Source organism: Microtus pennsylvanicus, chromosome 3, assembly GCF_037038515.1.
Source record: "Microtus pennsylvanicus isolate mMicPen1 chromosome 3, mMicPen1.hap1, whole genome shotgun sequence".
In the NCBI taxonomy this organism is placed as follows: domain Eukaryota; kingdom Metazoa; phylum Chordata; class Mammalia; order Rodentia; family Cricetidae; genus Microtus; species Microtus pennsylvanicus.
The window spans coordinates 93355997-93410677 of NC_134581.1; the positions used below are offsets into that span (position 1 = coordinate 93355997).

At 42.7% G+C, this 54681-nt stretch overlaps 1 protein-coding gene across 1 annotated transcript; it reads right to left on the bottom strand.

The window, feature by feature from the left end:
• Window positions 1-1269: 1269 nt before the first annotated feature.
• On the bottom strand, window positions 1270-33818 carry LOC142846814 (beta-galactosidase-1-like protein 2). The gene is made up of 19 exons (XM_075967609.1): window positions 33727-33818; window positions 32987-33184; window positions 28569-28637; window positions 27457-27552; window positions 26529-26637; window positions 22893-22985; window positions 16090-16171; window positions 14981-15045; window positions 14203-14287; window positions 13269-13406; window positions 12593-12673; window positions 11912-12018; window positions 8721-8867; window positions 4207-4275; window positions 3670-3757; window positions 2830-2917; window positions 2269-2389; window positions 1484-1600; window positions 1270-1374 (listed from the first exon to the last, which is right to left on the bottom strand). The coding sequence occupies exons 1-19, from the start codon at window positions 33816-33818 to the stop codon at window positions 1270-1272; spliced, it is 1950 nt and encodes a 649-aa protein (XP_075823724.1).
• Window positions 33819-54681: the final 20863 nt, after the last annotated feature.

The window sequence follows — 54681 nt, forward strand, 5'->3', positions numbered from 1 at the left end:
ACTCTCTGTGCCCTTTGATTCAGTTCAGTGGAGTTGAAAATATCTTAGGAGGACCAAGTATAGATCAGGTAATCAACAGGGACTTTAAATCAGATGCTAAAGGTGGAATGGAAAGGCTAAAAGACTGACACAGCCTCCAAGAAGCAAAAGTTTTATGTGGATACAAAAAATCAATAGTGTGACATGACCACTAGAAAAATAGAAGAAAATATCATTGCTGGATTTATACTCTCAAAGCAGAAACCATATATAATATCTTCTGTCATTGCCTGCAGTTTCTATTTTATTTGATTTCTTGAAAATATTCTCAGAGTTATACTAGCAATATCAAGTAGTCTGAACATCTTCTTGCTTTGTTTTTTCCAAAATTTTATTTGCCGGTCGAAGAAAATTTATAAAGAAACATGACAAAGGAAGTGGACACGGAAAGCCCATTTTGTGTAAACACCAGCACAAATGGATTAACAAGTCAAAAGTTAGGTTTGCTGTCAAAGGAGGAGATGGATGGTAGAACTGAGCCTGGCATGGGGTAGAAAGAGAAGCCAGGGTGGATGCAGAGACCCACCTATGTGTCAGGACTCATGGGATACGCCCACCACCACGGTGGATGGGATTCAGCTGTCTGTCTTCTACTTTATTTCACAATAGTTGACACTCAATGTCCTGAAAAAGAAAATCTCATTAGCCTACTGTGTGCCACACTCCCATCACAAGAGGGTAGAACATTGACCTGTGGGGACAAGAAAGCTTGCTCAGAAGGTTTAAAGAATCCGCTAAAGTAAGACAAGTGATTCTACATAAGACTGTCTCGGGCTGGACCTTGAGTCCTTAGAAAAACATTCACATGGCATACACAAAGTCTCAAGCTTGATGCTAGGTGGGTGTCAGAGGATATCTGTCTCTTGCTATAAAAAAAAAAAGGTTCAAGGGAGACTGGGTACCCAAAATGCAACTGCCTTATAGGGACACTGCTTGTGTCCAATGTAATTGCTCCATGCGTTCCTTCCCATGAAAACAGGCTAAAGGGCATAAGAAAGGGTGTCTGGGAAGTATCTAACATGGCAGCTTAAGAAAGAGCCATAGGGACAGAAGTGAAAGGTGCTAAGATTGTATGAACCTGGAGTCCTGACAAGGAGGGACTGTCAGAAAGAGAGACCGAGAGAGTCAGGATGAGGCTGATGGAGGAACAGGCAGGTTAAGTCATCTTAAAATGGGAGGGGTGAGTGGGACTGTGACAGCATAATAGAAAATCCATCTATGGCACAAGGGCTAAAGAGGGGCAGGTGCTGAAATGACATAGAGTGTCATACCGAGTTTAGCATCTCTTGAGAAGTAGATCCTTATGCCTCCTTTCAACTCCTCGAATATTATGATCTGTACAAAGAAGTTAGCAAATCAGCCAGAAGATTCCAGCTCTTCTTCTGAAGCAGAACAGAGTTCAAAGAAAGGGGACTAGGAAGCTGGGAACACTGAGAAAAATCACCTCATTAATTCCAGGATGGAGCCAGGCAGCAGGGACATAGAGGGTTTCCTGGGGACCAATATTCCAGTATCGTCCTAGGGTTTGTCCATTGATGAATATGACACCCTTTATCCAGCCCTGAACAAGATAGGAAGGTTTCAGATTCTAACCTCAAGATGCAAAGAGAAAACAAATAAATCTCTATCCCAATGGCACACTAAACCTTAGCATAGGCCAAGATAGACAAGTGGAGTCATAAGTGGGAGGGTGTGCAACATACGAGCTTTTGCCACTGCCCTGCCTTGGAGGTGGCTCAGCATCAGCCTCATGGAAGATTCTAACTTCCAGGGCTGGTCCAAGCCATCAGAAGGGATGTCTTATAATTTAATTATCACCAAAATACATCAGGCTTTAAAAATATAGATCAAACTGTATAATAGCAGGAATGGTTGCCAACATGCCCTGGATGGCATGCTTTAGATGGTGAGCTCATGTCAGTGGTAGGGGTATCTACATCTGGGGTTATATGTGAGCGCTACTGGGTCACACTCACTCAATCCCTACTACAGAGCTTGCACCAGCCAGTCTCACTAGCACTCTCTAGTCAGGCCTCTGCTGTATCTCTTCACTGTCCTTGTTCTAGCCTAAGGGTCCTCAAAAACTTCACCTTTTGAATGTCTATGACTTGCTGTGACTAGTGCGACCTGGTTCCCTGTCACACAATGAGGTTCATGTACTGGGGAGCTTTTCTGAGGTTCTTTAGTGCCGGGGCTGGGGCACAATAGCAGGAGAAAAGTGGCACCAACCTTTATTTTTATGAAGGTGTCCTGGGGAGGATCTCCAGCTCTCAAGTGACTGAGGAAAAACGCAGGTCCCCGAACATGGCTTGTAACTACTTTCCAGGAGTCAGGAAACCTCGGAAGTTTTCTATGGGGGATCAAGAACCAGTGAGATGTCATACGTTTGCTCTGATGTGCCACCTGTGCCCTCTTCTATGAAGCCTGGCATCCCACGCCCACTGTGGGAACTGCTATGTCCTTGGCATTCATGATACAGTAGGAATTAACTAGCAGAAAAAGGGACAATCACTCCTCTTCTCCCAGGCATCTATGAAGCTTGGCATCATTTCATTAGTACTCTACATCAGGTTTGATTTTTCTCTCTCAAAATCAAAGGCTTCATCTGCAGACCTCTGAGCATCCCTCTAGCTCTCCACATTCACCAATTTGAGGTATGTTTTATTTTATTTTCTTCATCTACAGTTCAGTGACTGGACTCAGGACCACACATTGCTGGGTTAAATGCTCTATCCCTGACCTATAACTCCACCCTGGCCACGTTCCATCAGCTGAAGTTAAGGCACCTACGTTTGTATGACAGCGTTTTTCATTTCCAGGCTGTATATTCTAAATTGTCTCAGAGGAGTCTTGTCCAGATAGATGTCTCCAGTTAGACCTGTGGAACAGGAATGGAGGTGGGTGTGAAGGAGTTGAGCAGGGCAAAGATATGCACAGGCTGAAGTCAGGGTTCTCCCTGAAGGAAGTTGCTCTCTTGGCCTCATCTGGCTGGAAGGTTTCTATAAACCCCATAGATTTCCCCCTTTCTCTTGTCAGTGCTGAGGATTAAACCACCTGGATTCAAAGGGTTCAGGCATGCTAGGCAAATATTCTACCATTATGTTACCTAAGCCCAAGCCCTACGCAGATATTATCCTCTTAAGTGTACACGCCTAGAAAGGGCCTCACAGTCCATTTTAACAGCACAAAATCAGGACAATCACTTCAGATCTGATCAGCACAGGACTCTGGGCTAGCTTGATACACAGTGTTGTCAAAGCACTTATGGGGAAAATCGTGTGTGGTGTGACTCTGCTCAGGACTGGACCCAAGCAGAAGGATAAACACAAGCCTTGGATTCCTGACAGTGAAGACTTGGTATCCCTAGAGAGGAGCCCTAACCTGGCACATCACCATAGCTTTTTCTACTGGCACCACTTTCAAAACTCTCACTAAGTTTTGTCTAGTGTTTTGTCTCTAGCTTGGCAACCAAAGAACACAAAAATATCCCAGTTTCTGTACAGAGGTGCCTCACAACCAAAATATATATGCTCTTTTGCGAACACAAACCTGTTCCCAACTTCCATTGTCTGCAGAGGAGCAATAGCTTCTGATGCTCCACTACCTTAGCCGTCTTCTTCTAGGACCCACCTTTTCTCTCTTTGTTGATATCCAACCCAGAAGAGAGTCGGCCTAGGTTCTCCACCAGGATCCTCAGGATCTGGGTTTTCTTGGAGGGCTATTCAAGAGAGACCAGAGTAAACCTCACTTGGCCCCTCCCTTAGACTTCCTAGGCCTCCCTGGAGCTGGGACAGGTCATGAGCAGGTGACTGACAGATCACAGGCCACGGAACCTTGTAGGTCTCCAAGATATGGGAGAGGCAAACCCCTGTACCATTGCTTTTCCTCTTCCTTCCCTGAAAAAGTCACCTGAACATTTAAACAAGGACTCTCTTGGATGGTGACCAAGCCATCCTGCTCTAGACAATGAATATTCAAGGGGGAGGGATGTGGTGATCACTCAAAGAACATTCACCAAGACCTCTAAGATGTAAACAACCCTTCCTGGGATTGCTGGAATGGACCACAGGCAGAGGAGTGAGAATGATCTATAATAAGCCCTCACTAACTCTTGGGCCCAGGCCTAGCTGGAACTGGAATGGCTCATTCATGAACTGTGTTAAATACATTTTTCACAAGAAGCAGCTCGCTCTTGAAACGATCCAGGACTCCTATGAATTTGTTATCCAAAAACACCTGGAAAAGAAAGAAGAGACGACTGTTAGTGCCTCATAAAGAAAGGAAGGAACTCAGTCGTGAAAATGCAATAAACTAAGCAAGCGGCAGAATGAATTCTACGTATCTCAGAGCTGCATAGACTCACAGGGTCACTAAGAACAGGTGATAGTTTAAGTAGTGGAATGAGAAGATGCAGAAAGTACAGCCTGGGCCAGAGCTCTCAATGAAAACTGGAACCTGGATCAAGTGTAGGCAAGGAGGGGGAGATTTTTAAAAGAGCTGTAGGAAACTAGAGGAGAAGGGAGATCGGAATCGATAAACATTTTCAAGGAAATGTTAGCAAGGGAGTAAATGGAACTGAGAGACTGAGACTGTTCTGTGTTTGTCTTCCTTACCCACATGGGTTCAACCCTTCCAGGGTCTCAATTCTGCTTGACACTCCCAATTTGTGTCTGGAGCACCAGCTGTCACATCCTAACTGATTTTAGGGGTGCCCTGCATGGATCCATTTTCCCTATTACCCACTCTGCTGGGAGATTTTTGTCTACTTGACCAACTACTATCACCTGAGAAGCAGGAACATCAATTAAGAAAAGTCTCAGATAGACTGACCTGTCAGCAAGCCTGTGGACAATCTTATTAATGAATGATTTGTGTGGGAGAGCTCAGCCAGTGTGGGTGGTGCCACCTAGAGCCAGTGGTTCTGGGTTGTGTAAGAAAGCAGGTTGGGTGAGGTACAGGCAGCAAGCCAGCTCTAGTCTCCTGGGTCTTGCCTTGAGGTCCTGGAAAGGCTTCTCATGATAATACACTGTAACCTCCAAGACAAATAAGCCTTTCCTTCCCATTGCCGTTCTGGGTCATGGTGTTTATGACAATAGTAGAAAAACAAACTAATATAACTACTATAGTGATTAAACACCAGATAAACCACCAGAGAACCTTAGTCAGGCAAGACAACATAAGAATAATTTACTTCCTAGATTAATTAATCTAAATCAGTTTTTTCAAATGCAATTTGGCTAGTAAACTGTAACAATAAAAATCCTTAAGTCAGAAAACACAAGTTTTCCGAATTTAAGATTAACCGAGTCTAATCACAGAAGTTACTTATTTGATAATCATTTATCAAAAGGCTGCTGTTGAAAAGTCTTCCTTGAATACAGTGTGCCTAGTTTGAAGAGCACAAAGAAATGATCACAACATCCTCCAAGAACAGTCACGGTGCTATGAGCAGACTTGTGTGGAGGTCATGAGAGAGAAGAACAGGCCATAGCTGGGCTGCTTTGCAGACATGGAGAAGGCTGGCTCATGGAGTCAGCTTGAGGTGGGCAGCAAGCAGAGATGTGTAAGACAGAATGTTTGTCCTATGCAGAAGAGTCGTGGCACTCTGCGGGATACAAGTAGGAGAGGATTTTTAAAGTGATGGAAGGGTCTGTACAGGAATATTAGCTTTGTATTTTCAGAGAAGATACCAACTAAAGCAGCAGAGGCCTACGTGAGAAAGCAATGGCCAAGAACTGCTGCACCTCCCAGGGGCCAGGAGAAAATATGGAACAAAGACACGGTGACAAAGGAACTTCTGGACAGAGATTATGTGTGGGAAGCTGTGAGTCAACAAACGAGCACAGGGCTGACTTAGGAGAACAGTGCAGGCACCCTGGGAAAAGCCAATGATGTATGTATTGAGTACAGATAAACGTCTACCCACGTGTAAGAAAGATGTCTCTGCAGCAAAAAGAAAGGGAGGAAGAAAAAGAATAAATGGAAGGGAGGAAGGAAAGAAGGAAGAGAGTGAGAAATAGAGAAAAAGTAAAGAAAAAGAAACAAAGGAATTAAAAAAGGAATTAAAGGAATGAAGGTAGAGAGAATGAAAGAGAGAAAAGGAAAATAAAGAAAAGAAAGAAATGTAAAGAAGGAATTAAAGGAAAGAAGGGAGATTGAAAGAAAAAGAGAAAACAAAAGAAAGGAAGAAAGGAAGAAAAAGAAAGAAAGGAAAGAAAGATCGTGAATGGGAGAGGGAGAAGATTGGAATCATAAAGATATATGGATAAGTTTTGTTCTTATACATCTATCTGTATATCTTTATGATTCCAAAACTGAGGGCATATAGAAGTATAGAATCTGATAGCAGTATATGGTCAAATCTAATCTCGAATCTCGGGAGTCAGGGGCACATAGATCTCTGTCCACTTGAGGCCAGCCTGGGCTACATAGTTTAGGCTCAATGCGAAATACAAACAAACGAAAACCAGAAGTATAGGGTGAGTACTATTTATCCAAAATGCTTAAGGCATAAGCATTTCAGATTTGGGAGGTTTTCAGGGTTTGGATTTTCACAGACGTTAGAAGTTATTTAATCCTTACACCGGGCGGATAGGCAGTTGGACCTCTGTGAGTTCAATCCAATCTGGTCTACAGAGATAATTCCAGGACTGCCAGCACCATTACACAGAGCAATCAGGTCTTGAAAAACCATATTTATATATGCATATATCTTAGGATAGATAGATGATAGAAAATAGAACATTAGAAAGAGAGAGACCTTCCTTGTACCAGAAATTGTTATGTAGGCTCCTGGGGAAAAGAGTTATCAACAGACTGACCCATCTTCGATTGCTATGAGCTACCATAATGATCATGTGTCAACATACGCACAAGGTACAATAATGGCGTGAACGTTATGGGGATAAACAATGGCCTTCTGATGGGATTTCAGTCCCGCTCTAGGAGAAAACATATACGTGGTCTCATACATCCGAATAAGCTACGGTCGAGGAGCTCCCAGGTCCCAGAGGAGAACTATTATTCTCCTAAATGGACACAAATTCTAAACCATCACACTACTCATAGACTACAGTAGCTTCCGGTCCTCACCAGAGAAGTTTCTTTCTGCAGTTTCCTCATGGGCAGTGGTTAAGCAGAAACTTCCTGACCAAAGAGCAGAGAACAAGTACTTGAGGACTGCACAGCCACAAGTGGGATCTCTATCACTCCCCACCCAAATCTCAGGGATCTCCTTGAGAAAGTGGAGGATAAGATTGTAAGGGCCAGATGTCGGGGGGCCAGACCAAGACATTGTCTTCTGCACATGCCAGGACTGCTGCCGTGAACTCACAGTAGTTGTGGTTGCCTACGAAAGACCTAAAGAAGACCCAGCCTGTCTATATTCTAACATGGGGATGGGAGGAGCTCAGTAATCCCCAATGGTAAGTGAGGGGCCATTGACAGTTGACAGCTTCTGGGAAAGGGAGAGTCTCTTTCCTTTAAGGATGTGATCCCAGTAGATTGACCACATTCCCATACTCACAGGCACCCAATTAGACTCTGTGAGTTATTAAAAAAGAAAAAGAAGAAAGAAGAGGAGGAGGGCACGGACAAGGAGAAGGGGGAGAAGAGGAAAAAGAGGGGGAAGCGGAAGAAGACACAGAGCTGGAAGGAGTAAGGTGTGGGCCTGGAGTAGTTAGTGGGAGGAATGGGAGTAAAACTATCAAATACATTGTATGAAAATTTCAAAGAATTGATAAAATGTTGTATGTTTTAAAAAGTATCTCTCTGAAATGCATGTGTGTGCATGTGTGTGTGTTTATGTGTGTGTGCATGTGTGTGTATTCATGTATGGTGGGTCCACATGCCCATGCATGTGCCTGTGGAGGAAAGTGGTTATCACTGGGTATCACCAATCACTCCTACCTTATTTTAAGACCAGGAGGGTCTCTTCATTGAACTTGGAGCTCGTGTTTCAGCTAGACTGACTGACTGACCATTGAACTCCTAGGATCTTCCTGTCTCCACTCCCCTGAGCTGGTCGCACAGACATATGGAACCATGCCTGACTTTCTAAATAGGTGCTGGGAGTCTGAGTCCAGGTCTTCATATTTTGCAGTGAACACTGTTCCCTCTGAATCATCCCCCCCAGTCCCATCTGGAATTGTTTGCACATTACACTTTCACTGAGCATTTCTAACTGTGGACTAGGAATACCCAACCCGAAGCTTCGGGAAAAGGTGATGTGGAAAAGACGAAGAGCAGGGAACTGTTAGAATACAAAGACCAGCTCTTAGCTTGGAGTGGGATGGAACCTTCAGCAGCTGCACTGTTCCTTCCCAGCTGCACCTGCTTTGAAAGGCTTTCGTGATTCCTGAGGATTTTCTACTTGGAATACATCACAGCTTGGTGCTTTAAGACTTAAATGACAAGAGCAAGGTCTCATAAATATTAGGGGTTAATGCATGGTAAGAATAGGGACTACATAAGTACCTCCTGGACTTAAGAACATTATCATCTCCTATAAAAGTATATACCTAAGCATGTCTATGTCTAGAAGACTTTACTGAAGGACAGATGACATGTAACAGAGATAATTTTCTGAAGGACAAATGAGTTGACCACCAATTAGACATTCACCTCAGTACCACAAGGTGATATTAACAGGAGAGTGCCATTAGGAACCACAGATTCCCTACCTGCCCTCGGTCTTGAATATGACCCCTTGTGGTGAGGAGGCCTCCATTGAAGATGGTGGTCTCATAAAGCGTGTACCCAAAGGACTGGCCATACCCTTGGTTCACAGGCAGCTGCTCCATGGAGAGTGGCTTGACAGACTTGGTTGGCTAAGGCAAAGATAGAAGTGGCAAACAAAGGTTCGGGCTAGAGACAAGAATCTCAGAAGTTGTCACCCATAACCCACTTCTCTAGAGGGATGACCCCAATTGCCTTGCCAATGGGAGTACCGAGAAGGAATACACAATGATAATCAGTCTTATGCATAGCATAGATATTATCTTTTTTGGTTTCTCAACCAATCTCAAGTTCCACTGTACATGCCAGCCAATGAACTAATCTCATAATTTAGATGAAAAGCTGAAATCAAGAAAAGCACAGGCATTGTGGCATATGCCTGTAATCCCAGTAGATGGTGAAGAGAAACAGGGGATTTCCGTGGCAAGTCACCAGAAGGACTAGTCAGAATTGAAGAGTTGCAAGTTTGGTGAAGACATTCTGCCTCAAAATAAATAAAGACATACATGTATACATACATATATACATAAACAAATAAATAAATTGAAGCCAGCCTGGTCTACAGAGCTAGTTCCAGGAGAGTCAGAGCTACACAAAAAACTCTGTCTTGAAAAAGCAAACAAAATATGAATAATAAAAATGAAAAAGTGCAGAATGATCAGGAAAAGCACATGACATCAATTTTGGACCTCCACATGCATTTTCACATATGTGAAACACACACGCAGGCACACATGCACACACTTATCTGTACTACACACAAGAACAACAAAAGCCATAAGAACCCCTTGGAGAAACAGATGAGTCCCAGTCTGAGGAGGCTCATAGCCTAGATCCCCCAGGGGAACAAACAACAAAGATGCTAACAGCACTGGGTGTCCTGTCAAGAAGACACAGAAGCCAAGAAGGGTCCTGATCGACTACAATGGGCCACTGTGAGCATCAAAGAGACTATGGTGGCATACAGACATGCCAAACTGTGCACATATATAACCATACAAAGAACCCCAGCAGCAAAACATCCCACTGCACCTTTGGAAGTCACATGGATTTATTTTTCTGATTAAAGAAAATACTTGAGCTCACCCATTTTCTATACAATCCATACTTATAGGTAAAAAGCTGATGAAAGAAGTTGCCTATAACTGAAGTTAATAAATACAAAGGAAATATAAAATTAAAGTGTTTTAAAGGCATTTAATGAAATGTTGGCTTTCTTTATCAACATGGCTGATCTCATTTCACCTGCACCTCTGTCTTTCTGCCCCACTTTTTATAGAATAATTTTATGTTAGTATTTACATGTATGGGGGTTTGCCTGCCTGTGTGTCTGTGCACTATGTGCATGCAGTACCTATGGAGCCCTGAAGAGGAACTGGAGTAGCAGATAGTGGAGTCCCTTGGGTACTGTGGAAGGGTAATGAGGGCTCTTAACCATGGAGCCATTCTGCTAGCTTGCTGTGGGACAATGGTCTTTTATCCTGTCTCTTCTATTATTTTTAATAAAATGCTGATTGGCCAGTAGCCAGGCAGGAAGTATAGGCAGGAAGTGGAGTGACAAGGACAGGAGAATTCCGGGAATAGAAAATAGAAAGAGTAAGTCTGCAGTCATCACCCAGACATAGAAGCCAGACACAGGGCAAGCAACATGTGAAGGCCTCGCGGAAAAAGGTACCAAGCCATGTGGCTAACAGAGACAAGTATTATGGGTTAATATATGTTATAAGAGTTAATAAGAAGCCTGAGCTAATAGGCCAGTCAGTTTATTAATTAATGTAGATCTTTGTGATTTTCGTTGAGACTTACCGACTGTGGGCAACAAGGCAGGACGGAAACCTCAGTCAACAATAGCTCTAGAGGATTATTTTAAGCTTATCTCAGATCCCACCAAAATACAACATTCATCTTAGTAAAAGGGTAGGTGGAGGTTAAAAGAAGTCATCACTATGGTAACATAATCACAATAAAACAGCGATTATTATAATTTCCTAAAACAAGAGTCGCTTCAGGAAACTTTTGACAACTGACTTTCTATTGATGTACTATAAATATCCCCAAAACATAAATAAGTAAAAACAAAAATAGAAAATATGGGGCTTAGTTGATAGAGTACAGAGCCTGGTTTCCACTACCACGTAAACCCAACATGCTGTCAGAAGTCTGTACTCAGCTCCTTCTGTGACACCTGGCTTCTGTTGTGACACTGTCCACACGAAACGTTCTTGTGCAGTCCTAACCACAGTTCTCCAAACATGCAGTCCTCCCTGTCTTTGCAAGTGGATCCCAGAGTGCCTCAGTTTCTCTGCCTCCCACATCACCCTGCTGCCATGTCATTTACTCCTGTTCAGTCTTTCAGCCATAATGCCGCACTGACTGGATGTCCATGGAATCCTGGGACTGCCCAGCACAAGGCCTGGGAGATCCATAGCCCTGATGATGAAGCTCAGTTCCTCCACCTATGACCAATATCCCTCCTGTCGGTTCTTCATTCATTCTTCTTACTCATTAGACTGGAAGCTGTCTAGACTAACATCCTGATAATACCGTTCCAAGATATTGACATTTGGTCAGTTTTATAGGGATGAGCATGCAGTGTTTCCTTACACCAGTTTTCAATCTGTGCTTCCAGGAACCCTAGTTAGAAGTGACAGCGTCATAGAGAAGGGATGGCTGCTGCTTTCAGGGGAGGAAAGTTCAGCGCCCAGAACTAACACCCTGACTAACCTAGTTTATGTTTTATATGTTAAACTTAATGATAAGTTTAGAGAAAACCTCCCTCTATGAAAACAAAAGATTAAAAGTCATTGCCCTAGGTTGAGTTCATTCTAACACCTTAATCAAGCAGGGGATAGGGCTGGAGAGAGGGCTGAGTGGTGAGAGCAGGGCACTGCTCTTGCAAACGACGTGGATTCAGTTCCCAGCACCCATGCAGTCACTCACAATAGTCTCTAACTAGAGGTCCAGGGGATCCGAGACCTCTACAGACACATGTGTGGACCACTTACAAACATGCAGGCAAAACACTCACACATCAAATGAATCTTTAAAAAAAGAGAGATGAAGGAAGAAAATACCACGAAGGAAGAAAATATCACAGAAATGATACCATGTGTCGATATCCAAAAAAAAAAGTCACCTGGTCCAGATGGGGCAGTACATCCCACAGGGTGAGGAAATGTAAGAGTATCAATTGCTTATAGGCAACCGTGTTTGTAGCTTTTGGTCGAGTGACTGTGGAAACATCTGCAATGAAAAGCACATGGCTGGCCATCGTAGGACCTACTCCAACACCATTCAGAGACATCAGGCACCCCGCTGTCCCACAGCCTCCACAGATGAAGGACAGTCACATGCTCTTATATCTTAACTCCAGGAGAAGGTAAGGCACGTGCTAATGAGTAAGGGTCCTTAAACATCCAAAAAAGGACTTTTATTGTCCTAGAAAAGAGGAGCATGTTGATTAAGCTGCTAGCTCATTAAATCCTCCTAAAATCCAGCTACAAATGTGTTTGCTCTCGGGTTCTACCCTTTCTTCCCCACCTCAACTCAGACATGCTTGCTGAATAGCTCAGAAGAAGGGGACCTGGAACTTCTAGCTTTTAGAAGTTTTAGAGGATTGTGGGCACAGCTAAGATCAAGCAAAGTGGTCTCATGCAAAGCCCATGAGAGCAGACCCTGTCTCTTGTAGATTTCCAGTGCTGATGATATACTGGATTTCTCCCCAAAAGGTCTTCACACATCCCCTACCCCTCCTCCCAGAGCAGATCCCACTGGAGAAATCGAAATCACCATTCACACAGAAGTCGCTGCCAGGTACCTGTAACATAGTGAAAAAACATTTGAAACACCCGATACTCGGGTGTGTATTCGCCAGATTCTGTCAGCACCGCACAGTAATCTAAAGAACAAAGAAAAATGTGTCATTTTCCCCAAGAATCCCTTAGTTCTAAGCAAAAAGATCCATGATTCATCAACACCCAGAGGAGAGCTCTGGGTATATGGTAAAAGAATTCTGTATATGTTAGTCCAAACTAAAAGGCATCTGCTAAGCTATGATGGGTATGCAGGTGTTACCCCAGAGGCAAACTGCACCAATCTGTGGGCCTGTGAGCCGCCACCCCATTAAATGTTTATCTTTATAAGAGTTACTGGTCATGGTGTCTCTTCACAACAACAGAAACCCTAATTAGATAGAGGCTAAGAAAGATACATTTGTGGATATTCTGGTACTCTTAGGGGATCCAAAACAACAGGTGAAGCAAGATTCTACACAACAGATAGGCTGGACTAAGCTACTCTTCTGACTGCTCACAAAGTTACAAAAAGCCAAGACCCCAAGATCTAGTGTGGTCACAAATACTAAATATCAGTCTCCAGCACACAGAAACTCAAGACAGAGGAAGAGATTTCCCTTAGGGGCCTAACCTGGCATGTTTCAGATTCATCAAGGAAGCAGCCCAGATTAGAGATAATTCTGGGAACCAAGTACTTGCCATAGCTGGTTACTACAGGTAGATAACCATCGGAAGAGCTAGCTCCACCTATTAAACCGAAGTTGGTGCCGCCATGGAACATGTAGAAGTTGAAGGAGAACCCAAGGATGAACATCTCCCGTACATCCTTCAACAGCACTGCAGAAAGGTGGGAAGAAATGGGGAAACAGGGGTGGGATTAGGATGGAAGAATTCAGTTTGTAGTGGATGTTCAAGCTACCTAGACCTGAAATCCTCAAGATCTGCTAGAGCCTGTGAGCAGAAAATCATATCTGATGAGAGATAGAGTAGATGACAGTGTTTGTTTTCATGATCCAAAATCACTTATTACTTTTTTATCTAGGTTTCAATTTTGAGGGAATCTTTCTTTCTAGCATACGAACTGCATATGAAGTATTGCTCATGACTTTTTTAGGGCCATACCTATGTCTAGTCTATTTCTAAAGCACTTGTCAACTTCTTAATGACAAGTCTGAAATGATGGCACCAGTCACATTTACCTTCAACTCCACTTAAATGGCCATTGTCTGTTCTCCAGGGAGAGTAAGAGAGTGATGAGTCAAAATCAGCCCAGTAGGGATTATACCACTTCCTGCATCTATTCCCAGCACACCTTCATCGTATTTCCCCCTCCCAGAAGATCTCATTCTCATTACTTTTATAGCATAGTGAAATGTATATAAAACGAAAACTTCAGAATCTTAACTTCCTCTTCCAATGACCCCATAGGTGCTCAGCCTATGTCCACTCCATGTGAGCAGATGTCTAGATGGTTATCTACTTAGCTAAGTTGATGTAAACAACATCTGAGAATCTTGACCCTAAACCTCAAGTACACTAACGAACAACAAACAAACAAACAACCAATCAAAAACAAGCAACCAAAAACAAAGAACCAGACCAGTGCTCCTGTAAAGTCATAAGGAGGGCTCACTCTGTGGATCTCCAAACTGGCGGGGATTTCCCCATGTGTCAGAAGAGTCTGTCGTATACACCATCATCAGTATGGGGCTTCTGCCCTGAAGGAAAAGAAACACATCAGTTTAGGAAGCTCTTCCCCAATTCTGCAGCCCTGAACAACCTGCAAAGGAGCTGTGATGCCCAGGGCTTCAGCACTTTAACTGAAGGCAGCCTGCCGCCCCCAGGAGCGCAGAATCCTACTCTCCCATCCCCACGTGATCTTCCCAGCCACATCGTCTCCTCGTGTGACTTCACTGACTTCATTTTTGCCAAGCTTCGGGGGTGAGAAGGGTATCAACTGCTATTTTAATATTATGCTTTCAAGACATCCTAAAAGTAGAATTTGGAAATTTCTAAAAATAGAATCTTTTTATTCTCCTGGGTGACCCTAGTAGAGGTGTGGTAAGAAACAGCAGACACGGAGGAAGGATCTCAATGTTCAATTACAGGGGGCTGCATAGGTGAAGGGATCATGACAAGTGCTGGGCTTTCAACTATGGCAGAAGGCAATGTCCTCAAAACCAGAGTGAACAAGAGTTAGGACTACAGCACTCAAACACTATGGCCTGTGGACCAAGTGTTCTGGATTTATACAGCTTGAACCTAAAACCACCTGAAATAGATAGTTAAGGACACCGCAGACTCAGATTTTAACTAAACTAATTATTACTAAGGTTTCTCCCAATAAGTGAGCCAAGAAGTCCTGAGTAGGGCCAAAAGCAAAGTGGCTGTCATGTCTGAAAGGCCTTTACTTGAATGGATTGGAGTTCTTCATATGTTTCTTTCTTTATATTCTTCATGTGGACAGTGGCCAGCACTGGGGGTGGAAAGAACACACATGAGATCCTGCCGCGACCACACAGTGGAGATTCTCCCAGAACCATGCTACAGAATCCGGACCACATCTCTTGGACATCTGCATCCCAAATTCTCACTTCAATACTGCAGTATCCAGAGCTAGCGATAATGATAAGATGTCACACTGATAGCCACAGAAGCACATACGAATGGATTTACACATTGCCCTTCGCTTAGAACTTATGGTGATGGTCTTGAATGTTAAAAAGTGGTTAAAATACACCTCATGACACAAATTAATACATGAAAAGCAAATCAAGCAATTGAGATTCTAAAATTTGATGTTTTTGGTTGTGTCGGTCAAATCCAAGATCTCTTTTATGCTTGTGTTCTAGATCAGATCACTATTGTAACCTTTAAATTCCAACAGAGAAGGACACACATGCACACACGCGCACACACACACACACACACACACACACACACACACACACACACACACCCCAAAAAAAAAAAACTAGGGACAAGAGCATTGGAAGAGAATGGAGTTGACAAAATCACTTAGAGGGAAGAATTCAAGAATTGCTTTATTCCTTTTCATAGTCTTGGTCCCTATGCATCCATTCTTTCCTCTTAGCATGTTGATCCCATGTACACATGCTAAGCAAGTGCTCTACCCCTGACTATTACTCCCTCCCACTCGACTCCCAACCTTGCTTTTATTCTCTGGACTCGTTTGTTCCGAGAATGGCCAGGGCTGGGTTCCTGGCAGTACCACTGCTCTGAAACCCCTTTATTCTGTGTGGTTCAATCAGGGACACTTGTCAAAGCTGGAGACAACTTACTTGTGTCTCAGCAGTTCTCTGTGCTAGGCCACTCAACATTTGAAAGGGAGGAGTAACGCTCTGGTCATAACAGGTGCTGTGCACCAAGGTTGGGCCCTACGTCCTAACTCAGTTTTGACCACACGTTCTTACCACCAGGAAATGGAAGGATGAGCCATAGAAAGACCTGTGCTTTTTCAACTTGGCCAGTGTAGAAACAAATGCAGACAATACCATACCGTTTTTCAAGTGGCCTTTTCTCAGATTCAGGCCATCGTCTGCAGTCATGAGCAGCTCACTGATCCCTCTTGACACCAAAGCCTGGGGAGAAAGTCAGTAAGAGAAATAAATGGGTTGCCCTAGGCCCACGAGTTTGCTTCTTTCTAGGGATGGAAAAAAAAACAAACAAAAGAACAATAGCCATGGAAATACCACCGTTCAGTTGAGACATGAAGAGGAAGGCTTCATTCCCCATGCAACCACTTTATGTTAAAAAGTTAAAACAAAAATATGAGTCCTGCCTCTGTCACACTCCTCAACAGCAGTCAAATTCCAAACCTCAGAGAAGAGGCAGAGGGGCAATTGTATCACCCAATGCAGTGCTTTCCCAAAGGACCTCCAGGGGTTGCTCTAAGCCACAGAGCAGAAAAATGAATGCTTCTGTCCATTCTGTCACCAAATCACCATACCTCATGAGCCAAATCCACAGGATCCCCTTCTGTCCATAGTTTCTTCAGTCAGTGGTAAGAGCATGCAAATTGTGATTACTCCACCCATTTTGGCACTTTTACCTGTGTGACCCTTAAATGTTCCTATATTTAAAATTCTTTATATTTAAAGGGGGATATGCTATAGAGATTTGCATTGGTATACATCTTAGTTCATGGATACAAATTTAAGGTCAATTTTTGTTATACTGTGTATATATTTCTGCTCTTGATTCAGGTATTTTGATTGTGCAGCTCATTTAAAAGTGTAATGTATAATTGCTGCACCTTTGCAGCCTGGATGCAAACACGTAGGCTTCTTTTTAGGTGGAAGAACAGCAACCTTTATTTTGCCCAGCAACCTTTTATATCTCTACTCCTTCTGTGGTGACCCACCGGCCAGAAAGAACACAAACATCCTTGTCAGTTACAGACCACAAGGAAGTTCCCCTGTGGGTCAGCGGGAGTGAGGGCAGCTGGATCACAACATATAATTAAGAATTATAGGTAAATAGTCATCTGTAATAGTCAAGCTTGTAGTCATGGTAGTTAGATATTCTAGATGTACAGAGAAATATTTCATATGGATAGGGATTCTTCAAATCTTTCAAAGACTACAGAATATGACATTTAAAGTGTTTTAAGAATTTAGGACTTTTCATGACAGTGAGACACATGTGCTCTATGATGTCCTCAGAATCTGAGATTCTTTCTTCTATCTCTTGTATTCTATTGATTTTGCTTGTTTCTGTATACTCTGCTCGTTGACCTAGATTTTCCATATCCAGCTGGTCCTCAGTTTGTATTTTCTTCCTTGCCTTCATTTCAGTTTTCAATTCTTGAACTGTTTCAATTACCTGTTTGATCGTTTTTTTCTTGGTTTCCCAGGGTATCATGTACGTATTTACTCATTTCTTCAAACTTTTTGTTATACTTCTCGTCCATTTCTATAAGGGCGTTTTTTTACATGTTGTTTAAGGGACTCTATTGCTTTCATAAAGTCAATTTTTTCCACTTCTTCTGTGTTTGGTTGTTCAAATACTTCTGTTGTAAGATCATTGGGTTCTGGTGTTTTCATGTTGTTTTTCAGATTATTGGGTGAATTCTTGCCTTGGCGCCTGCCCATCTCCTCCTATTGATCCTATCTAATGGATCTTTTAAAAACCAGATCAGGTTTCCCTGCTGGCCAAGGGCTCCACTTACAAAATGCCCTTGCTCTGTTGCCTGGTTCCTGCTGCAGGCCAAGAACCCTCTCACCCCTCCGAAGGGTCTTCAGGACAACCAGGATCCCCGTTTGCCAGTGACCTCGCCAACAAAAGGCCTACCTCTTTGATTTAATTGCAGTAGGGCGATCTGCTCTAGTTATTGCATGCCCGTCCCCGCTGCTTGCATCTGCCTCCGTGCTGGTCCCCACTGCTTGAGTCTGCCTCCATGCCGGTCCCCACCGCATGCGTCTGCCGCCGCGCTGGTCCCCCAAAGCCTCTTTTTGATTGCGGTGCCTCTCCGCTGGGTCTGGACGCCGCGCCTCTCCGCCTCTGCCTTTTTTAGTTAATCTTGTATCCTGATGCATTACTAAAGGTATTTATGAATTGTAGAAGTTCCTCGGTAGACTTTTGGGTTTGCTTATGTAAACTATCATATCATCAGCAAATAGTGAGAGTTTGACTTCTTCTTTTCTGATTTGTATCCCCTTGATCTCCTATTGCTCTAGCTAGGACCTCAAGAACTATATTGAATAGATATGGAGAGAGTGGACAACATTGTCTTGTTCCTGATTTCAGAAAGATCGCTGTGAGTTTCTCTCCATGTAGTTTGATGCTGGCTGTTAGCTTGCAGTATATTGGCTTTTTTATGTTTAGGTATGTTACTTGTATCTCTGCTGTCTCCTAGACCTTTATCATGAAGGTATGTTGTATTTTGTCAAAGGTTGTTCCAGCATCTAATGAGATGATCATGTATTTTTTTCAGTTTGTTTATATGGTGGTTTACATTGACAGATTTTGGTATGTTGAGCCAGCCCTACATCTCTGGGGTGAAGCCAACTTGATCATAGTGAATGATTTTTCTGATGTGTACTTGGATTCGATTTGCCAGTATTTTATTGAGTATTTTTTGCATCAATGATTATGAGTGAGACTGGTCTGTAATTCTCTTTCTTAGTTAATGTTTTTGTGTGGGTTGTGTATCAGGGTAATTGTATTCTCATAAAAAGAGTTTGGCAATGTTCCTTCTGTTTCTCTTGTGTGGGACAATTTGAAGAGTATTGGTATTAGTTCTTTGAAATCTTGTAGCATTCTGAGCTGAAACCATCTGGACCTGGATATTTTTTTTTTTTTTGGTTGGGAGACTTGATGACTATTTCTATTTCTTAATTTGCTTATCTGGTCTTGATTTAATTTTTGTAAGTGTTATTTATCCAGAAAATTGTCAATTTCCTTTAAGTTTTCCATTTTGGTGGAGCACAGGGTTTTGAAATATGACCTGATGATTCTCTGGATTTCCTCCATGTCTTTTATTATGTCCCCCTTTTCATTTTTGATTTTGTTAATTTGGATATTCTCTCTGTGCCTTTGGTTAGTTTGGATAAAGGTTTGTCTATTTTGCTGATTTTCTTGAAGAACCAACTCTGTCTCATTGATTCTTTGTATTGTTTTCTTTGTTTCTATTTTCTTGATTTCAGCTCTCAATTTGATTAATTCTTATTGTCTAGTCCCCCTCAGTGAGTTTGCTTCTTTTTGTTCTAGAGTTTTCAAATGATCTGTTTACTACTCCTGTGGGATTTTTTTCCCCCAGCTTCTTTATGTAGACATTTGTGCTATGGACTTTCTTCTTAACACTGCTTTCATTGTGTCCCATAAATTTGGGTATGTATAGGTCATTTTCATTGAATTTTAGTAAATCTTTAATTTCTCACTTGACCCATTGATGATTCAGGTGAGCATTGTTTAATTTCCATGTGTTTGTGGGCTTTCTTGAATTAGTGTTGCCATTAAATTCTAATTTTAAACCATGGTGACATGATAAGAAATATGAGGTTATTCCAATTTTTTGGTATCTGTTGAGGTTTGCTATGTTACCTAGTATGTTGGTCAATATTTAGAAGGTTCCATGAGCTACTGAGCAGAAGGTATATTCTTTTATGTTTGGATTAAATGTTTTATAGATGTCTGTTAAGTCCATTTGAATCATAACATCTGTTAGTTCCCTTATTTCTCTGTTAATTTTCTGTCTGACAATCCTGTCCAGTGGTGAGAGTGGGGTGTTGAAGTCTCCCACTATTAGTATTAGTGGGGTTTTATGTGTGGTTTAAGCTTTAGAAGTTTGGGTTTGTTTTTTTTTAACATATGAAGGTGCCTTTTATTTGGAGCATACATGTTCAGTATTGAGATTTCCTCTTGATAGATTTTTCCTGTGACTAATATGAAATGTCCTTCATTGTCTCTTTTGATTGATTTTAATTTAAAGTCTATGTTGTTAGATAATAGAATAGCTACATTAGCTTGTTTCTTAGGTTCATTTGGTTGGAATTTTTTCCCCCAACTCTTTACTCTATGGTGATGTCTGTCTTTGAAGTTGAGGTGTGTTTCTTGTATGCAGCAGAAGGTTGAATTCTGTTTCAGTATCCAATCTGTTAGCCTGTGTCTTTTTATAGGCGAGTTGAGTTCATTCATATTAAGGGATATTAATAACCAGTTACTGTTAGTTCCTGTTATTTTAGTTTTTGTTGTTGGTGATGTTATTGTGTGTGTGTGTTTCCTCTTTTTTGGAATTTGCTGCTGTGAAATCATCTATTGTCTGTGTTTTTGTGGATGTAGCCAACTTCCTTGGGCTGGAGTTTTCCTTTAGTACTTTGTGTAGGGCTGGGTTTGTGGATAGGTATTGGTTAAATATGATTCTGTCATGGAATATCTTGTTTTGTTCTTCTATGGTGATTGAAGCTTTCCTGGTTAGTAGTCTGGGCTGGCATTTGTGGTCTCTTAATGACTGCATAATGCTTGACCAGGACCTTCTGGCTTTTATTGTTTTCATTGAGAGGTCAAGTGTGTTCTTACCTTGTCTACCCATGTTTTCTTCTGATTGGTGTACTTGGGGCTGTGTTTCTAGTCATCAATCTTTCAGGTGCCAGTAGATCCAAGTCTCAGATGGTTGCTCCCTGTGGTGCATTCGGGGCCATGCTTCCAACCACCCCAGAGTTCACTAGGTGTTCCTGGAGGTTGCTCAGTGTTCCTGGGTGTCGCTCTGCAATACCGGGGGTCATTCAGGCCTGCTCCCAGGGAGGTTGCATGCTTGGGGCAGCTTCTGCTGAGGTCGCTGTCTTGGGCCTGCTCTGGCAGTGGTCACTGGCTCAGGCATGTTTCTGTAGATATCCCTGTCTTGGGCCTGTTCCCGCTGAAGTCTCTTGCTTGGCCCTGGTCCAAGGTCTCTGGTTTGGACATGCTCCCTCAGAGGTTCTTACTCGTGTGGGACCTGAGGGACCTGCAGAGATCTCTGGCTCAGGCCTGCTCCCTCAGCAGTGGCTCCCTTGTGCCTTCTCCTGTGGATATCATTGCCTCAGGTCTGCTCCTGAGGAGGTCACTGTCTCAAGCCTGCTTCTGTGGAGGTCTCTGCCCCAAGTCTGCTCCAGCTGAGGTACCTGACTCAGGCTTGCTTCGGAGGAGGTTGCTGGCTCAGGCTTGTTCCCACAGATATTCCCGACTCTGGTCTGCTCCCTCAGAGGTCCCTGACTCATGCCCTGTCCCATTGAGGTCTCTGCCTCTGGCCTGCTCCTTTGGCGGTTGCTCCCTTGTACCTACTCCTGTGGAGGTTGCTGCCTCAGCTCCCACTGACCTTTCTTTCACAACTGCACAGCTGAGCAAAGTATTTCCTAAAGATTTAGTTGGAGAACCTAGACAGAGACAGAATGTAAGGGCCTGAGATCCCAGTAAGGAAAGGAGGCAGTAGCTGATTCTAGAAAATGGGATGGTGAAAATATTCAGTGTCTGGAGAAGACTGGGTGCGTAACAGCACCAGCTGACAAGCCTGATACTCGAATTCAGTTCCTGCGACCTACAAGGTGGAAGAAGAGCCTACTTGGCTCCCTCAAGATGTCTTCTGCCCGCCACATGTACATGGTGGGACATATATCCCGACACATATAAAGGAACATTAACTTTTACAATTTAAAACCTTTTGTAATTTATTTTTTAAAAACTGGGTGAATGACCTTGTTGGTGGAGTGTTTGTGTATCATGCAAAAAGCCTTGGACTGCAGCCTCAGCCACACATAGACTAGATGTGATGATAACCATTTCCTATCCGAGCACTTGGGAGGTGGAGGCAGGGGGATCAAAAATTCAAAGTCATCCTGACAGCAGGAGGGCATGGGACCACAAAGCCAGAAGTGGAACAAATGCAAGGCAACACTGCTCCAGAGCTAGGCCAGATGTATTAGCAATGAGTGTAAACAGGCTAATTCCCAATCACAAAAGGCCTGCCTGCTGGTGGTTGGAATGGTGATTGTTCACGCTCAACCTGACAGGATATGGAATCACTGGAGCGATGGGCTTTTAAGCCTATGCAGGATTGTCTCAATTACATTAACTGAATTAGGAAGATCCATCTGAATTGTGAGCAGGATCATTATTGCTCTGGGAATCCTGGGCTCCGTAAAACGCAGAAAGCAGGCTAAGCACTAGCAAACAACCATGTCTCTCTCTCTCTCTCTCTCTCTCTCTCTCTCTCTCTCTCTCTCTCTCTCTCTCTCTCTCTCTCTCTCCTTCCTGGCAATAGATGTAATGGGAGCCACTGTTTCAAGCTCAGCTGATTTCACTTTTCCCCAGCTGGCTGGACTGCCCATTGAAGCCTGAGTTCAAATTCGTCAGAATATTTTACCACAGCCACAGAAAAGGAAAGTCAGACAGTGGTGTTTTGAGACAGGGTCTCATGTCACACAGGCTGACCTCCAACTCACTATGTAGCTGAGGGTGATCTTGAACTGCCGACCCTCTGACCTTTACCACTCCCAGCGCAACAGCAAATCTGGCTGTGTATATTATGTGCTGTTTATTAGTATCCTAAGAAATAGTTACATCTGAAAGTAAAGAATGGAAAAGCACATGTTAAATGTCACTCAGAAGGAAGTGAGAGTCATACAGAGTGAAGCTGTCCTAGTGTGGGTCTCTGCCTTCTGTCAGAGACATCTGTGTTATTGCCAGGCCATTGACTAGAATATAACCAAAGATCAAACATAAAACTGGACCCTATCCATCCGCACAGTTCACAGTTCCAGGAAAGCTACAGGCACCCGGGATGTGTTTGTGCCACAATATAACAAACCACAGACGCAGAGCACTTACCGTTTTGACATGTGCCATATACTTCTTATCCATATTGTAGGAGCCATATTCATTCTCGATTTGCACAGCAATGATAGGGCCTCCTTTTGTATACTGAGGGTCAAGGAGGGAAGAATAGAAGAGTGAAATATTGATGGGAAAAGACTGGATTTTCTGAATCCTAGGCACACACCTAAAAACAGCACACCCAACTCCAGACTGAACCTCAGTGCTGGTCATTTCTTTCATTCACCTCAGTGCCTCTATGTGAGAAGTCAAATGCTTCCAAAAAGGTTCCTTTAAAAGTATCTCCTGAATAACCACCATTTCTGCATACTTTAATGTGTTCATTGTGAGGGCTCAAACTTCCAGAGTCACCCTCCCCGTCGCCCAAGAGCTTCGCATTTAGGGGGCACTGCCTTTGGCACCATCATCTTCATTTAAGATGCTTTAAGTCCTACATGAAGATTAACTTGCATGGACAACCAGCCCCTCTATTGACTCCATCTTGTCCTTTTCACTTTCGTAGCCAAACTTAAACTATTTCCTCAAACTTCCTTCAGGAACATGTAGGCTAACCAGAAGGTATCTCACATGTGGGGAGAAAGACACTCTAAGGAATTCAACTCCATGCCAATGTTAGTGACATGGGAGCGTCCAGGATACTGTACTCCTTTGACTGAAGTGTTTGCACACCCAAATCTGACCATAATGACTGAGGAGATACTCAAGACAGCCAGAGTTGAAATGGGAAGATAGTGAGCAAGCATCTATCCTAAGCAAGCAAGCATCATCCCTAAGTTATTTAGCAGGGAAGTAAAACAAACACGAAGACTAAAGGTGTGCTTTAATTTTCTAAAGCACATTCTCTTAGCTGACAAACATGGAAAGACTTCCAAAAGCAGCTTCTTCTCTTTTGTCTTAGGCTCTTTATCTCTCTCATGAAGAATAGAGTAAAAAGAAGAATGATCCAGAAGCTGTCAGGACCCAGAATGACCTGAGGCAGAAGAGCTGGAATGTGATAAATTTGATTGAAACATTCTAGAGAGGATTGCTCAGTAGTATGGGAGTACTGACCCATGAGGCTGCAGGGGGCGTTTCCAAGACCTCGCAACATCACCTGGACAAAACTCATCCCTGGAAGAGGTAGAACTCACTTAGGGATTCCAGGTTGAAGTTTCAAGGCTGCAATATCCTAAATTAGGAAGGGTGAGCACAAACGGCTGCAGGGATGTCCTGTGTTCAGTTCTGTTCTGGAAACAGGTTCTCACGATGGACCCCTGACTGGCCTGGAATTCCCTATGTAGATGGTTTGTCCTTGAGCTCACAGAGATCTGCCTGACTCTGTCCCCTAAGTGTTGAGATTAAACATGTACACCACCATACACAGCTTGTTTTTTAATTTTTGAGGCAGGGTCTCTTGTATAAAAAACTGGTCTCAAACTCTTTAGGACTAGGAAGACAATCTTGACTTCTGGCCCCATTGCCTCTTCCCCCTAACTTCTGGGACTGCAAACTTGGAAAACCACACTGGTTTATGAGATGTTGAGGATTGAACTCAGGATGTTTGTGGAAGGCAGGCACTCTACCAATTGAGTTACTACCGTATCCTGAGGATCTGTTTGTATATACTGTCCATATAATAGCAACCAGCTGCTTGTAGTTATTGGTACAGTGAAGGAGAAGTGTGTGCCCTGGAAACTTAAGTCTAATTGTACTTTGTTTACATTGATTTAAGCAGCTACATGTGCCTATGGACACCATGTCTCTGAAAAAGGCCATCTTGCTTATCTCTCAAATGTGTACTGGCTTGTGTAGTTGGTCACTCATAAGTTTTAATATCTTTCTGGAGCAGTGATAGTCTATTCCCCCAAAAAGTTCAACCATGTGAAGCATTCATCTAAACAAATGCATGTTTTGGCATTGCCTCCATTTAATATATACTAATCTAAAATATTTACTGTGAGGATAAAATAAGTTTGGTAAGTACTGATTTCCTAGTGAAAAGTTGATATCTAATAGATGTTGTGATGGCTTGAATGAAAATGGCCCCCATAGGTCCATAGGGAGTGGCACTATTAGGAGGTATGGCCTTGACGGAGTAGGTGTGGCTTTTTTACAAGAGGTGTGTCACTAGGAGAGTGGGCATTGAGGTCTCAGAAGCTCAAGCCTGGCCAGTGTGTCACTGTCACTTCCTGATGCCTGCAGATCAAGATGCAGAACTCTCAGCTACCTCTCCAGTACCATATCTGCCTTCATGCTGCCAGGCTTCCTGCCATGATGATAATGAACTAAACCTCTCATCTGTAAGCCAGTCCTGATTAAACTTTTCCATTCTAAGAGTTGCTGTGCTCATGTTATCTCTTCACAGCCACAGAAATCCTAACTGAGACCAAAGTAATTAAAATTTATCACTCTCTACTCATTTTCTACATGGAATAGACATACTTCAGCCTAATGTGCAGTTCTGTCTCAACTGAAACCAACCTAAATTGAAAATATTGTTTTGGGGCTGGAGAGAGGGACCAGAGGCTAAGAGTACTGGCTACTGTTCATGGGGACCTGGGTTCAACTCCCAACACCTACACTGTGGCTCACAACTCTCTGCAACTCAGTCCCAAGGGCCTCCTTGGGCAATGCACACATGTGGTGCACAGACATTCATCCAGGCTCAGACATGTGAAAATAAACAAAACCTTTTTATAAAAAAAGATAAGAAAATATTGTTTGGTAAAAAGGCACTAAACACTGAGGACCACAGCTGAGAACCCCAAATCACTGGAGAATATGTTATTTTCCTTCGGAGAGCATGGCTGACCAGGATCTGTGAACCCATTACCACTGCCTAATAATGCAAGAAAACCTTACAACGCTAATTGTTAGATCGGGAAAAGATCTAAGAGTCAAATTCAAAGTCAAACTCAGGGTGGCAAAGAGAGGCAGGAGAGATGGCTCAATAACTAAGAACACTTGATGCTCTTCTGGAGGACTGGGGTTCATTTCCCAGAAACCCATGGTAGCTCACGACTCTTTATAATTCCAGTTCTAGGGGATCCAACACTCTTTTCAGGTTCCTTATGCACCAAGCATGACAAAGTATATACATACATACACACACATATAATTATAGGTAAGATAAAAATAAATATTGAAAAAGTCAAACTGGGAAGGCAAGATGGCTCTTAAAGCAAAAAAAAAAAAAAAAAATTACCACAAAACCTGATGACCTGAGTTCCATCTCACACAGTTGATCAGTAGATAGGTGATAGATAGATAGATAGATAGATAGATAGATAGATAGATAGATAGATAGATCAGAGTTGAACAGCTCGTGTGGGAAGACAAAAGGAGAGTAATTAGATCCAGATCCTGTCCCTGCTTTGAGAAAAGGACTCAATAGGTAGCTCAGGCTAGATCCTGTCACTTCACTATCAAAGGCAGGAAATTCAGCATGTGCCATCATGTCCAATTAGAGTCTAAAGGCAGAAGCTTCCTTAGATAGAACCTGGAAATGCTGGCTGCAAACACACACAGTAGCCAGCATATACTCCCTGCTTCTCAGAGCACAGAAAGCAGAGAGCAGCAACCTAGAAACTAGCCAGAAAATCAAGCTGGCAATCATTTCCCTTATCGGCAGAGATGAGGACTGGATTTTACCTGGAACATTGCTATCTTGGGAACCAGATGATCGAAATACTCATTCATCGCTCTGGTGAATCCCTTGTAAGTTGTCCGCAGCTTCATTTTGGGATCCTTGAGTAACCAGCTGTGATTGAAAAGGTGAGATTCAGACTCAGGATGGGAACCAGTGATAGGAGATATACAGCAAAGGAGATCTAACACAGGGCCCCTATTTGCAAGGCCATAGAGACGGTGAGATGTGAGGATGTGGTCCAGCTTCAAGAAAGCAGTCTCTGCCAATGAGAAACAGCCCCATGCCCGAAACATGTAAGAGAATTTGTAACTGTGATTCAAGACAGAGCTCAACAAAGTACAGCCCAAAAGCCAAGTCTGACCCGCTCTCTGTTTATTAAATAATTTTGTCAGCACAATTGTACCCATATTTTCCTTCAGTTTTCAGGCTAATTACAGAGGCTGCATTTGGCTTGGAAAACCTAAAATATTTGCCATTAGGACTTTGAATCAAAATCGTACTATGTAGCACTGACTCTCCTAGAAGCCTACATCATTATGCAGCCCAGGATGGCCCCAAATTTGTGAAAATCCTTGCATCTCAGCTGGGATTACTATTTAGCCTTTTTCAGGAAAAAAATATCAGCCTGTATTCTAGAATGAGACAGTTTAAGGCTGTTTGGAAGTTCTTGGTTTGTGTGTGTGAGGGATGGAGAACCTGACCATCCCGGAAAATACTCAGCTAGAAATAGGAAAACAGAACAGATAAATGGTTCTGCTACCACATGCATAAACTTTGAAAGTGTTAACTAAGAGAAGACAGCCAGATTCAAAACTGTACCTGTAAGTACCTGCCATTAAGAAACAAAATGGTGTAGGTTTTCTAAATATATCCAGAAATAAAGTCCTATGAATGTGTTACCCACCCAGGGATCTTCAGACCACAACTCACCTGGGCAAGCCTCCAAGGTCCAGGTCACTGCCAATGTAGGGACCTGGACACAGAATGACCCAGAGCCCCTCATCTGAAGCCATGGTGACAAAAGCTCTGGAAAGAAAGCAGTCACAGTGACATTTCCCTCAAAGTAATGGCTTGGCACAGCAGCTCTTTCTTTCTTCCTTCCTTCCTTCCTTCCTTCCTTCCTTCCTTCCTTCCTTCCTTCCTTCCTTCCTTCCTTTCCTCCTTCTCTTTCTTCCTCTTGTGGGCTCAGTACCCAAATTGACCATGACTTAGACAACAGTGTTGAAGATTTAAGACAAAGTTACCCTGAATTCTCTTTCAGTATTATTTATTAGAAGAGAACAATATGCCAGTCAGGAAGATCCCATTTAAATGAAAACAGACTTTTACTTTTGCAGGGACGTGAGGCTTACATGTTATAGCATCTAACATCACTTTGAGTGACATGCACTGCTTTTTCATATCTCTGACTTTGCCTCTGCTGCACACAGTCCCTTCCCATATACTTCTGAGCAACTTCAAAACTTGATTAAACTTTGTCATCATCACTGTCTTTCCTGACTTGACCCTAGCTGGGTCTGGAATAGATTGTATTGCCTCAATATGTTGTATTTGCCTTTCTCTCTATATTATAAACTATAGCTCAGAAAGCAGGTTCTTCATGATGCATTCTGTAAAATGCTGGCTAAAACAAGATGCAGACCATACTGTAATAGTAGGCTATGGCCTATATAAGCCATAGACCAATGACTCAAGGAGGCTTCAAGTCAGGCAAAAAGTTATTAGAGCTTTTGTCTGGCTATTAAAATAGAATTATAGGCCAAGGGTTGATGTCACACACCTTTAATTCTAGCAGTAAGGAAGTAGAGGCAAGCAGTTCTCTGTGAATGTGCCACCAGCCTGATTTACATAGAGAATTCCAGGCTAGGTGGAGTTACATGGTCTGACAGACCCTGCCTCAAAACAACAACAACAACAACAACAACAACAACAACAACAACAACAACCAAGAAGCAGAGCTATACAGCCATTCCTTCACCCAGTTCCCCAGGCACATCCCTATCTGAATCTCAGAATCAAGAAATTAAAGTATGAACACATACATGAGGTCCAAGTTTTCAGTGAAGTGAAACTGGCCCACTGTTGGCTCATGAAGGTTCCAAGGAACATGCCTGTCATGTGGAAAAAAAAACATAAGAAGCTCCCCCATCATACATGCCTGTCATGTAGAAAAAGAGGAACATAAGAAGCTCCCCCATCATGCGCTTCTTCAGTACCGACTGCTCTACTTTTAACCTAGAAGCAAGCGTCTTTCACTTGGAGAAAACCGAATGTTTCCACACCTAAGCCTCCAGTGTGGCACCTGCATTCCAAGCACTGAGGAACCTGAAGCAGGAGGATCATGAGCTAAAGGCCAGTTGTCTATATAGCAAGCCGTGTGTTGAAAAACAACCTTAAAAACAAACAAAAACTGTTGGGTGTTGTGGTACATGCCTGTAATACCATCACTTTGGGGGCTGAATAGAGAGGCTCACAAGTTTGAGGCCAGCCTAGGCTACATAGTGAGAATCTGCCAAAAACAAAACAATAAAAACAAAAACAAAACATGCCAGATCTGGCGAAACATGTCATGTCCTTAATTCCAGATATGACTGATAAGGCACAGGGATGCAAAATTCAATGACTAATTCTGGTAGAGAGTTCAAGGGTAGCTTCAGCAATTTAGCAAGACCCTGTCTCAAAATGAAAAGTAAAAAAGACTGTGCACCTAGTTCAGTGGAGTGTGTGTGTGTGTATGTGTGTGTGTGTGTGTGTGTGTGTGTGTGTGAGAGAGAGAGAGAGAGAGAGAAATGGAAGATATTCTCAGTACAATAAAGATAAGAAATAAAATATCCTCTCAAAAAACTCCCTCCAACCCCATAAAAAAGAAAGAAAGAAAGTTATAATGAATTAAGCTATTGAAAAGTATAATAGGATAAAAAAGAAGATTGAATAAATAGTGCTTTAATGGAATGTGAGATCTGGTCAAGAATGTAACATACAGGTCATTGGAGCCCTGCAGCAAGGAATGTAGTAGAAAAATAAGTGGAAAAAAGTTAAACTTCTCTGCCAGGCAGTGGTGGTGCACGTCTTTACTCCAAGCACATGGGAAGCAGAGGCAGGCTAATCTCTGAGTTTGAGGCTAGCCTGGTCTACAAGAGCTAGTTCTGGGACAGGCCCCAAAGCTACAGAGAAACCCTCTCAAAAACCAAACCAAACCAAACCAAACCAAACAAACTTCTCCAAATTTGATAAAAAAATCAAAACAACTATATATAGAATCTACCTCAAGAATCTCAACAGAGGAGATGGCTCAGCAGTTAAGTAATGGTTGTTCTTGCAGAGGACCCAGGTTTGACTCCCAGTATCCTCAACCATCCATAACCTCAGTTCCTGGAGTCCCCTTCCGACCTCTGCAGGTCTGTTTACTGCCGATCCAGTTCTGGTAGACAACTTCTCATGCTGTTCTGTGGGTTACCTTAACATATTTTTGTCATATGCGTTCTATTTCTTTTTATCTACAACATATTTCTTTTTATCTACAATATTTCATATATATACACACATTTTATATAAATGCATATGTAATATTATATACTGAATATATATTTTATATATGTATATATACACAAGATAAAATATAAACAAGATGTATACACAAGATTATATATATATGATAAAGAGATATTATATATCTATATGATAAACACATTGTAGTGTGATTATCCTTAGAATTCCATGTGGTTTTGTCAATGAAAAAAAGCAGTATATGTAGCCATGTGGGTAAGTCTCCAAAACAATCTTTCAGTTTTGTTCCTGAGTTTTGTTCTGTGGCAGGATCTCACTATGTATCCCAGATGACCTCAAGCTTGTGATCCTCCTGATCGACCTCCTACATGTTAGGCTCACAGGTGTGTATTGCTGCTCTCAGCCCTTGTTTTTGGGTTTAGACTCTGCCTGATTTTGAACTGGAACTTTCTCCATCAGACATCTTGCTCATAAGCCTAAAGACTTCAAAGCAAGTTTATTCTCTGCTGTCTAGAGTTTCCAACCTCCTAACTGCAGCCATGAAGAGTTTCCATCCCCCACAACTTTGTGAGCAATTCATTATAACCACCCTTTACCTGCTGTGGTAGTTTGAAAGAAATATGGCACGCAAAGGGAATATCACTATTGGAAGGTGTGGTTTTGTTGGAGGAAGTTTGTCACTGTGGGGGTGGGCTGTGAGGTCTTTTTCTCAGGTTTCCCTGAGTGGAACAGTCAGTTGACTTCCTGTTGCCTGCAAGATGTAGTACTCTCAGCTCCAGCACCATGTCAGCCTGCACACGGCCATGCTCCCTGACATGATGTTAATGGACTGAATCTCTCAAACAGTAACAAGCCAGTAAGCAGCTCCCCTCCATGGCCTCTGCATGAGCTCTTGCTTCCAGAATCCTGCCCTCTTCGACTTCCTATCCTGACTTCCTTGAGTAATGAACAGCAATGCTGTAGTGTAAGCCTAACAAACCCTTTCGTCCCCAACTTGCTTTTTGGTCATGGTGTTTCATCACAGCCATAGAAACCTAAGACACCCGCTGATTGTGCTTCCCAGGAGAAACCTGACTACCACAGAGGATTCTGAGAACACACCCTACCAGGAGGTGGTCCTCACAAAGAGAAGCCTTTGCTGGAGCCCACATTGCTTAAGAAAACTCAAACTTCACCTCATAAACTGAGATCCAGTGCAGATAATCTTGGTGGTTTAACAACACTGCAATAGGGAAACGCTTGTTGGGTGCGGTCCCCACATTTTCATGATGTTTACCTCCTGGAGCATAAATTCTCACTGTAGAGAGAGAATGTTCCCTTCTGCTCCTTCTGGGGAGGCAGACAGTCACCATTTGACAGGCACCCAGGGGACTCTGTTCTCAACAAAGCTCCAAGGAGACCATTTCCCTGAATTGTAGCCAGCATGAAAGAAGTCTGCTTCCAGCCTGCTCTCTTCTTGACATGGAGATAAAGTCTTTCAAATCTATGTTATGGTACCAAATAGGTACCCAAGACATCCATGACATACTGCACACCTTTCTGGTTAGTTGCTATTTCGGTGGTGGTTTTTGATTGTTGATTGATTAGTTGTGTTTGTTGTTTTGTTTTCTTGACAAATCTTATGCAGCCTCGGCTAGTTTCCATTTTCTATGTAACTGGAACTGGTCTTAAACAATTCTCCTGGCTCTTTTTCCTAAATATAGTGATTCTAGGCCTCTTCCACAAGCTTGATATGATGACTAATCTTTTTTTTTAAAGATTTATTTATTAAGTTTGTAGTGTTCTGTCTGAATGTATGAGCGTACGCCAGAAGAGGGTACCAGATCTCATTATAGTTGATTGTGAGCCATCCCGTGGTTGCTGGGAATTGAAATAAGGTCCTCTAGAAGAGCAGCCAGTGCTCGTAACCTTTGAGTCATCTCTCCAGATCATGATGACTAATCTTGGTTGTTTCAGTTAGGGTTTCTATTGCTGTGAAGATACACCATGATACAGCAACTCTTATAAAAGAAAACATATAATTGGGTCTGTCTTACAGTTTAGAGGTTTATTTAGTCTATTATCATCAAGGTGGGAACCATGCAGGCAGGTAGACATGGTGCTGGAGAGGTAGTAGCTGAGAGTTATATATCTTGCATAGGTAATAGGAAGTCATCTTAGACACTGGGTGTGGCTTAAACATATATGAGACCTCAAAACCAGCTTCCACGGTGACACGCTTCCTCCAACAAGACCACACCTGCTTATAGTGACACTCCCTTTGAGGGCCATTTTTGTAAAAAAACCACTAAAGATGATTAAATCTGGAATTAACTAAAACTCAAGCATCTACCATGCTTGTGAGGGATTCTCTTAAATGGATCATTAGAGGTGGGAAGAGATGCCTCAAATGTAGATCATCTGAGGACAAAAGACCAACTCTAAAATTTGGACAGCCCACAAAAGATGACATGGAAGAAGGAAGCGTTTGATTTTTGCCTGCTTGCCCTCTCTATAGCTGGCAAGTTTATTTTTGCTGGTATTAGAACCAGCTTCTATGGGATTCCAATGCAGACTGAAGAGCAGCAACTCTTGAGAACTTCCCTGGGACTCGAGCACCAGATTAGGGCTGCTAAGGCACCCAGTTTCATGGACTGAACAATTATCAGATCTTTGGCCTTTCCATCAGGACACATCCTCCTCAGACTACAGTAAACCACTCTATTAATCCCATGTGTATGTATATGTGTGTAGGTATGTGTATGTATGTATGTATGTGTATGTATGTATGAATGTATGTATGTATGAATGTATGTATGTATGTATGTATGTATGTATGTATGTATACTGTCCCTTTAGGAAACCCTAACTAATAATTACCCTTCTTAATATTAATTTTAAAATGACTGTTCAAATGAAGTCTCAGGATTCATTTGAGCAAATTCTTCAACAAGAACCAGGAACAGCAACTCACGTGGTAAGGGTGTTGAAGCCACCAACTTTCATCTTCCTCAAGCTGAGTCTCCAGTTCTGCCTAGGTATCCGGAAGTAGTCCATAGTGCCAGATAGGATCCGGAATGGGGAACCTTCCAGTGTGAATTGTGATCCCTCAACTTTCAGACCTACCTTTCGAATCCGCAGTAACAAGGGAGTCAGGTGAGTTTGATTAAGCCTGCAAGGACAAGAAGGTGTTCAAATCTAGAGCACAGGTTGCTGAGCCAAAAGTCCCAGGAAAGCTGGAGTTCAAAGTCAGTCTGGGATATAAAGCCCACTCTGTTTCCAAAGAAAGAGCAGAGAGGAGAGGAAAGCAAGGAGAGGGAGGGAGGAAAAGGAAGAGAAAGGAGCTACGGATGTGGCTCAATGTGGAAAGTGCTTACAGATTCCCAGCATCTGGGTAAAGGCCACGTCAAATGTAATAGTGCATGTATCTAATCCCAGCACCTTTATATGGGAATGAGAGGCAGAGAGAGGAGAATCCATAGAAGCGGTAGACAACAAGGGAGCCCCTGTCTCCAACGAGGTGGAAATCAAAGACTGACATCTGAAGATGTCTTCTGACCTCCACACAGGCACCATGTCACATGCACACAAACATGCACATATCCATCATATGCTTGTGTGCACATCCGCACACACAGAGTTTTTGAAAATTTTCCCTTGGGGACTCTAGGTATACCTTACATGGGACCTCTTCATTGTTTTGAATATACGTACCTGGGTAACTGCTTATCCCTGGACGGAGCCATCACGGATAAGGCAGAAAACAGACACAGAATACACTCAGGTCTCCCCAGGAAGGTCCACATGCTAAATGGGACAGAATAGGGAGGTGAGAAATAGGGGTTGAGAAGAGAATCAGCTAGGGGCTAAAGGAGGATTTCCTTGAAGAAGGGAGAGGGTGGTCTACTGCAAAGACAAAATTTGTTCCTGGGCTTTTGCATCAGCTGGAATCCGGACAGTGTCTTGAAGCCAAGGCTGCTGGCTGGAAGAAGACAATAGCAATTGCTGCCCACATAGCTGGGTTCTCAGGCACCATATACATTTGATGCTGGTCAAGGTCCAGTCAAGTACTGTTTTTACTACAGTGAAGCATAACCCCGAGACCTTCTACAGCTGCCCAGCTGCTGAGAAATGGACCCCAGTGCTGTTCTGCGTAGCGGAGCAGGAATTTCTTCACAGGGCTGATATGGGAGTGTCATATATCAATCTGTTGATTTCATTGGTTAAGCAATAAAGAAACTGCTTGGCCCTGATAGGTTAAAACATAGGTGGGAGGAGTAAACAGAACAGAATGCTGGGAGGAAGAGGAAGTGAGCTCAGAGACGCCATGCTCCCCTCTCCTGGGCACACGCATGCACGCACGCGATGAAGCAAGCCAGCAGGTCAGACATGCTGAATCTTTCCCGGTAAGACCGATGCTACACAATTTATTTGAGATGGGTTGATCGGGATATCAAAATTAGCCAGTAAGGGCTAGAGCTAATGGGCCAAGCAGTGTTTAAATGAATACAATTTGTGTGTTGTTATTTCGGGGCATAAGCTAGCAGGCAGCCGGGGTGGTGGGGACACAGCCCCGCCGCTCTTATTACTACACAGGGCAGATCAATTCTTTGTCTCCAACTCCATGTTTCATTTGATTGTTACTGTTGGAGATCAACCTAGATTGCCAGAATTGTTGGGTTTCCAGAATACAAATCTTATTGTTTTTAGGGCCTGTTGAAGTCTTTTTGGTGCCCGTTCTGGGAAATGCATCAAAACCTCATGAGTTCAGGCTGGACAGAACTCACTTGGCAGAGTCTGCATGCCGCTGTTTTCAGGGTGTGGGTGACATCTGAGCCTACGGTGGTGCTTGACTCTACAAAGTTTTCTAATTAAAATGGTTGATGTTCCATTTTGTTTAGTTTAAAAATAATTTAATTAATACAAACTCATTATGTGCTTATTATTAAATCAATGAAAAATGATGTTTCAAATGCATCATCCTTTTATTCTCTCTCTCTCTTTCTCTCTCTCTCTCCCTCACCCACATACACGTCTTCACAGCCTGGAGTAATCACTCCTCCGTATTGAAATCACCACCACCACCACTACCATCAGCATTTCTAAAATGCTAAATTGTTAGCATTAGTAAAAACATCTACATCTAGGCAGAGCGGGGAATGGGTAAAATTTGGAAAGTCACAGGAAAATTTAAAAACAACCAAGCTTTAAATGAAGCAAAGATAGTGAGGAAGTGCTGTCCGGACACAGGGCAACTTTGGGAGCTGGGAAAGCATAGATGATGCTCTGGCAAGCTTTCTAGGGAGAAGAGCAGGCATGAAGCAAAACTTCAAGGGAACCTGAAGGAGAGCCCCAAGGGGAGTCCTCAGCCAGTCTCTGCAGAAACCCCCAGCAGAGGCAGGCAGCCAGCCTTTAAAGGAGGGGATTGCCAGAGTCCACGGTGCAGAGAGGACAGCCCAGAGAATACGCTTCGAGGGACAACTTGGCAGCTCCTCAGGCCAAACCAGGCTTTGCCCTTAGCTGTTCCAGAGGCCACTGGCACCAAGTTATGTTCCCAGAGCCTGGCACTATCGCATAGCCTTGTCTAGGTTGGGCTCTATACTGCTATGGTGGCTCTGCCTGCACCGATGACCACAAGCCAGTTCCGGGTGTCCTGACTGGCACATGCCAAGTGCTTGCCATACACGCCCTCCCTTGGACAACCAGCCGTGCATCAAGGGCCTCTAGGAGATGCCGGTACCTTACTGGACTGGTCTCTTCTCGAAGCCAGTCACTGTCAGCCAGCAGCCACAGCACTGCACCGCGAGCCTCTCCTGACCACTGCAGTCTGCAGCTCCCTGTCCCCACGTGGGGCAGGCTGAGCCCAGGTGCCCAGACACTTGTGGTCTTTCCCTTCTCTCAGACTGTGGGTGTAGGACCTCGTGGGTGAAAGGACGCTCTGTTTCATATTCTGTCAGCACAGTTTATCCTTCTTCCAGCTGCAAAGGAAGTGAAAATTCCTCTTTACCTGCAAAAGAGCTGGGCACCCTGTGGGCCCAAGCCACCAGCAGGCTAACTTCCCCCAGGGTTGGCCAGTGCTCCCATTACTGACTTCTTCTGGGTCAGACTGTATTTTCCAGGTCTTCTCCTTGCACGCTAACTGTGGCTCGTGTTACACTTTTTCTTTCGTTTTCGCCACTAAACAGTTGCAGTCTGACGCTGGATGAAGCACTGAGATTAATGACTTTTTCCCCACTAATTGATTTCCTTTACTGAAGACTTGCACTTATTAAAGAAGAAATCTCTTCTCTACTCGTGCTTTGCAGACCATTTCTTTCCCCTGTGCTTTCCCTGGAGTGTGTCAGCATAGACTCTCCTGGGAAATCCAGTCAGCTAATGGAGTTTACCTTTTCTGTCACCTTCTTCATTTACACTATGATTCTCCCCCTACCCCCGGGCAGGGTTTCACTGTGCAGCTCAGGCTGTCCTGGAACTCGCTATGTAGACCAGGATAGCCTCAAACTCACAGAGATCTGCCTGCCTCTGCTTCCCAAGTACTGGGATTAAAGGCGTGTGCAGGATCACCCATTTACCACTAAGATTTTAGCTCATGATTTTCCCATAAATCCTCCCCTACTTGGCGTCACCCATAACATTTATGTTCTCTACTTCCACTTTTACTGGTAATTCCACCTTTTTATTAACCTAACTGAGGTGGGCAACAATGGCCCCATGCTCTCCTGTCACAGTCTGGACTCACACAGACGAGGACAAGATACACAAAGAACCTGTCTCGGGCTCTTTCAGGAGATTGTCTCTCCCTCTGTTGCTGGTGTTATCCTTGGTGTATCCTCACCCATGACAACAACCTTTTTAAGTCAGGCGCCTTCCTATACTGCTTCTGCATCGTAGAACTTCTGCCTCACCAGCCCCAGACGGCCCAGAGCCAAGACACTTGGTCCTAACACTTCCCAGACATGGTAGCTTTTATCACCAACTCTTCTGTCACCATCCTTTGAGTTTCCAGTTTTCTGTCATTTCCTTCATTGACAACACTCATTTTGTAATATTAAATAATCCACGTGACTTTTCATCGTTGCTGTATCATTGCCATTGCCTGAGTTTTTAAATGTAGCCCTGACTATCCTCCAAGTTCTGGGTTCAAAAACCTGTGCCAGTGTGTATGGCTTCGTATTACTCTTACATTTGAATATTTGCAGACCTCAAGACATGCAATATGTCACATGATTATTTACATTGGCAAACTGACTGGCAGAATTACAAAGACTTCTACATAAGAATGTCATTGCGCCAGACGTCAGGCATGCCTATAACCCAACACGTAGGAGGTTGAAAGCAGAGGTGCATGTGAGTTCAAGACCAGTCTGAACTCCATAGTGAGCTCAAGGCCTGCCTGGGTTACACAGTGAGAGCCAGTCTCAAGAATCCCAAAATAAATAAGTAATTAAATACAGCTGAAAGTTGAATAAATATTTAAAGCTGAGACGTCAGCTGCATTGAATTTACATTTACATACTTACTATTGGGCACTTGCATTTTCTAGTTAGTTTTTTTTTACATTTTTTTCAGTATCCCCAGTTCCCCCTTGACTTTCCCTCTTTCCTTCAGTTAGTCATTACAACATCTGTATTGTATACCCACTGATGTTCTGCTGCTGCTCATATGGCTATCTTTAGTATTTACATGGTAATATTTGTTTTAGATTTTTGTAAGGTCTAGTCACTCATATGTCAAGAGGTTCTCCAGATACCTAGTCCCCTATAGCCCATTTCCTTATAATACTTCTATAACTTTTCATTTGAATCTTTGGTCTTTAAAGAGTGAATTTAAATATAAGTGATCAAAGTGGGTAAATTTGACTTTTTTAGCTACAAATTACGAGCAGATTACTCTAAAATTTGATTCTTTCCTAATTTTGAAAAAATTATTTATTATACACTTGTATACTAAATTAACAACTCTATTTGCTTCTGGATTAGTTTATTTCATTGCTCTTTGTATGCTGGATCAGTTACATACTAGGAGGCTAGCGCTTGCCAGACACAGTTTCAAATGTTTCTTATGTCCATTCATGTATCATCAAAATAAAGCTGGTGCTTGGTGCTCTTAGCGAAGTTTAAGATGAGCCTACTGTTTTAAGCTCTGTTAAGAATGCTAGTAATGCAACAGTGTGGGGGAAAGCCAACAAAATTCTGTGCTTGTGGAGCTTACATTCTAGCACAGCAAAACACAACAGAGAGGAACAACACTAATATTTATACTGTGTTACCAGGTAATGGGTACGTTAGGGAAAGACAAAGCAGAAAGTGTGGGAAGAGTGGAGTGGTGAAGAGAAGAGAAGAATGATGCCAAAATCAGACAGTGTTTTAGGCAGGGGGTGTCAAGTAGGGTCTCTCACAAGGGTGATTATATTGTTGTACCCAAGTTGCGATTTCCAGAGAGACCACTAGGATCCAGTCAAGTCCAGAATGCCAAAGCAAGGTTTATTCAGTGCACATGCGCTAGTCAGCCAGGCTGGGGACTTGTCCACTACTCACGACGCAGCACAGTGGGGAAGAGAGCCCCCTCATCATTTGGGGTTGACATTTTATAGGCAAAAATGGCAAGCCAGGTTCATTCTGGGTCAAGAGAGTTGGTCTTGCATAACAGTAGGTGTGCCTTATCTCTAACATGCCCTCTCCCCAAAGTGGTTATGTCTAGCAGCCCCCCCTCCCCAAAGTCTTCCCCAAAGTGGTTGATTTCCCTGTTTTCTGATAGCCCGCCCACAGAGCTAGGTGTTAACAGGTGGCCTGCTGCCAGGAACACTTTGTGGTGTGCGCTTTGAGCTCAGAGTCCTAGTTAGACATCCTGTTTTCAACTAGTCCTAGACGCCTTGCATTTGATCCCAGGGCCCTAACCAGCTCCTAAGCAAGCACGAAGTTCCTTAAAATTTTCCATGTCCTTACAATATGCAAGCAACTTAAGTAAAAAGTGAGTCGTTTTAACGCATAATGTAAAACCACCTTGGACAGGACTCCAAGAACAAAGGCACTGTAGCAGGAACACTTTGATGAGCTGGAAAAAGCCATAGAGGCACGAGGAACTTAGGAAACTGGAGGCTGATAGATCAGAGAGACTAATGCACAGCCTAAATCTGTGGCATCGAGAGATCAAAGGAAGGGCTTTAATTTTTGCCGTAGGCTGGGAAGGCATTGGGGTGTTTGATCCAATGAATGACATGATCTGAGTTGCATATTACCATAATCTAAAATGCCAGAGTCAAAATGAGATGATGTGGGTGTGTCTGTATGCTGTGAATGTGTTTTATTACCATTGGTTAATAATGAAGCTGATTTGGGCAATAACCAGGCCGAACAGAGCCAGGCAGGAAATCCAAGCAGAGATAAAGGGAAAAGAAAGGCAGAATCAGGGAGACATCAGCAGCTACCAGAGAAGCAAGATGTGAGGTAATGCTATGGCCACGTGGCAATGCATAGATTAATAGAAATGGGTTAATTTAAGTTGTAAGAGCTAGGTAATAATCAGCCTGAGCTGATAGGCCCAATAGTTTGTAATTAATATTAAGCCTCTGAGTGGTTATTTGGGAACTGGCAGATGGGAGAGAAACTTCTGGTTACAGATGCCATGGGATGCCCTTCTGTATACTGTGAAGCTGTGAATGTATTTTATTACTGGTTAATAAAGAAGCGGATTTGGCCAATAGAATAGAATCAGGCTGGAAATCCAAGATAAAGATAAAGGGGAAAAGGAGGCAGAGTCTGGGAGCAGCCACTGGAGAAGTAAGATGCCAGAGCATTGCCTGTAATCCATTGGGTACGTGGCAATAAACAGATTACTAGAAATGGGTTAATTTATTTGTAGAGCTTGCCAGTAAGAAGCCTGAACCAAGAGGCCAAACTGTTTGTAATTAATAGCCCCAGAGTGTTTATTTGGGAACTGTTAGGAGAGAAAGCTCCAGTTACAATGAGGTGAGAAGACATGATGGATTAGACCAGTCATAAAGAGGTAAAGCCACTATGATTTACTAATTGGCTGGATGTCATTGTGACGTTAAAGGGTGACTCCAAGGTATTTTCTCCTGGAAAAAGTGGGAAAATTGAATTGTTATTGATTAAATAGGAATGAAAACAGGAACTTGGGTTTTTTCCCAAATAACACTAAACTTTATTAAATAAAAACTTCATGAACACAAATGTAAGATTTACAGTTAACAGAAGAATTAAATTAAAACTCCAATTAATTAATTAATTAATTAAATTTAATTTTACATCCTGGCAACAGTTTTTCCTTCCTCTTCTCCGAATCTCTCCTTATTCAGCCCCTCTCTGTTCCCACCCCCAATCCACTCCTCCATTTCTGCTTAAGAAAGGGCAGATCTCCCATGGGTATCAACAAAACATGGCCTATCACGTTGCAGTAAGACTAAACATCTCCCACATATTAAGACTGGGAAAGTTGACCCAGGGTGACAAGTAGCCTTCCAAAAGCCAGTGAAAGAGTCAAAGATAGCCCATTTCCACTGTTTGGAGTTCCAGAAGACCAAGCCTAGGTCAGTCCCATGCAGGCTTTCTGGTTGTCAGTTCAGTTTCTGTGAGTTCTTATGAGCCCAGGCGGTTAATTTTTGTGAGTTTTCTTGTGGTGTCCTTGACCCTCTGGCTCCCACAATCCTTTCTCCCCCTCTTCTTCAGGATTCCCTGAGCTCTACCTAATGTTTGGCTGTAGGTCTGCATCTGTTTCTATTAGTTGCTGGATGAAGCCTTTCTGATGACTATTGAGCTACATACCCATCTATGAGAATAGCAGAAGTCAGAATATCATTAGGAACATTATAGATAGCCAGTAGTATTCAGTATTAGAACCTAGCATGCACTGAAACCTGGACTATAAAAAGGAGGAAAGGGGCGAGTTTAGATAGGAAGTAGGATCAACTACATTATTAACTGTGAGTCAGCTAAGAATTGGTCATTGAATGTGGTTACCTGGATACTTTAAAGGCAGTTAAGTGAAGGCTAGGGGAGAAACCCTGGATTAGGTTCCCTTGAGAGCAGGAGGGGGAAAGTGGATTAATTAACGTAGTGCATCCTTTAAGGGAGCTTTGCTGTAATGAGAACAATGGTGGTATGGGAAGTAAATGATCTGGGGAGACAGGCTGGAGTGGAGAGGGTTTGCGCCAAGGAAAGAGGGCACAGCATTCCATAGCAAACGGAAGCACACAGCACCTTCTGGATCCTTGCTGACGGAGAATGAGAGTGCCTAGTCAGGATTAACATAGGTTACAAACATGATTTGCTCTATGTAGGATTACAACGCAGGAAAGGAGATGCAAGCAGTCTGTTTCACAAAGCAACAGCTCCATGTACAGCTTGAGGTCATGGGAGGTGGCAGGCAAGGGAGTGGGGACGGCTCAGCATATCTCCCTTGCCCAGAATAAGGGAATTCCTTGAGAAACACTGCAAGAGTCCCACCTAAACAACAACAAATAAAAAAAACTGCTCAAAACACAAGGGAATTGGAAATGATATCCCCTGTGCAGTCAGGAGTTAGGACTTGTGTTGGCAAAACTGGCTTTTTTTTTTCTTTAGAATTTTGAGACAGGGTTTCTCTGTAGTTTTGGAGCCTGTCCTGGAACTAGCTCTCATAGACCAGGCTGGTCTCAGATCTGCCTGAGTATCCTAGTATCCTCTGGCTACCACCAGGCTAAAAATTAAGGTTGTTTCTTAAAAGGATGGAAAGGAGTTGGGTGCTGCCTCATTGTGGGGAACAATTCACTAGAGGAGCCCAAATCTGAGTCTGAGGTTTGGTTAACAGTAGTCTCCCAGTCTGCTTTCCAGTCCTGGAAGCAGAGGTACTGCTTAGCCCTTTTCCCCTGGGCACTTGCCGAGGACAGCCTACTGGGAGAGACCTCTCCGTGCAGGGCAGCATCTAGAGTTCCCAGGTGGCACATACGGCCCCAGAGTGGGTCTCACGCAGAGCCTGGCAGAAAGAGGGGGCATCAAACACACTGGGAGACTGAGCTCAGCCTGAAAGATGTCACAGCCTCCAAAGTCAGGTGTTTTCTGTATTTCAGATATTACCTACACAGCTACCAAATTGACGTGAAGACGGATTTTTCAGCTGCCTCCAAGTGCACAGCGCAGAGCTGGTTTATTGTGTTGGAAGAACAGGGGCGGAAGTCTGGCTCTGCTTCTGTTGCCTTTGGCCTCACACTTGGTTGTGGTGTTGTAATCACTTTTAGGGAAAAGGGATTGGCAAAACATTTCTATTATGGGCCACTGATAAAGATATACTTACAATTTTCTTATTGTATTTGAACATGGCAGAACTGTGTACTGAGCACACATTTCCATGCATTAAGTGTGTGTGTGTGTGAGAGCGCATGTGCGTGTGTGTACATGTGCATACAGCAGGCAAGCATGATTTCAGAGCAGGTAAACTTTAAATAACAGATTTCCATCTTAACCATGCAAGTCTCTGTCATGGGCTCAGTTTTCTTTAGTTTGTTTTCATTTAGCTTTACCAGGCCTGTTTGAGTTTGATGTAAAATTGTTCTAGTCATATACTATGTAATGGTCTGTAATTGTTCTGACATTTGCAGAGATGTGTTTTTCTGTTTTTGGTGGTTGGGTTTGTTTGTTTTCAGGTTTGCTATTGATATTGTTTGATACCAAGTCTCATATAAATCATGCTGGCTTCAATTTTTTTTCTATAGTCAAGGCTGCTTGAATTATAGGTGTGCATTACCTCAGGTGGCTCAATTTCAATATGATCTTCAATTAAACTGACATCTCAAATCTAGTTAGTGCAACTTCATTTTCTTTCTCATTACTCAATTTTCTCATTCTCCCATTGATTTTAGGAATTTGTGTCATTTCATGTTTCTCTTTATTTAATTTTCTATTTGCACCTGCTACCTTTTATTTGAATGATCAATTATGTTACTGGTTCTTTCAACTATAATTTTATGATCTTTATTTTACTAAAGTGCTGAATAATTTTCTTGGTTTGGGTTTATTGATTTTTTTTTAATTTGCAAGATTTTTTTTTACTGTGCTCGTTTCTCAATAGGACTGCTTAGCTTATTTTCATTTGTTCCTATTTCCAAATATATGTAATTAGGAAATTTACATTTCTGAACATGTTCTAGCTCATATGAGCTAGATACTGTCATTTCATCCTGAATAGTCATGTACATTTTTTTCTTCAGCACACGAATCATATCTATGTGTATCATTTATTACAAACATCTCCATGTCAAGGCTGGAAACACGGCTCGAGCGCAGAGCACTTGCCTACATTCGTGATCTCCCAGCTGCAGTCCCCAGCAGACATAAATTAGACATTAGGGACACATGGAACTCTATCCTCAAAGGAGGAGGGGAAGGGAAAAGAAAGAAATCTGTGTTTTTCTTTGAGGTTTTTGAGAATCAGGAACTACATCCCAAAGGAATGATATTCCCATTTCTGGGAAGCATCACAAGCAAGATAGCTCAAGATGACCAAATGGCTAATGGACAATGTCCTGGATCCAGTCCCCTTGTGAACTATGCATAAGTGTAGACAAAAAGACCAAAGACAAAAGCAAACATTCAGTGCCTTAACAATCAGACCTTAATGCCTGAAGCCTGACTCCAGTGACTTATGACGTCTTATACAGTTAGAGTTTAGCTCCTAATGACACATGGCAGCCTTTAACCAAAGAGCAAGTCCCAGGATAGGCAACTGGTTCTCTAAAGGTTAATACCTAACAGGACAGTGAGGAGCCTGCTCATCTATCTGCATCTGGCACTTGCATAGAAGGTAACTTTAACTGGAGTCTGGGTCAGCAGTTCTTTGAGAGAATCCGCCTGCTGCATCGTCTCTGCTAGCAGCATATTTTCCTTAAATTTTTTTTTAACCATTTTCTAGTGATGGGTCAGCATTTAAGAGCACTGACTGCTCTTCCAGAGGACCTAGGTTCAATTCCCAGCATCCACACGGCTTCTCACAACTGTTCATAATTCCCATTCCAAGGGATATGGCACCATCTTCTGACCTCTGTGAGTACCAGACACAAAATTGGTGCATAGATACTCATGCAGGCAAAACACCCACACACATTTAAAAATAATAAAATAAAAAATTCTATTAAACATATGCTTAATCATAGCACTAAGGAGGCAGAGTCAGGGGATCTCTGTGAATTTGAAGCCAGTCTGATCTATATAGTTAATTTCAGGAGCAGCCAAAGCTATGTAGGGAGACCCTGTCTCAAAAACTCGAAATAAATAAATATTTAATTTTTTTTGATTAAATAATTGTCATATTATTTTAGTCTAGTAAATGTATTTGCCGCTGTACCTTCAGTTTGTCACTGTCATTTCCAGCAGGACAGCGAGGGTCACTTATTTTTAATGTTTTATCCCCACTAGCTCTAGCAAGCTTGTACAGTATACATACGAAAGAAAATTCTGTCGTAAAGGATAATTCTGTGGATAACTATATACTGAAATATGCTTCCTCGTATATCTGAACTGAGGTGCACGTTAAGTGGCTTCCCATCTCTGAGTGCCGAGGCTCCTAGGTGCATCCTCCCCAATGCCTGCACCTGCCTCTCAAGTGCGTCTTGTCTTCCCGACTAATTGATAAACTCACTAGCCTTGCTTTTCTCTGATTTACCCTGAAATTCCTTCCTACGGGGGGCATGGGGTTGCGGTGCTGACAACGCTGAGTTCCTGTTGTCCATGACATTGCTGATCCATGTCTCCAGTCTAAGAACTTTTGTTTTGTTTATTGTGTGTGTGTGTGTGTGTGTGTGTGTGTGTGTGTGTGTGTGTGTGGTTGTCAGGCTTGATGGTGGGCATCTCTACCAACTAAGCCAAGAGAAAGAGATAGAGACACAGAGAGATAGAGTCTCAATGTATGGCTTAGGCTGGTCCAAAACTCACTCTATAGACGAGGCAGGTCTTAAACTCAGAGATCTGCCTGCCTCTGGGATTAAAGGTGTGTGCCACCACTGCCAGCACACTGAGCCACCTTACAAGCACATTTTACAATATTGTAACCAGAACCCAGGCTCTGCCCATCCTGACTAGCCAAGATCAGCGACTCTCTGGTCTTTAAAACCCCACTAATCAAAGGGACAATGAGGAAAAGCATACATAAGAGAGTGAGTCAGCATGTTGGGAAGAGGAACAAATAAAGGGGTTCAGTGATCCCTGCTCAAACTTTGGGCTGTCGAGGCCTCGCATGTAAACGGAGGAAGCACGGGGCAGAGGGTAAGAGGTGTGCAGGACTGAGCAGTCCTCAGCAAGCTGCAGCTCCCAGTGAGCAGCAAGTTCTCAATGCTAGCCAAGCAAGGTAATCAAGAAAGTTGCTATTATTGGGGAGGTGAGAGGGACGGAAGTCACAAACTGTTCTCAAAAAATGACTACTTATGCTCCAGGGCACAGCCTCCTCACTGTAGATGATTGCCATCAGTCAGGGGGGTGGTGACTTTCCGGACTCTGATTACAGCCTTGAACAATGACTTTTCTGTGTGCCTTCAGCTGTAAAAGACTGTGAAATAAGGTTTGGAGAGATAGCGTGGGGAAGAGATCCTGCTGTTCTTCCAGAGGATCTGGGTCAGTCCCCTGCACCCACATCAGGGAGCTCACAATTGCCTGTAATTATTGTAGCTTCAGTAGATCTGACTTTTCTGTTCTCCACAGGCACCTGCACACATCTGGCAAATACATACACACTTACGTGTGTGTGTGTGTGTGTGTGTGTGTGTGTGTGTGTGTGTGAAATAAGTCAGATACTCTTTGAGTGGTTAAAATGCCTGTTCAGAATCACACAATGACTTTTCATTGCTTGATGTAAAGCCAAAACCAACACAAAGTACAGAAATCTCAGGCTTTATCCTCATTTTAGTTACCTATGGAGTCAAGAAAAACTATTAAAAAAATAGCAAAAGCAGTTTCTAAGTGCCCGTTATGAGAAAAAAAAACCCCCCACAGAACTGCTCACACCTTTCCCTAGTGTTTCTCCCAGGGATAACTAACAGTTTGCAAAACTCCAGTGCACAACTGCAGCCAGGGCACTGACCTTAACCAAATGAAGGTGCAGAGCATGCACCTGACCCGCATTCCCCACAGTGTGCACTTATGACCACACTGCCTCTGCCTTTGGCCTCTTCCTAGCCTCAGGTAACCAGTGATCTGTTTTAAGTAGTATAATAAGATCTTGTCACCTCAAGACCATTCTCTAGATATGCTAAGGAGAAGAGAACAAGGGGGAGTAACATTAGTTTGAGAGCATTGAGAATGCTCAACATAAAGGCAATAAACAACAAGCCATAGGCAACATCCTAATAAACTGAGAAACATTTAGGCATTCCACTAAAATGGAACAGAATGAAGACATGGCCTGTTCAATATAGTCCTGGAAGTCTTAGCTAGAGAATTGGACAAATGAAGGCAATACAAACATGAAATGAAGGAGTCAGAGTATTCTTATTAGTTTTTTAGTACATAAAAGACCATAAATATTTGATCAGAAAATTCCTACAGGAGATAAACACTCATTGAAGTATCAGGATACAAGTTGACACACAAAAAGCCAGTAGCTTTCTTATACAGAAATGAAAAACACTCAGAAAAAAGGGGGAAACATATCATTCACAGTAGGCTCAAAAAATGTCATGAACAAATCCAGTCAAGGAAGTGAAAGATTTATACAACAAAAATTTTAAGACTCTGAAAAGATCAAGATACCAGAGGATGGAAAGACCTCCCCTGGCAATGGGTTAGTAGGAATAATATTGTGACAATGGCCAAAATAACTGCAGATCCAAGGCAACCGCTACCAAAACGTCAGCACAACTCTGCACAGACACTGAAAATACAATCTGAAATTTCTCAAGAAAGCACAAAAGACCCAAGATAGCTAAAAATGCCCCGAATGATAAAAAAACATTCCTAGAGGTATCAACTATCCCAGATTTCAAGTTGCTCTACAGAACTATACAAATAAAAGCACATTGTTCTGGCAGAAAACCAGACCTGTTGATTAACAGGCTGGAATTGAGGAGCACCTCATGAGCTCAACTCCATGGTGGGCCCTACCACACCAGCCATTCACGGGAGTGTCCCAGGGGCTTGTTTACAGGCTGAGGTTCCCAGATAACCTAGCTTGTGTCGAGTTGATGAGAAAGTTAATCAGCATGATAGGCAATTGTTAGTTTCCGAGAGAGGATGAGTCAGAAGTACCGCCCCTGGGAAGCAGACCATGCTCTGGCAGAGGGGCACACTTTTCAGAATAGATGGCCAGAACCAAATGGACTTGCTAGATAAAAGAAAAAGAGGATGACTGGGGGAATGGGCAAATATAATCAAGACACATCACACAAAATTCTCAAAGAGTGTAGTTAAACAATTTTATAATAAAAACAAACCCCGGGGCCAGATTCCTACACTGCACATGGGCATGGTGGTCTTTTAACAAATCTGCCTCTAAAGCTGCTTGCCCTCTCCTCTCAAGACTGAAGACACAGAGAAAAGTACTTAAACTATTTTTAAGATTTGTCAAGATGCTATAATCTACAGATCGTCCAGTTCTGGGCACTGCCCTAAGCCTGGCAGGAACAGTAGTTCTTAAGGAGAAGGCCCCACCCACAAGCAGAAGGAGGGGATCATCTCCTAGGAACCAAATTACCCTCAAAAGATGTCTTCTCCAAGTCTTGCATATCCAGGACTAATCACCAAGCCCAGTTTTGCCAAACCTGCAGACTGTATAGTGTTTGTCCCCCCTTCCCTATGGGGTCTCTGTGCTGGCGTCCTTAACCCTCAACACAGGGCCAACCCCTTAATCTTTTTATTGCCCCACTATAGCTAGCTACATCAAATAAATTTCCTTTCTGCCTCTCAGAAAGGGAACTTAGTCAATTAACTGTTCAATTGACTTCTGGGGTGAATGGCCAGACCTGATTTTGAGACTTCCCTAAGTTAGTCCTCTGTAGCCCAGGGCTCCTGTAGCAAAGTTAGCTGAAGAGGCTACTGTTATAAATGTTAATTACAGGATCATTCTGCCACGCAAAGGTGGAGTGTATAAGGATGGAGAACACGGGGAGGTCAGGTCCAGGATAACAGAGAAGTCTTGACTCACGCTCAGGAAGATCGTCCATGTCTAGGATTTAGCTATCTCAAGAAAGAAATCGTGGGTCAGTGTTACCTTTGGGTTTCCAATGGGCATAAAGCCCCAGAGTCTGGAGGAGCCTCTCTGAGTTGTGAGAAGTAAACTCAGGGTTTCCAGTCTCCAAGCTTTTTTCTGTGTAGTGTGGGTGTGAATACAACTTGGTATGACTGTTCCTAAAGGTTCAAGGTCATTCTCAGACATCATTTCTAGAAAGCTCAATCTCTTGACTTTTACATGAGAAAGGTTTTTCTTGCACTCACTTCTTGGTTCATGAAAATTTTTTACCTGATGAAAACACACTTTGAAGCCAAGCCAAGCATGGTGGCATAGCTTGGTAACCCAAGTAAATAGGCAGAAGCAGAACAATCATTGCAAGTTCAATGCCAGCCTGATTTACAATAGTAAGATCCTGTTTGAAGGAGAAGGAAGAAGAGGAGGAGTAAGAGAAGAAGGTGGAAAGAAAGAAAGGAAGGAAAAGAAAGGAAGGAAAAGAAAGGAAGGAAGGAAAATGTGCTTTGACAATGTATGTTGGAAATATCAGAGTTTATAGACATGGAGGATGTATACAGTTTGTTTTTAGGCCACATAGATATTCCAGTATTCCAGTGGGAGTAGATAGGAATTCCGTCAATCCATAATGCTTTCAACAAGGCAATCTAATCAATGCAGCCAGATTTGTTCTATGCTATTATATTCATAAGAGAGTATTCAATACATTCCAGTTTGTCCAGAGAAACCGGTACTGACAAGGGACCAAAAGGAGAGACAGGAGTGCGCTCATGTTCTGTATTCTAGAAGACCACATCTCTATTCCGTGTTGTAAAAAGGAATCTGCACATCCGTGCTAATACCTTAGTGTGCACACATTATTAATGTTTGGCTGTGCTGAGTTGACCTTCCCTGCTTTCCCAGACTAGGCACCTTGAAGGAGTACAAAGGGGAGACCAGCAGAAACTGACTGTTTCTAGAAGAGTCTGAGTCCAGTCATATGCAGAAGAAGGGAATAGCGCAAAGGATGGGAATGAAACAGACAATCCGAGTGTCAAAGGCACTGCTGATCCCCTGACAAGGGGGAGGAGGGGCAAGGCTGAGCTCCAGAAACTGATTGTCCTTCCTGGCTACAGCCTTCTCCCTGTCTGATCAGAATTCTGGCAGGAGATGGGATGGAAGGCAGATTTTAGGGTGTTCAACTGCAGTCTTTTCAGCCAGTACAACTTAATGATTCAATTCCTGTCTCTCAGGCCGTGGGCCTTTGCGGTGACAACATGAGCTTTGGTGTCTCCAGCTCTGGGGATTCTTCAGAGACACACATTTGAAACAACCCTCATCTACTCTCTCACAATGTGTCTTCCTCTGTGGGGAAGCTTCCACACAAACAGAGAAGTTGCACTGAAAATGGCACTTGAGTGCCACCTCTCTAGAAATGGCCTCAAAAGCTGCCAGTACCAGAAGTCTAAACAATCTTCCCTATATTTGTCACCTGAAAAGCCAACACTTTTATTTAAACTGGTTTAACAGTTTTAAAACAGTAGCCCGTACAGTATTGCTTGGTGCTCTGCCTAGTCTAGGAGGAGTCATAACGCATAGAACTCCTAATAACACGAGCACTAAGGATTCTGGAGGTACAGACAACTGCCCACGCTCCCATGAGTCCATACCCAACACTGGATGTTCATTCTTTTACCTATTTCTTTTGTTGTTCTTGTAACAAGATCTTTCATATAGGCTGACATGTAACTACTAATCCTCCTGCCTCAGCCTCCCAGGTGCTGATATTCTTGGTGTGCATCACTGAGTCTCAAATATCCTTTTATTTGTATCCTATTAGATTTATTTTGTGTGTGTGTGTGTGTGTGTGTTTTGCCTGCATGTGTATACATATACCACATGCATAACTGGTGTCCTTTGTACCCAGGGATGTCCCAAGTGGGCTTTGGACTCTCTGGAACTGGAGTTAGCGATCATTGTGAACATACTAGGTGTTGAATCCTAGCCCTCGTCAAGAGTAACAAGTGCTTCTAACCACTGAGTCATCTCTTCAACCCATCATAATATCCTTTAAATGGCAACTGTGTTTCTTCATCTGCAGAGCACTGTTTATTAGGTAAGTCATGAGGTACCACTCTTCACTGTTAGCTTCACTCTTATTTGGCTTACTGAGAAGGGGCAGCCAAGCATGGTTTGAGGCACAGGCTGCGAGCCCTAAGTTTGATAACCGTGTTACCCCCAGATAATCTCAGTTTTCTCTGACAAGGCCCTGGAGAGATGGCTCAGCTGTGAGTGCAGGCACCGGTGGAGGCAGGAAATGGCACTAGACCTCACCCTCCCACCTTGAGCAGGAATTCCAGGCTGTTGTGAGCCGCCAGTGTGGACACCACGAAACAAATCCAGGTCCTCTGCTGTAAACAGCTGAGCCATTTCTCCAGCAGAGAAAAATGTATATTGCCGTGAAAACAAAAAAAAATGATAAAAATTAAAAAATGATTATTACATTTTAGGACAGACTGAATATAGTTCCTCTTACACAGAAGTGTCCCAAGCATATTATCAGATATTTGGTGGCATCTATGCCTCAGCATAACACAGGTTTTTAGAGTGGATTTGTAGAGTATTTCTAGAACTGCAATTTGGGTTTGGACTAACAGGTGAAGCCGGTAAGTACTAAGAAAAATTCCAGTTCCAAGAACAAAGGTAACAAGTTAGCTTTTGCTTCCCTGCTCCGCAGTTTGTTACTTTACCAAGTGTTTAGCTATGCTAGAAAAAAGCCTCCTTCCTGACATTACATGGGCAAAGCATTAGAGGTTGTCCCAGATAACACTTTGCTCTGCTCGTAGGAATCATTTCCAGTTATGCTGACAAGTGTCAGGGCTCATAAAAAAAAATTAAGATTATGGGGGATTTTCTGGAAATAAGTTCAGACCAGTTCAATCATAGACAAAAAAAAATAGGAAATCCTAAAATGAAAATTTTAGCCCTGGGGGGAAAAAAGAACTAACTGGAGAGTCAGACAAAGCTCCAGATGCCAATGATGCTGTCACGACACTGGGGTACACCCAAGGAATGCCCAGAACCATGTCTGCAGCCTTCATAGTCCAAAGCCATCATCCTCAAGCTCAGTCTTTGGAAGACTGGGTGACTATGATCTAGTACAGTACCATTATATTCACTTAAATATAGGCCAACAAGGGCTGGGAAGATTCATGAAGCCTCAGCCCACACAAAGAACTATAGACAACTAAGGAATGCTGAGAGTGTGAGAAATAATATTCTCCAGGGAAGAGAACACAAACTGGTTATCTAATGCAAAACAGTAGGGCCTGAAAATGCATTCATACAAATATATGTTTTATAAATTGTTCATTATGTAGACTGTACAGGCTCATATATTTTGTGTGTGTATGTATTCTGTGTATGTGTAAGTGTGTAACGACAATAAAAAAGAGACCTGAATTTGAAAGAGAACAAGCAGGGGTACATGGGATGGTTTGGAGTGAGGAAAAAAAAGTGGGAAATGATGCAATTATATTATTTAAATAAAAATAAACAGCAAATGTTTAGTAACACTTGTTAAATGCTGAGCACTGTTTCAGATTCTTTCAGGTGCTTTGGGTGCATCAGAGGACCCAACAGGCAACCATTCCTTCCATTTAAAACTCATTGTTCTGGCTGGGAAAGAAAACTGACAAAAATAAACATAGTAAAACAGTACACTTTAGAAGATGTTCAAAGGTACTAAACACCAAAACAAAATAAAAGTAGGTAAAGAACAGGGTTAGTGTGGCCTCTAGAGGGTTGCAGAGAAGAAAGGCTCTCTGGATAATGTTAACTGAGCAAAGATCTAGAGGTAGGGGTTGGATAGGTGGCAAACACACACAACCTCCCTTCCACCATGCCTGCTGCTGCTCTGCCTTCCCTGCCATAATGGACTGGATCCCCTCTGGAACCATAGCTGAGACAAATTCTTTTCTACTCTAAGTTGCTTTAAGAAAAATAACACAGCTGCTGACCTGAGTTTGATCCAGACCCACACACAATTACTTAAAGTTGTCTTCTGACCTAATGACACACAAAGAGAGAGAGAGAGAGAGAGAGAGAGAGAGACAGAGAGAGAGAGAGAGAGAGAGAGAGAGAGAGAGAGAGAAAGAAGGAGGGAGGGAGGGAGGGAGGGAGAGAGGGAGGAAGAAAGGAAAGAGAGGAGGAAGGCAGAAAGAAAGAAAAGTAATAAAAGCCAAACACAAAGGCCCATATATTTTATGATTACATGAACACAAAGTTTTCAGAATAGTCCATCCCAAAGACACAAAGAAGGATGAGTAGCTACCAGGAAATCCTGAAAAAGGAGAATGATAAGTGACTGCTTAAGACCTAAGGATTTCTTCTTGGTGCGGGGAAAGCATGCTAGAATTAGAAGGTATTTATGAGAGTAATGACCAATATTGATGTGATAATTTATAGTCATTATTAACAGAATCTAGAATCACCTAGCAGACAAACCCACGAGTGTATCTTTAAGAAAATATGTAGATTGGGTTAATTGCTGTGGGAAAACCCACCCTGACTGTGGGTGACACTATCCCATGGGCTGCAGTCCTAAGCTGCATAAAAAGAAGACAACAAACTGAGAACCAGTGTATAATCTCTCTCCTTCCCAACGAAGGATTCAACTTAGCCAGTTCATGCGCCAGCCACCATGACTTTCCCATCATGATGGACGTTATCTTCAAATTGTGGGGCAAAATAAACCCTTGCTTTCTTAAGTGGCTTTAAACATGCATTTTGTCATAGCAATGAAAAAATACTGACAAAGTGGTATTATTTTTAAAGCTTTGTGAACAGATCATTGTTGTGGGACAATGGTCTGTACCCTGTCACCTATATTTTAAATAAATGCTGATTGGCCAGTAGCCAGGTAGGAACTATAGGCAGGGTGACCAGGCAGGAAGTAGAGATGGGGAAATGAGAGTTATGGGAAGAGAGAAGTTTCAGTTAGCAGGCATGGCCCAGCCTCAGAGGAAGCAAGATGTGACTGCCTCCCCGAAAAAGGTATCAAGCCACGTGGCTAACTCAGACAAGAATTATGGGCTAATGTAAGTTATAAGAATTAGTAAATAAGAAGCCTGAGTTAATAGACCAATCAGTTTATAACTAATGTAGACCTCTGTGGGATTCTTTGGAATTTAATGGCTGCAGGACTGAGCAGGACAGAAAACCTCAGTCAACAGATCATACTAAAAACTACTGAGTTGTAATTTTCAAAAGGGTTTATGATTCATAAACACATGTGTAATTGATCATATCTCAATTTTAAAAGTAGTACAAGTTTTTCTCAATATGAAACATTTCTATTGTCTATTTCTTCATGGAACTGGAAATACATACTTCTGACTACATATTTTAGGAAATTGAGTTTAAAATTATTTTTCCCTCATCAGTTAAATTTCCTTCACCATTATCAACACTTCCCTACAATTTATGTTTGTTTCTCAAAGGTTCCTGTTCTAGAATCTTGATCCTCAGGGTGCAGTTGTAAGGCAGCAGAAGCCTAAGGGATAGGGTGGGTAAAATAACTTAGTTAGATCGCTAGGGGTGCTGCCTTCAGAAGGGACTGACCCAGTCTTCAGACGACCCCAGTTATTTTTCTTGAAGTGAATTGCTACTTCAGCAGCAAATCCATCTCCTGAACGCCTCATGCCTCTGACTCACGACCTGAACTTTCTTCCCTTCATGACTCCCTTTGTTCCATAAGAGGATGGAAGATGTTCATTCTGTGCTTTGAATTGCTAGAACATTGCGACAGAGAAGCCTATGTTCCCTGTGTAGTATGCAACTCATGGGTTTTATTATAGTTGTAAAAGAAAGTGTATCAGGACACCTTTATACTTTGAGTAAAAAAATCTATTGTCCCATGCTAATAACTAATCCAACTGACTTGCTTAGACTTTGTATGGAAGTACAATCAATGCCGGATTCTGCTCTGAGTTCTACCAAGTATGCTACAGTAAAATAGGACCATGGGAGCTGAACCTAATATTTGTTATCACCTTCTGGTGTTTGGAGTCACACCACTAAATCAGTTTCATAGCTATTGGGATTAAGGTCTTGAGAAGATCAACATCTGTTTACCTATTTGGCTTAGCTGGCTGGTTTTGAAGTCTGAAATCGGGCTTGGAATGCTAATGGAACATGACATACAGGAGGGAGCATGTTCACATGTAGAACCACACTAGTGCTGAAGAGGGACAATGTGACTGATTGTCTCTAGGCTGAAGAGCTGAATCTCTTGTGTAACAGAATGAAGTGTTTTTGTTTCCCCTGTGCCCTGATTTGATATAGTGTATCAGATTATCCAAACGTCAATGGGATTTTATCAGTATGCAAATGGACTTGTAACATTGGAATTGTGTATTTTAAATTGCCTGGTGAAAAAGTGAATTTATGTTTTTTTTTTCATACAACTTATGCTTTGGAGGGGAAATTTTGAAGAAAAAAGTGTTGTATTTGATAGGAAAATGTGAC

Excerpts from the sequence above, each read along its gene's own strand:
- LOC142846814 (XM_075967609.1), bottom strand. The coding sequence starts at position 33,818 with ATGTGGACCTTCCTGGGGAGACCTGAGTGTATTCTGTGTCTGTTTTCT. Across the intron at positions 27,553-28,568 it reads ACTGAAAACTTGGACCTCAT|AGCTTTTGTCACCATGGCTT; the intron begins GTATGTGTTCAT and ends CTTTCTTTCCAG. Across the intron at positions 2,390-2,829 it reads AAAAACGCTGTCATACAAAC|AAAACTTCCGAGGTTTCCTG; the intron begins GTAGGTGCCTTA and ends GATCCCCCATAG.